The 72,089-nt window shown below is 32.1% G+C and overlaps 3 protein-coding genes and 1 long non-coding RNA gene across 4 annotated transcripts; 2 read left to right on the top strand and 2 right to left on the bottom strand.

Annotated features, from left to right (window-relative positions):
* The first annotated feature begins 30,549 nt into the window (after positions 1-30,549).
* On the top strand, positions 30,550-48,074 carry LOC121120386 (uncharacterized). The gene is made up of 8 exons (XM_040715253.2): positions 30,550-30,968; positions 36,942-37,107; positions 38,426-38,770; positions 38,830-38,906; positions 40,219-40,407; positions 41,074-41,438; positions 46,621-46,925; positions 47,562-48,074. Exons 1-8 carry the CDS (start codon positions 30,769-30,771, stop codon positions 47,583-47,585), a joined length of 1,671 nt encoding a protein of 556 aa, XP_040571187.1. The 5' UTR covers positions 30,550-30,768; the 3' UTR covers positions 47,586-48,074.
* A 9,822-nt stretch (positions 48,075-57,896) lies between these two features.
* LOC121120742 (uncharacterized) lies at positions 57,897-58,736 on the bottom strand. The gene is made up of 2 exons (XR_005865188.2): positions 58,583-58,736; positions 57,897-58,527 (listed from the first exon to the last, which is right to left on the bottom strand). It is a non-coding gene; the product is annotated as an uncharacterized lncRNA (long non-coding RNA).
* Positions 58,737-59,970: 1,234 nt separating this feature from the next.
* LOC121119611 (methylmalonyl-CoA mutase, mitochondrial) lies at positions 59,971-62,553 on the top strand. Its single transcript, XM_040714321.2, has 2 exons — positions 59,971-60,633; positions 60,694-62,553. Exons 1-2 carry the CDS (start codon positions 60,085-60,087, stop codon positions 62,353-62,355), a joined length of 2,211 nt encoding a protein of 736 aa, XP_040570255.1. The 5' UTR covers positions 59,971-60,084; the 3' UTR covers positions 62,356-62,553.
* Positions 62,554-66,369: 3,816 nt separating this feature from the next.
* LOC121120023 (uncharacterized) lies at positions 66,370-68,457 on the bottom strand. The gene is made up of 2 exons (XM_040714872.2): positions 68,142-68,457; positions 66,370-67,018 (listed from the first exon to the last, which is right to left on the bottom strand). Exons 1-2 carry the CDS (start codon positions 68,416-68,418, stop codon positions 66,444-66,446), a joined length of 852 nt encoding a protein of 283 aa, XP_040570806.1. The 5' UTR covers positions 68,419-68,457; the 3' UTR covers positions 66,370-66,443.
* Between the last annotated feature and the right edge of the window lie 3,632 nt (positions 68,458-72,089).

Below are 72,089 nucleotides of genomic sequence, written 5' to 3'. Positions count from 1 at the left end.
AGTTTGGCATTTTTGACCGAACCTTTCTTTCTTTCAAACGTTCTGGACTTGCTGACGGCTATAGATGGTGGTCCTGGAGACGCCCAATTGATGGGAGCTCGGGAATGTAAATTCGTCAATCATGCTCAAGTGTCATTTTCTCGACTGTTACGTCAGCTAGAGAGCTCAGGTTTGTTTAGTAATTCAATGATTACGTTTGAATATATAAAATATGAGTGTATTTCAATAACTCAACCTTAATTAATTAGTTAATTTAGTAAGTGTTCATATATCAAAGAACCACCCGGTAGCACTTTTTCTATATCGTACAACAGAAACTCTTGGTCTCCCCTTATGTTAGTATAAAGTAATGATGCATATAATTTTCATGCAATGAGGTAGAGGACTTCATCCCTACTTATAAGAAGCAAATATTGCAACGACAACAATATGATAATATGCTTCTTCCGCTAATTAATTATTTTGAAAAGGAGACAAATTTTCTAGGGAATAAATGTAGATAATGCAAGAATTTATTTTGTATATCTCTCTTCCTAACTCCACCTTTTAAAAAGATAAATATATTTAGTATTCATGTTGTATTTTTGTTGTTATAAATAATAGGTTTATTAAGAAATTATACAATCTAGCTAAAACATATATGGGGGGCATCAATACACAAACAATTTTGAGCATCGAAATCACGGTTGATATGGCGTATCAACTCAACAAAAGATTTGTAAAATAATACGATTTTTTTTTATTCAAAGTAACTTACGACCCTTTCACAAACTCGCATCAGAAGCTATTTCTATACCGATTGGTGACAGGCTCTCTCTATACGAATTCCAAATACGCCCTGAAGGAAGAAAGAAAATGTGGTTTCCGGTAAGAGAAAGTATAAACGTCTTCTCACCTCTTCGTGTGTTGCCGGAAGTTATCTGAGATACGTAGCATATTCGAGGAAAAGGTTAAGGAAGGCTACGGAGTAACAGTGAGGGAGAAGGACTGGTTTGTCTTAATGTATCCAGGAGCTGACGAAGACATGAAGATAGATATACTTATTACAGGATTCCTTATTAAGGTTTATAAAAATAAATACCATGAGTCCAGTTAAACAGTTCAATAATACCGGAATGGATTAAGGAACAAATGCGTGCACGCACACTGCAACCTTAATCCTGTCACAAATTGAAAGATGGAGAATGTAATGAAAATGATATTTAAATTGACATATATAGCTGTATATTTGTATCTTTCTGAAAAATAAATAGGTTTTATTGCCATAAAAAAAAACCTTTGGGGGTGCTGGGGGGTCACATCCCTTGGGTAAGTTGAGATGCTTAAGAATGTTAACTACATTTAAGAACCTTCATTTATTCTATGAGAATTGACCCCCCATGTGGCGCCTTTCAAATAGAATATATCAACTTTATGGTTGCACCTGTTCAATCTTTTGCCAGTCATTCGTTCATTTTCTAAAATATTTTTCAAATGTTGAAAAAAATATGCAAGAATATTTTTTTGAGTGGGAACATTGAAAAATAATGTTCCCACAAATGCAACAATTCCAGTAAATTTGGAGATTATCAATATAAAGATCACCTATTTTCATGGGAACACTCACTCATTGTTACTCAATACATATATGATAGATGTTCTCTCCTCAAGAATAATGACATTAGCTTGAAAAAAAAATAATAACAAGACTTTATAACACCCCCTCGATGCAAAACAATTGTGATATTTCATTAATATGACTAGATTGCTATTTCTTAGATCAAAATTATGTGTATGATAAACATCAAGGTGCACTATATACAGTGGATATTCTATACACGCTCTATGCTACATTTAAAACACCTACAATATGACTACATTGTTGTTTATTATATAAAAACATGAATATGATATATATCAGGGAGCATTTTATAAAATGCACCCTGTATACACGCTCAACGCTACATGTAATAATTTTTCCAGAAAAAAAGAGTGTTGTGAATAATTAATTTGGGGCGGGGGGGCTTCTTTGCAACTATTTTGTTATGTCCAGAGTATGAAGCCCTAATAACAGTAAATTAAGTGTTATAGACAATAAACACAGCCCCAACACCGTATCTAGCACGAGCATAGACAGGAGTTTTACCATTTCAATAACCCCCCCCCCATCCCCATAAAAAGGAATTTTTGCATTTTACTACAAATATATATTTTTTTATTCCAAAACCAAGCCCCTCCCCTCAAATATAATCCTACAGACGCCCCTGCCTAAGTCCTACAATGACATAAACTCATAAAATTCCCCAACAAATTTTCAGGTTTACTCTCCATCTTTCATGAACTAGTGATCACTATATACTTCAGTTGTCTACTAAAGAATAAAATAATAGCACCTTTGAAAACAAACTCTGTTCATATTGGCAACTTTAAAAGGTCTTCCAAAGATTATAGATAATATTTTTAACAATTCTATCAATTTACCTCCCTCTGTTTAAGAATTATTGTTTCCTTAATTATATTTACAAAAAACTTTGAGGAAAAAGTAACTATATAATTGAAGCAGATTAGATTAGATTTTGAATCATCTTTATGTTTTTCATCCCTAAATGTAATTTAATGCTTGATAAAATTTATATTAGAAACTTATTTGTAGCTTTTTTTTTTTTTTGTTAGATGACTTTTACAATGTATGTAATATGCAGTGATACATTAAATATGAGCTATGGTATGTAAAAGATAAAAGTAAAAAAAATACCCTTGCTAATCCTGATAATAATTGGGAAGAGAGCTCTATAACTGTCATAACGTTTTATTAGATCAGCCGCAAGCAGGCGTGAGAGGAAAAAAATAAAACACAAGTCCCACTCCGTATATAGCAAGTACCAAGGCTACTTAAAATATAAGGGATGCCAATTACATAAACTGACAAGCGCTCCTTTACAAATTGTTGTACCATCCTGGCTGCTGATCAAAATAAATAGAAATATTGTTTTTGTGACGTCAGAGCCGGTATAAAAAGTTTAAAACAATATTAGATATTGTTTTAGGTAATTGGATTAAATTAACAAAACCACGATTTCCCTAAGAAAAAAAAAATCTAAAAAGCACGGTTTAAACTTAAAAAATTTGAAGATCTTTTGAAAAGAAAACAGCTTACCTGTCATGACATTTCATTAAATTAGCTGCTAGCAGCTATGATCCTTGTCATTGTGCTGGTTGTGAGTTGGCACTTTTAATTTACATTCTCTGAATCGATGGAGTAGCCCAAGGAAGAAATTACCCCTACCAACAAGACAGTGCACCGTCCCACAAGGCTAAAAAAGTCCAGGATGTTTTGGCCAAAAAAAAATTCCCAAATGTAGCATAGATTTTTGGGCCAAAAAACAGCATTCAAAATCATGGTGTTTCTATCTTTAGGGAAGGGTCGAGCACTTTAGTTTATTAAGTAATCTTTTTCAGTATTGTCTATTAAAGTTGCCAACATATACAGTGGGGACGAGTAGCTGGTGCACGACTTGGTGCGCTATAACTTTGTTATTAATTGTTGTAGAAAATTAAAATTTTAAGAGAGATCGCATGAAACTGTAATACACGTTGCGAATAGAAATGAGTATATTTTGATTCCCTCTCCTTATTGAGATATTTGAATAGTGTGAGGTTGCACGAAAAATTGCAGAGTAGATCTTGGCTGGAAGGGAAAACAAGAGCATTGCAAGAACTTTTGAAGTCCACAGAACCCCAGTTTTGAGGATCAAGAAGAAGCTGGACGAAAGGGGGCATAATTTTAAGGAACTCCCACCCCCTAGAACGTCTTGCATAGTAAGAACACCTTCAAAAATTGCTGAAGTGAAACCCTCAATTAAAACCAATCCTTTTACAAGTGCATGCAAGCTTGTTGACCATGGGATGTCACCTAAGACAAAAAGGAACCTCTTGGCCGAGGATTGAAGCATCAAGTCTTTTGCAAAGACAAGAGTTCAATTGTTCACCTCAGAACAGAGCAAAAAGAGGATAGAACAGTATTTGAAGATACGGAACAAATTCAAGAAGAAATCTGTGGGCTGTGTTCTTTTTTTTCCGACGAAAAAACGTTTTTAGTTGACAAATACCATAATCAAAGGAATGGCAGGTGCATATCATCTCCAGTTAGCTCTCCCAATCTTTTTGATAGATTTTTGAGCAAATCAAAGCATCCTTTAGGCCAAATGATACTCGGTTTTGTTGAGATTCACGTGAAAGCTTTTTCTCCCATATGGTTAAACGGAAGTGTCAATGCTAAGAGCTACAAGCAAGTACTTCAGAGTCAAGTTATTCTACGTCTTAATGCACCATTGGTCGAGGGGGCTTCATATTGATGCAATGTGGAGCCCCTGCCCATACATCGAATGTCAATCAGCAGTATCTTTCCAAGAAACTGACTCGGAGGGGATTTAGTCGAAAGAGGTTTGGCCTCTGTCTTCGCCAAACCTCAACCCTCTTGATTTCAGCATTCGGTACGAAATTAAGAGGGTTGCCTGCACTAAATCTCATCCAAATTTTAGTCTCTAAAGGCCATACTTAATGCAGCCTGGGCCAATATGTCTACCAGCTTTGTCAAGAAGGCCTGTGCACCCGGTTTATATTTTTATATATATATTATTTTTTTATTTACACCCACGAGGATTAACCAATTCTCACATTCCTACCAATAATAACTTATGCATATAATATGTCCTAACGGTATGGTTATTGAGAGGAGAGCAGTTTAGCTGTCATGACGTTTTATAGAATCACCTAGAAGCCGCCGTGACGGGAAGTAAATAAACGAAAACCCCACTCATTATATAACAATGATATATGAAGGAGTTATAGGGATGTCGATCCTCAATTCTACAGCGAGCCTAACAAGCACTTAGACTTACAATTCCTGAGCAACCCCTCATCGTTCGTTCTCTCCATCATTAAAGAGCACAAATGCTAGAGATTACGTAATGCTTATATGTTCTTTCTTCAAGAAATATATAATAATGATTACAGCTTTGAAATTTTAAAAAAAACCTTTTTATACTTAAGATTGCTTTCATAAAGTTTTGACTCAATTAAAAACAAAACAAACGAGAACGAGTAAAATGGAGCAACAAAGGAGTGAAATGTTTAAGATTCTCTCACACATTCAGACAATGTCTCAGCTTCAGTAAGACATGACTTCAGAATAAAATATCCAGCCGAAACATTGGTCTTGGGCGTGGTGGACAAGCCAGGCGAATTGCGCCCTCTCATTTTTGAGGAGAGGAAGGAGCGGCTCAACACATTTCCGTATATCGAACTTCTGGATGAGAAAGTGTAACCTTGGCTCATAAAAAGGTCGGGGACAACTTTTTCTAGTAAATCCTTGATGAGGGACTTTTGGAACTCAGCATGTGACCGCCCTCCTCAGAGAAGATCAAGTAGGAGTGGACCAAGCTCGAGTCTGACTAAATAGTTCAAGTCTGCTGGGGTATCGTACCGAGGCAATTATTAGAGCTGAGGGGTCAAATAAGGAATAAAATTTCTGCCAAGAAATATTTTTGATGATTTTGTAAAAAAAAAAAAATATCCTCGCAATACCTTTTGTTTAAATTTCACTCTTGAAAAGTTGAAAATAATAAAATGTGTACCACTAAATAGGTATACATCTCTGTTAATGTACATGACTGAGAACCAAAATAATTAATTTTTATGAATTTTTAGTATATCTAATAATTTTAGTAGGTATGTGTGGATATATTAGGGTGTCAATTCATATGTAGTGAACATTAAATGTAAAATTTTGAAAAACTGGCTTCCCTTAATTTGTCCATTTTGTTACCAAAATCCCTGTAGCACTCAAATAAAAAACGTTTAATATTTAAAGGTCACTCCATGCCTTAAAAGCAGGGTTGTGGAGTCGGAAGAGAGTTATTTTTTTATAACTTTTTGTTGTAAAATAAATAAACTTACAATATATATTTCTACAAATTTCTGTAAAGTCTAATTTTGTCATTATAATTCAAGCTAAGTTCAAGAAAAAATGATTTATTTAAGGGGTTTCCATTTCTTTGGAATACAAAGCTTTGAGTATTGAAATCCGTTTAATGAATACTGTGATACTTGATTGTGTAAAGCTATAGATTAAGAAAGAATACTCAATTTAAAGCTAATCCTACCCATAACTTATCCTTTTTCATTTTTATCATTACGATTTATAGCATGCAGGTTTTTTCTTAGCCTGCAGATCCAGCTTTTTTAAATTCCGTAACCCAATCCGACACACCAAAAAAGGAGTAAATAGTAAGTGATGAACAAGGCAATTTTTGGGTGGGTTTGGTATAATTAAATTAAACTTAGCAGTTATACAACACCGAAAAATCCCTGTAAAAGTGGATCCTGAGAAAGAAGCCCTCGGGTAATAAGTGTAGACGACGAAAGAAATCCATTATTATATGTTTCATTAAAAATTATTTTCTTAACCATCAAACCAGTTCCTTACATTACGGTTGGACTCGACGATTTCCACAAAGAGTCTGCTGGTTCTTTGACATTAAAATGATCGGAACATAATTGACAGGACCAAAATATAATTAATTCCTTGTTACAGTAAAAAATCCCATAAACACTATTCAAATTTATAGCCTCCTGACTTGCATTTTCGCCCTTATCGAAGAAAAAATGTAAAATATAATGGATTTGAGCTCTCCGTGATCGTCGTGAGTCAGTCCTTAATCACAATAGAAACTTTTTCTTAGGGATGAAATTATTTCAAATATCCATCTAAATTAGGATGAGAGTGAGTCGAAACTCATATAGGAACTCTTTCTCAAGAAACAGGGAGACTTTGGCAAAGAGGCGAATTGGTGAATTTCTCTTGGCAAATTTACGTTTGAATACATGAAATAGATTCATACTACTCCGAGTTATTTATGTTACTGATGAGGGACGTCCGTTTTTTCGTTTGTTTGTTTTTCAATATATTTAATTTATACTAATAGGTATAGATAATCTAATTTTTTTCCAAAACATCTAATTTATAAATAAAAGTATAGATTTTTCAATTTTTTTCCAAAAAATTTCATATTTGAATCAAACTTTTTTCGTAAAAAAATTAATTTTTTGGAAAATTTTATTCAAAAAAATTAATTTTCTGTTAATAACTATGGATTTTTAAAAATGTATTTCCAAAAAATTTAATTTTTCTGAAATTGACTAAAATTTTTTGAAATTCTTTCCAAAATATTTAATTTTTTGGGAATAGGTTTTTTGAATTTTCTTTTTTTTTGTATCTCTTTTTTAGGTATATTATAAAGCAATCAACATGTAAACATACACAACAAATAAAATAGAAAATTAAGATAATTTAATTCCATATACTTGTGAATTTGTTTAGCTGCCACTTTGTCGACTTTGAAGATACAACCAATATTTAAAAATAAAATAAAAAACCAAGCCCCTGGCCCCCCCAAAAAAAACAATAATAACAGACGCCCCTTCTGATAGGTAAACAAAAAAGAATTAAGTTGTTACGGCAACCTAATATATATGCAAATTTTATATATATGTATACAAAAAAAAAGAGAATTTATTAATTTAATATGAGAGAATGAGGTTATAACTAAGATATATCTTGGAATTTCATGCAATATGAATGATGAATATATTTCTTCTAATGTACATTTATTTATATATTTCTACTAATGCTTAACAAATTTGCATTGCCTTAAATTAGGATTTTCTAGTTAGTAGCTTTCATTTCACATTTGTTAAAATTGATTCGTATGTAAATATAAAAATTAAAATTATATTGTTCCTTAGTATGGGGCTCAACATTGGAAATCTGTCACGTACTGTTTAATATATTTCCAAATCTGACTCAAGTCATTTTTTAGGGACTCAAAACCATGTTGACTTGAACTCGAGACCTGTGGGTTCAGTCTTGACTTGGACTTAGAAATAAAGGGGCTCAGGTTTGACTTGATGGGATTAACATCTACCAACTCTAGTAATCCCATGGTGTTGTGTTTTTTTCTGTGCGGAGAAGTTGGCTAATAATTGAATGATGCCAGGGCATCTCTAATGTCATCTCAAGACAAAAAATGACCCTTGGGTCGGTAGGGAACCTGATTTTTTCAAGAAAAAACTGTGGGAAGGGAGGGCTCTTATTCGATATCTTTGCTAACAAGTAAAGAAAAGATACCGTTTACTATGGCGGATAAAGGTTTCAGCTAAAAATGATTTGCGCTGGTAAGGGGTTACTTGAGTGAAAAAATATTTTAAAAGTGGTACAATCCCTGGTGGACACGCTAACGTTTGCCAATTTCCAGGTTGGAAATTAACCATTGATGTATACAAAGTCTGGAGTCGTGACTGGATTTTGAAATCAGTATTTATTCCATTATAGCAGGGATCGGTAACCCACGTCTCCGGAGCTGCATCATGAAGCTGCAGCTCTGGGATGGGATTCAGTATACAGACACAGTTCAGTTCGTTGAATGATTGTTTTTCAAATTCAGGTCAAGGCTCAAATGCAGGTCTCAAAACGAACAAAAAATGACTAAGATGACAACTTAAATCGTAAGTTAAAATAAAATAAATAATTAAAAACTAAATATAGTCCTAACTTCATAATAGATGTCAAAAGTATGTACAACTTTTTAAGGGTTTTTAAGTGAAAAAAATTGCCGATCCCGGCACAATAATATGATGAAATAGGATTTGTGATTCCCTTTTTCTCAGGGCTCGTGTCACTCAATGATATATGTACGTGATAAAAAGATACAAACCTAATTACTTTTTTCTCAAATTGAAACTTAGGATCGATACTATAAATAATGAATGTAATTGTATGAGTCCATTACCATTACTAATGATTGAGCAGCTCATTTTTAAATAAACCCCTCATTTAAAAAAAATAATGAGCTATGAGTAAATTAGCAGATGTATGATGAACATTAGGATGGCGCTTATAAATCAATATTTTACATTGACGCATCTCACCCCTCCATTTCGCTCCCTTCATAATTAAGTTTCCCTCTATAAAATATGCTGAACACAATTAATATTTAATGGTGGCCTTCGCTTTTTAATGTTTTCCTTATATTGATAAAATAGCTGGAGGAAATTCGATGTCTTTCACGTCGTTACCATTATTGTATCACCAAAACTTTCCTCGATAAGAAACAAAAAAAAATTCCCAAAATCATCTGTTAGTAAGCCAAATAAGTCCACTATATCAACTGCTATTTATATCTTTGGTTATACCAGACTATCATGGTCATTTCACTTCTCCCCAATTTTTAAAATGAATTACATATACATATTACGGGCAATGTAGAAATTGGTTGTTTTTAAAATTGCCCCTTAGATTAACCAATCTGCAAAATCCCTGGACAATGTGACAATTGTCTATTTTGCAGTTAATGTACAAAATGACCTGGAATCCATAAAATATCAAATAGAGTGGTCAATTGCCTTTTATTTACAATATTAGGCAAACATGATTGGGAGTATTTTTTTATCATTAAAGCTTTGATTATGATTCAATTTTAAGGCAAGCAATTTGATAATCGTGTGCCCTTTCATTGAAATTTAAATTGTATTCGGTCAATACAACCAATAGACAAAAAAAAAAAAAAAAAATTACTAAAAAAAAATAATAATAAGAAATTGTCACTTAAGATCCCTTTTTATTTTGCAAATGGGCAACAGGTTATGCAGGTGGACAGTTGGTTCCCGAGAGGGATCAAAATCTTTCGCTGCTGCTATCCTGAGTATCAGGCATCCCTTCTAATATCCTATGATACACCCCGGCCAACAGGTTGTGCAGGTGGACAGATAGTCCACAGCCATAATAGCACAACATGTTGAAACAAGTAATTCATTTGTTAATGTATGTATTTATGCTTAGGATATATGTAAAAATATTTAGGTAAAAAAATTATACTCTCAAAAATATGCTATTTTGCAAATATTACATTTGATGTTCAAGGATATTTTTAAGTAAGTCTTTGATTTTGTCTATTTTGCAGAAACTAATAAAATATGTAAATGACATATTATTAAATGTGTAGTTCGGATATTATTAAATGGGATCAACGATGTAATTTTGTATTAGATCATTTCTTATTGCTGTAGTCCTCTTGATATATCTTCATTGTATCAGGGTCATTCAAATTGCTCACCTGTTTGGCATACTTAACAGAGTTATATTTTTTTTTCCACAAGAAAGCACCACTCTCTGTCACTTTGTTTACAAACTAATATCAATAAGGAAACAACAATCGTTCCGAATAAGATTACTTAATATTGTTTTTATGACAAAGTACTCTATCTACAAAATAAACCATTACTTGTTCCACCTTTTCCTTCTTCATAGTGGATAAATTAATATTTTTCTGAGTTTCATTTATTTTGTAAAATAAATGTTGCTAAATTTACAATTTTAGTCAAAAGTCTTCTACAACTTCAATCTAGTACTCTATACAAGTTATAATAATCAAAAGTTTTTGAGACTGAAATATTTTTATTTTTTATAGTTTGACAAGATGATATTTTACATTTTTTACCAATTTAAAAATATTTAACTCCGATAGTTAATATTTGTAATAAACTCTGAATGGCACTCAAATATTACAATTTTAGTCATAGTAATAAATTGTAACTATTAAAACCAATTGAGAGGGTGCGGTGCGTGAATGAGTATAAAATCATTAATTTTTTAAGTGTACAAATAAGTTCCACCCTAATCAAACACGTGTAGATTATTTAGAAAAATATTTAGACATTCCCATACGTTATAATAATTTATTGCGTGACTCATTTTTAGTTTCATATATATGTATACAGGAAGGTGGCCGAAAAGAAACTTAAATGATTTTGATGCTAATTTACGCCATCTTTCAATCCTTTTTTTCCAGGTATATTCAAAAATGAAAAAACCTGGATTCACGAGAACAAAATCGGTGAAATGAATGCTGTGCTCAAAAAGGACCCAAATGAGATTTCAGACATTGTTGGAGTGTCCCTGGTCACTCTGTATGCTGTAAAAAGAGGAGGAAATATAACCAAACAAATGATAGCCTTCATCAATGTCTTTAGGGACATCTGGAGTGAGGGGAAGAGGGCGCCCACTACTTTTTAAAGCAAGGACAGCCTGTCAACACAAAGGTCTACTACAAGTTACTTAGGTACAATGCATTCTCTTCATTAAATGACAATTACCCAAAGAGTGATTGTTAGTGGATGCGGAATAAAGTTGCCTACTACATAGTGAAGAAGACCCCAGCTTTTCTCAAGTCCAAATATACAAATATAAGTCCGAGGACTTCTAGGCCCCAATCATCTCCGGTCCTCAACCCTTTGTACTATTACAGGTTGTACAACCTGAAGAAAAAGTTCAACAGCATAGACTGCCTCAAGTCTTTTTGTGACGGCATTTTTGATTGATTGTGTTTACCTTTTTGGAGGGGATCAATAATACAATCACGTGTAAGAAGTGGCATTTTCTCGACTTGTACATAAGCAAGAGAACTCAGTTTTTTGGGTTTTTTAACTAATTGTTTATGCTTTGATATATCGAAATATGAATTTATTTCAAATACTCAACCTTCATTAATATTTGAATTATTAAGTGTTTAGATTTCAATGGACCATCCGGTAGATCGATAAATATTATTTTATCATATGAATTCAAATATGTAATTATAGCCTAAATACTATTTTTAAAAAGATATTTTATTCAAAATGTAATTATTTCCGATTTAAAAAAAATTGAAAATAGAGTATGTATGAGAAAAAATGAAGAAAAAGGTGTTTGTTGTTACCTATAGAGGAATAAAAAATATGTAGGTCGCTTCTGAACACTTTCCGCCTTTCATCTCAATAGATTTTCCCACTTTAATATACATATTATTACATTGTTGTATCAACATATATGTGTAGGAACTGAGTAAAATATTGAATAAATTGAATGATATCCTCTAATAAACAGGAAATGTAGCACTGTAACAAATCTGTATTGAATAGAGTCTTGTATAAAATGTGTACAACGGAAGATGTGATTTATTATTCCAGGCGCCGTCACTATTGTACTTATTGTTTCTTGACATTTCTATACAAATAGTTATATCTAAAATTATGTAGATAGATATTTATATCCAACATTAACATAGATTATTCATAAGGGAACAGTTAGAGGGAAAAATTTTGTACAAATTAAATCAGGCAATAATAAAATTTATTTTTGAGATGAGAATTCAAAACGGATCTCAGTTTTTCTTTCAATTGTCTAAATTCTGAAGTATCTGAGATTATAGTCATTTGTGTCTATTATCGTTCAGAGTCATTTTTTCCCTTAAAATAATCACTAAATTAAAAGTAGGATTAATAAAACTTATATAAAAGTGTTTTTATGATTACAATAATGTTATTATTGATTCTGCATCTTGTTTTTAACTCGAGATATTGGCAATTTTAGAGTGAAATATGCTGAAAATTACACTCTTCTTTAGACCCTGATTGCGTATTCATCATCCATAGTGATAAAGAACATCATAGTTTATATTATAGAATTATACTTAATTTTTAATTTAAATATATATCCGATACAAAAATATATGTTTCCTATCATTTTTGTTCGATTTTGTATTTGTAATAGTAGAAAATAACTCTGAGCGTTAATAGTCCCAAATTACTATAATTTTAAAACTCATACGACTGAGAGCAAAAACTGAGATCATTTTTTAGCTTCCATTCCATTCATTCATGTTCCGCAGTTTAATAAATAACAGTGGGTGGATTCAAGACTTGTACGACTCGACTAAGACTCAAGTTCATATTTAAAAAACTTGCGACTCAACTTGAATCTGATTCAAAAGATTGTCTTGAAGATCATTGCGTTTTGAATTGTAGTTCGTGAGCTACTCATCTGATGTATGCATATAATACATCATTTTGAAGGCCAAATTGTCGTAACTCAAATATTTCAAATATATGTGTTATTGCCTAAAGGTCATCTTTGTGAGTCTTGCTCCAAAGTGACGCCATATTATATCCTCCACAACTCTTATAATGGGTAGAAGTATTTTGCAAAAGTAAAAAAATATGACATTATGTTTTGTCTCCTTCTAATAGAATGAAAACTTTCTATTCTCTGAAGTATCTCTCGATTTACTGTTAAAAAGGAAGGAGGTTGCCAACGTATACATATGCCCCTTTTGGTGAGAATCGCTGAACGGGTTTTTCAAAATTACTTATGGGTCTACCTGTTTCAATGTTTCTTTCAAGTCCAGTTCCTTCATTCTTCTCCGCACTAGAGTGGGAGGGTATTCCACAGCATGGCCGTTGGAAAAGGCTTCCCCTATCAATTTACAATTGACAGTATTTAGTGCAATATATGCCAAAGTTGGAGGGTCTGAACATTTCTTCCCACTCCTTCGATCCAGAACATTGTTTTGGGCCTTAACAAAAATATGAAGTTGCTCAAAACGACCTTTTCAGGTGCATGTCGAGAAGAAGGCCTACAGTGTCCTTCATCCAAAAAACCAATGCCCTCAAAGACACATTCAGCCATTACTGGGACCTTATGACAGAGGACTATATCCCTAACAGGTACTAGACCTTCCGTCGACGCCTGGAAGCCATCATTGCCGCTAAAGGTGGCTACAATAATGATTAAGAGAGCTCAGACCTACATCTATTTATAGTATTACTTTTGCTCAAATTCTACTGTTAATTTTTATATCATATCTAATTGACGTTTAAAACTAAGTTTTCAGATATTAATGGACAACTCGGTATATATATATTTTTTTTAAGGTAGTTCGCTATTGACAAACAGTATTAACAAAAGAAATTGCTTAATTTACTATTTTTTAATATGATCAAAGTTTATTATTCTATAATTTTATTAATATAAATTAACTAAACTTATGATATCTCTATAACTCATTGACGTATCACTCTAATCTTTTTATTAAAGTGAGATATTTATTTTATCATGTTCTGATAAAAGTTTCATCAAAATCAGAGGATATTAGACATATTTAAAATAAAAATATGGTCAAAGTTAAGCATACTTTAATACGGCAGAATAAAAAACTGTCTAAAGTGTTTTGTTGTAGCACAACTCAATCATTCGGATGAGAGGCTTACGAACTACACTCCAAAACTTAATAGTCTTCAAGAAAATTCTGATAAATATTATATTTTCCCCCTATATTGGGATTGTCTAAAAATGTATCTTCTGAAGAAAAGTTAAGAAATATGAAGTTCCTGTCATAAACGTTTTTCAAAAAAAAAAGTCAAGCTTTTATTAATGTCAAAATTATAGGGGAAAAATGCGCGCTTTACGCGCTATAAAATAAATATATAATGTTAAACATTTTTTTTTCGAAATTATCATTTTATAGAAAAACTATTAGATAACTTTTGAAAGATTGTTTCATCTAAAATCGTTATATCATTATAAAGGCTCCATTTTTAATTAGATTGCCTTTTTGTAGATAATAATAATATTTTTTTCATACATATAAACATTGCACAACCCCTAAACATTAATCAATCTTATATTTCTTCGTTTTTTATCAAAAGGAACCATTTTGGACAATGTCCCTTCAACATAAATAATGAATTGTCTAATGGAATATTGCCACGATACCAATATTTTGTACGGACTCCGATACTGAAATAGATATATATAAAATATGACAAGCACTTGCAAAGACGTTTTGTGATTTTTGTTTTGGGAGCTCAAAATCAGTTGATTTTTTTAAGTACCTTTTTTTTCTTACTTTCTTTTAGAGAATAATTTTGGTTGGGGTGAAAAGGTCATAAATTGGTGGGGTTATGTTATAGGAAGACTAATAGTTTTACTAACAAAATGGCATTGTAATTAATGGCTCCAATATCTTCAATATAGCTTTGTTTAAATTAGTCAGTACCAAAGTTGTATAAAATATGTTTTGGAAAGTGGGAGCAATTTTTTTTTCATTTTACAAGCTGTATAAATTAAACACAAGTGGGTGTGCTCATGAAAGAAATGGAGTAACAGCGAAGGTGTTTTTTTCCTCAATTGGTATTCAAAATTTAAAATCTCATTAATTATTTTAGCTTAAATGAATAGTTGAATTAACAAAAACATTAATTTCAACAATGAGTGTTTGTTCGGCAGTTTTAAGTCTTTGTTGGACACACAGTAGAATTGAGGATCGACAACGGAGTCATTCTAGTCTTTATGTTCTTGTGTTTATTTCCTTTCTCCCAAGGTACCATATCCCTGATCTATAGGGTCGTTCAGGTAAATCCGGACCACATTTAACATCATCTTGATCAAGAATGGAATTAAGTAGAGGCTTTAAATTTTAGTTACAAGTCCTAATAATCCAAAACAAAAAAATAATTCAATGTGCCCACCATCTTCGCCAAAAATTCGCTCAAATCAATGCCTCAAGTATTATCAGGCAACCCACATCCACAGGGGAGACTTTGTTCCAGTACTTGATGATGGAGGCCTTCATGGAGTAAATGCTGTTGTATAAAATATCAGAGACCTTCCTTTCTAACTCTCTCTGAAAGAAATAATCCATGGGATTCATTTTGGAAGAATTTTGAGTGTGTGGTCTGGTGGTCACAAATGGTAGCCTTTCTTCTTTCAACATGTTTTGACTCTTGCGGACCTTGTGAGTGGGGCTGAGTCTTTTTTGAAATAAGAAGTTGATACCATTGGCCTCAGCTTTCATCCAAGGTATCATTGGGTATTACTGGAGTTCACAGTACCTTTGAGCACCCACCTTCTCTTTTGGCTCAAAAAAAAATAGGAGGATATGACACTACTGTTGCTCCCAATGACCTCAAGGGTCATGACACTGATCGAAAACATGGTTTTAAAGATGTAAGGGACTGTGGCCAACCACTTGTCGTTCTACATATTGTGGGATCTGTCAACAGCCCATTGTTTCTCGTCCGAATAGAAAATGATTCGGTTACTACGGGACTTCAAATCGTTCAACAGTTTTCTTCCGTAGGCAGCCTGGATGGCCTTCATTTTGTCCCTAAGGATTTTATTTATAGAAGCGGTATAAATTCATCCTCAGTTAAGTTTTTATGGCCCTGGAGTCTGATGTAGGGCTTACTCGGCGCTTTTTGGCAAGAACGTTAATTAGAGTCCCAGGAGATGCCTTCATGGACCATTTCAGGCCTACGAGGAGTATAAGAGTACATTTTTATAACTCCAAGTCTTGTGGATTATGTTTTGCACAAGCCAATTCGATGATGGTGTTCCTCCGGATCTCCTTCATTGTAAATAGTTGTTTTGCATTAAAAGTTGTGTAACTAACTAAATCTCAATCTCTCACTTTAAAATTGAAATAACGGAGTTAAATGCTTTCCATATTGTTCAGGATGTAGTGGAAGATGGTCCAAATTTACCAAAATAACCTTGTAATACAATGCCATGGCATCTAAGCTACTCTCCTCTTAAATATTATTTAAATTCCAAGTTTTACCAAGTTCAATTTTAGTTTATTTTTTATATATATAGCGACAGGATATTTTCCACATTTTATACACATCTAATCAATAACCTTGTACCACTAAAGCACTGGTATACCGATCAACACTACATAGTGTATAATAAAAGGCTTTTGAAGAAAGACAACACTAACATTATTGGCGAATAATCTGTTTTTATTTTAAAAAAAAAAAAACTATTTGATAAAATGAATTTATTTTGAGAGATTGATCTCAAATATTTAGTGAAGGAAAGTAATATGCTTATCGAAAAATCAACTTTCCTTCAATGGTGATATAGAGTTGAGGAATCAGAATTATAGATAAAAATAATATATTATATTGTTTCTCCCTTTCTTTTTAATTTATTCTTTATTTAACTTTGTCTGGATGGAATGACAAGAATAACAAATAAATTAAAGGTCCAGGCTATTAATCTTTATCAACATAATCGTATCATTATATTTAGAAAATCCCTAAATATATAAAAACAAGGGACTTTTATCATTACTCTGTTATACATATAAGGATTTATAGTGTACCCTCTACATATAAACACATTATAGCATCATTTATATACATATATTAGTAAAAAAATGGTTTGTGTTAGTTATACCAAATAAAGGTGCCATGATGCATTGGAATCAGCAAATCCTTCTTCAAATATTTGGAGTCAGTTATTGGCACAAGGTTGTGCCTGGTTCAGATTCAGCGGTTTTGTCGGTACCGGTCTCGGTTCTCTCATTTCAACGGTTTCGGTCTTGGTTCATCTTTATTGGTCTTGGTTTTTTATACCGGCTCCGTTTGGTAACAGGCACTTAAAACAAGAGGCGTCGCTAGAAAATTCCGGCGTAGGAAATGATATTAGATGCAAACAGGGTAGCAGCTACGCAGAGTGCGTAGTGCCCTCAAGCTCCACCAGGGACCTCAAAAACTGGGGTTGCTGAAAACAATGGTTTTCAATGTAAGACCATGAGGGGGGAGGCTAGGGGGTGGGGAGTAGGTCAGGGAGATGGTTGACTTATTTGGCTAACTACTGGATGAATATGGGCCTTTATCCAGTTTCTTTTTGGGAATAAAGTTTGCGTAATATAAAAAAGGTAACGACGTGTTTCATTTACATGAAATTATGCAGATAGAATATTAAAAGTTTATAAATATAGCAAAAAATACGACAAACGAAAATATGTACAAGAATCGAGACCGATAAGCAATGATAAAGGCACAACCTTGGTTATCGGAATCGTTTCAATGATGCCGATTCCACCGATGCCTATGTATAATTATTTAAAGGGATAATATTACTTATTTGAGCTCATTATTAAGACAAAATTCGGCTTACAAATCAATAGAATAGTTAAACTTGACGCCTTCATCCGACAAATTCAAAAAAAAAAAAAAAAAGTGGGGGAGAGAGTATATAAAAAGATTATACAAAATGGCAGGTTTGTATGGGAAATTTCTTGAAAGTAACAATTTAGAAATAACCACATTTTTAGTGCCCTATACATTTGAATTGTATCATGAGTCGTGCAAAAAGTCGTAACCGTACGAGTTGACTATGGGCGATTTACTCTGAAACCATTAAGTAACTTTTTCACTAAATATTTGTTTTTTGTATCTTTGTTGAATAATATTGTTTAGAACAGAACTGAAGTATACTTCATTTATTCTGAGTCACGTTCGAGTCATCAGTATCCGTCCCAGGTCCATAACAATAAACATGATTCAAGTCTCGAGCACTGGTTTATTCCTAGGGCAATCATATAAAACTCAGTCAGGAACTGGAGACAGTTCAAGACTATTTGATCTCTTGTGGTGCCGAACTAGTCAATGTTAGAAAATACCCTTTTGTTAATGTTACAAGTATTTTTTTTCGTAGCAGTGAGGCAGTTGAAAATAGATCAGAGATCGAGGAACAAGGAGGCTGATTTTAATTTCGACCAAAAGATAGGGGTCAAACTGCCTAATATGAGCCAACCAGATATTAATTGACTCCTGAGCACGGAGAGTATTAACTTTCTAAAATCTAAATTTAAACACTAAAATAAATAAACAATTTTTAAATGTGTTTATGAAATTTCTTTATATATAATAAGGAATCGGAATCGTCCATAAAGATGGTATTGGAATTCTCGGATAATTTGGTATCGGTACATCCCTAATACCAACACATAGAAGGATCAACAAAATATATAACTACAAATTAAACTAGTATGGGTACTCGGTAGAGTGCTAACCTCACCTAAAATATTAGTACTTTTAATATAACTATCTGTTGACTATAATTTTAGCTAAGGATCTCAATTTGTTCCAAAGTTATTGTTCCTTTACATAAACAGGTTGAGGATTTTAAATCTGGAAAATTTAAGAATATATATATTACAATTTATTTCCCAAAAATAATTCAGCAATTCAGAAATCTTTTACTCCTAGACGACAGGGTACAGTGTGAAGTCAATCACTCAAACCAAACACCTTCAGCTTCAACCACAGTCTCCAACATGTTTCTGAACCTGGGACAGGCCTTGATGAGGAACTCCTTTTCAATAATGGCCACTGACTCAAGAATGGAAACCCAAAAAGAGTCAACAGTGATATGTGCATGTTTATTGGACTATTTCGATTTAAGACAACACATACATAGTAGTCCAATGAGTTTAGATACAGTGACCTAAGAGGGCACATTTCCTTGACGCAGTCATTTAGAAAGTCTGCCGTTCGTTTTTTTTATCTCAAAACGATCATGAGCCCTCCTTCTAGGTGTTCCCGACCCCTCAGACTCCTTGACCGCCTTGGAAAAAACATAAAGAGTTGATTTGGGGATCTTCATAAACTCAATAATGCTCACACAACGTTCGTATTCGAAGGACAACTCAAAGATTAGATAAGAAAACCCATAGAAAGAAAGAAAGAAATGTTTTATCAGTTAAGGCTCTAGATATTAGATTTGGTAACCTAATACCTTCCGAAGTTTCTTCTTCTCTTCCTGTAATTAGTGTTCTTAACATAGATTGGTTGAATATGAATTAGTTTTTATTTAGCCGTGAACAGTTAACAATAATTATTGAATACTTCAGTTCTGTTATAAACAATATTATTCAACAAAGATACAAAAAACAAATATTTAGTGAAAAAGTTACTTAATGGTTTCAGAGTAAATCGCCCATAGTCAACTCGTACGGTTACGACTTTTTGCACGACTCATGATACAATTCAAATGTATAGGGCACTAACTATTAGTTGAAAGAATTCAGCGACGACCAGCTGATTTCGGGGGTGTTTTTTTTTTTCGGACAATAAGTTGCAAGATACAATGAAGTTATCAACGTGCCCAATGTTAGAAAAAGAATAATTACAAATCTAACTATAAGATCCGAATATCAGGAAAAATGCTTATAGAATTTGATACAAATATCCTTGTAGTTTTGGTTTCGAATATGCATCCAAAAATGTATGTACGTGAATATTTATGTCTAAAGATCTGAACCGACCCGCATCCGAGAAAATGTGGATCTCTCCTATCTTTATTATAAAAATTCTAGGTACATGACTATAATTGATTAAAAATATTGGTGACTAGCGGTAATACCTGGCTATGCCCCAAATAATTAGGCGTTGGTTAAGGAGACAAAGTTTTCTTTAATATTATAGACGATACCTCTTCAAGAAATCCTCAATGGCACACTCACACGTAGCTACTCAATATTTATATCAAATATGTTCTCTCCTCAGGAATGAAACAATAATAATAAGAGTTTAAGAAAAAAAAATGTTGGGATGACTAAGTTTAGAGTACCCACTCATAAACACAAACAGAATTTTTTGAACCTATCAAATTCAAATCTTAGAATGTACTGAAAATGCAGTTGAATTATGAATTATTATAAAAATAAGAGGCCAACAAAACACAAACGGAAACAGTGCTATTGTTATACGCACACACCTGCAATATTTCATATATATGACTACATTATGATTTCTTATATCAAAACAAAACATGTTTATAATATACATCAGGGAGCACTATAAACAGTACATCCTTTACACACGTCTGATACTATAAGCACATTCCTGCACTATCTCATTAATAAGAATAAATTGTTACTTGTTAAATCAAAATATGTATATTATATATATTATGGATAATTATATTCAGTGCACCCCGTGACTCGTTTTCAAATATTCAGACATTTATACATTCGTACAGAGAGAAAGACAAACTCTATATTAATCAAATATATCAATTTACTTTAGTTACCTATAATATTTATTTTTTTGTGTGAAAATATTTGTGTATATTTAACATATTAAACTATCAAGGCTTAATCATAATATATGTAACTTTTCCCTCTTTAGGCTACAAGAGCAGTTTTTTTGGGTAAGAAATGACATTATTATGTTAATCGATGTAAAAGCAATCAGGTTCACACATCAATCAAAGAACTAAAAAAATTGTACAGGTTTGGGTAGCAAAATCTGGATTCTCGAGTCCCTGGCCTTCATGACTATCTATGTCAGAAGGTAATGTGGGATCCTCGTGTACGAAAATAATCTCAAAGTGGCCTTCACGGCCCTCTTGAAGGTCCTAAGGCCACGGAAAAGTCTATGGCGAGGCGATACATCGATTTGACGGAGTTTTCATTGCGTCACAGGAACTACAGACCCTTTTTTAAATTGTGCCCTCGACTTTCTGCTTTTCTTGAGAGGGATTTTCTATCATTTTTCATCTTGACCAGCTGGAAACCAGGCTCCTGGAGCACTTTACAATATCCCATGACAATGTTGCCACCTCAACTTCAGCATCTATGAGATCTAAGCTGCGCTGCGTTTTGTCTTCTTCCTCACTCATGAAGATGAGAGGACGAAATTTTTATGATTGGTTATGTACAAAGGATGGCTGAACCAGAATGTTAAAAAAAGACCCACTAAACCTTCCTATATGAGTGTAAAAATTAACCTTAATCCACGTTTTACTGTCCAACCCTCTAAATAAAATATATATATATATAAACATTGCCTTTAGAATGTTTTAGAATTTCAAATTATGATCATATCTTCTTAAATTATTGAAGTAAAAAAACTTTTTATATAGAGTACTTCTATCAGTATATTTGTACTCATGCACAAATAGTATTTTTGATTTTTTTTTTTTTCCTTTTTAATGAAAAGAAGAAAAGAATTCAAGAAGAAAGGAAAAAATAAAACTTTGCAAGGGAATAAACTTTGAAAAAAAATTTACATATTTTGATAGAGTTTCTTAAGAAAAGAATAAAGGATTTCTTTTGCTTGTATGAAGATAAATGAGATTATAAAAAAAACAACAACGTTTAAATATGTTTAAAAAATACAGTTTATATTTTGTATATACATTAGATGGGTGTATCAATAACAATATTGCCATGATCAATACTTTCTTACATCAAGGAATACTCTATATAAAGACAGAGGGCGGTGGGAGAAAATACAAAATTTAACTTTTTTTTTTTTTTTGGTATACAGGGTTGGCCAGCCCAACGTAAACTGTCAATTTCTGTTAATTTTCTCATTAATAAAGAAAATTTTGCTAATTAGTTTTTGAAATTCTGGTTCAGTCATCTTTTTTCCATAAACAAACTATAATAAACATATCTTCATCTCGTGATCAGAAAGCCAAACGGCAGTTGTAATGATGGTTCTTCTTCGATTTGATTGGGTGTTTGGATTTGAACTCTTGATGAGTCCTTATATTTCGTCTCAATCGAACCATCTGAATACTTCAGACTCAATCTCTATGAATATATTAATTATGAGAATGGTTTTAACAATTCTAGATCCGATCTCTGGGGATGAGTCACCCATTAATCATAAAATCTCCTCCATTTTTTGATTGATTTTTTTAATAGCTTCTCATATTGTCCTTTTAATCTTTAAGTTACCTGTAGTCTTCTTCAATACTATATCCTTCACATATTTTGTTTATATATCGAATAATCTTAATTGTGCTTCTCAAGACTTCAGTTAATTTAGTCTCCATATTTGACGTCATTCTTGAATGTTCTTTCAAATAGAAGTTATTTTTGTGTCTCAGGTGTCACAATGCTTAGAAATATCTTTTAATCACGACCGACTACACCATATAATGGTTGGTTTAATGTTCTCTAATTAACTGACGATAAATTTTATATTATATAATTTTACAGAATGTTATGTACATTTATAATAGTTGTTTATATGGAAACTATAAATTAATAATATACCACAGCAGTGCACGTCAGACCTCCAAGATGCTAAAGTTGCACTACCCAGGATTATGGACATCGGGAAGTGCTCCAGGAGCCTGGTTTTCAAAGTGACCAAGATAAAGGATGATGGGAAAGGCATTTCTAGGAAAACAAGAAGTGGAGGACACAATTTAAAGAAGGACCTTTTTTAATCACGTTTTTTAGGGTATAATTTCCATTCATACCCATATTTTGATGTGAAATAAATATTTAGATGGAAGTTATGAGAAATAACATTTGATGCAAAATATTCCATTATTTGTAAGATAAAATAATTATTAATTAAGTTATCTTGAATAATATTTCCATAAAATCTATCTAATGATGCAAGAATCAAGTAGAATGATTAATCATATGTGGAATTTTATATCTTTTTTAGCTAAAACCAAAGAATAAACTTCATATTATAACTTAAAAAGATTTGCTGCCAAAAAGTTTGACTTTGATTGATTTTTTCCGTTTAACTTTTTTTTTAAATTGCGGAGAAAAGTTCTGAAATGAAATATAAATCTGTAATAAATACTAATCAAATACACTATATATGAAGCATATTTAAGTTGGGGTTAATCTCCTTTCCTCTAAAATAATAATGATCATTATAGTTAATCAAATAATCGATTCAATTTGATTTTGGGACTTTTTTCAAACAACCTTACATTATTGATTTATTAAATATTTCATACGAAAATTAAAAGTTAAAAGGAAAAAATCAATCGAAATTACATTTTTTGTTTACAACAAATCTTTTGAATTTGTAGTATTAGACACATATGATTCTTACCTTTACTTAATTTTTGTATAATTAGACAAATTTTTTATGAACTGTTTTCGAATAACTTTATAAATAATTAATCTTTTTAATGTTTGAATGTTTTTTTATCAATTGTTTTAATACTATTATTATTCTACAGGCTAGCCCATAAGTCTTTGACAACTTCAACAGCAAAAAAAGTACATAAATATTTATATCTTGAAATATCCTTTTACATCATTGCAATCATCGTAAAATTACCAGTTTATTCCATAAGCCCACCATTTACAGCAACTACAGATCTCAGACGCTTCGGAACACCTTTACACGCTGTACAGATAGTGTCCTCCGACAATTTGTCCCATATACCTCTATGGTGGCTGTCAAGTTGTTGACACTGCCGTAGAAAATCACAATGGTCTCCCTCTTCAGAATGGACTATATATGGAGAAGTCCATTAAGTTGAGATCTGGGGAAGAATAGGGTCACATGTACAGCCAAGAACTCTGCCCTTCAGATTGGCTTGTAGCTACGTCTTCAAAATACAAACAGAGCCTGAAAATTAAATAAATTATCTCAAAAGTCCAAAGGATAATATACAGGGTTAAAGATAAAAGCTTGCCTATTCAACCAAGGGTGGAAGAGTATTTACTCCACTGAATGGAGATATTAGAAGCCGTCTCTGCCCAGTCAGAGATTACAGGATAATGATGAATTATTACCGTATATAAAGCTTTCCAACGGGCCAAGGAATTCTCTAGGTCAGAGGGATCCGGTATCGCTCTTCTATGTTATAACTTATTATATAATTAAATAAATGAACAAGATTACCGCGTAATGATGTCCAAAAAAAATTACTCCTTCTTTCGCGATTTTTTTTTTTTCATCCTGAAAAAAAGTTTTGTAGTAAAAAAATCCCTTATTTTGTGGAGGGGGGGTGTACAACCCTTCATCTCAAACCCTGCAGTCACTACCGTACTTGGTAGAGCTCAAAACATCCGTTTAAAATCAAAACCAAATTGAAAGGAGTTTATATTTTTTAAACTATTTGTTCGTTGGTTTGTTTGTATGTTAGTCAAACTTCATCATATGATGTCACAGTAAAAATACATTAAACTTTGAAAGGTCAAGGGAAGACGACAAAACGTAAAAAATGCATAATCGAAACTTACTTTAGTGATAAATTGAAATATATAACTCAATTTGATTTTGAGTGGAGGTTTTGATCTCTACAAGGTGCCCATTTAGTAACGATTTGTGCTATCATGACTTCTCAAAATTTAATGGCCTCTTACTGTGACGAAATATAATCTTCGTGCCAAGTTTGATCAAAATTGATCGGTAATTTTTGCCGTAATCCTGGTGACAAAAAAAACAAACACTAAAAACATAACTTCTGCTCAACTTCGTTGGTGGAGTTAAAAAAGAATGTTTTTATAGAATTTTATTAAAATCCTATAGAAAAATGAAAAAAAATTTAGGGGCGTGTAGCTCAACTCCTATTAAAAAAGAAAAAGGAAGTAATACATATTTATTTTTTAAATTGACTTTAGATGAGGTTTATTAACTAGCTGGCACATCAAATCATTTTTTTTTCTCCTCAAATTATTATTATTATTCTTACATTCTTTAGGAGATAACTTTTAAGTATTAAGTAACTACGTGTGAGTGTCCTCATAAAAACCTAGAGTATCACTAAGGATTTTTTTACAGAGTGGTCACTTATTTTATTAAAACAAAGTGTGTCTTTTAGACTTCTCTAAATAGCTCTGGGCAATGACGTGTGTCACTTCTAGAACCAAACATTTTTTTGGCATATTATAGATAAGTCTAATATTATTTAATAACATCTTTCTATTGCTGTTTTTTCTCTAGTTTTTTTGGTAATTTATATTTTCCCAATAAGTTACAAAACATTATAGACATTATTTTATTGATCTCATTTCTAGAAAAATATTCAAAAAATCCCAATTTCGAACAAATTTCTATGATTTACTTAGTTCACGTTGTTATGTTTGTAATGACGACTAATGTATGTCTATATTTTTGTTGCTCTATTCCTTGTTACTGTATTCCATGGGGATGAATAAAGACTAGCTCTTTACGAAACTTCCACAAAAGCATAGTTTTAAAAGTATTTGCTTTGTAATACATATTAAAAAAAAGACAAGTTTCATACGCCTATTTTTAATTAACTCCGTTTAAAATTTTTCATAAGTAGTAACAAAAACTAACAGTATATATATGTGTCCCGTCAACATAAAAACAATCTTGAAGAAAAGAATACAATCCCTGTTTATTTTTGTACATCGTATACCTGGTGTACATTGAAATCTGAACCCTTACTTATTATGGTTGAGTGGTTCAAATTAACTCATATTTCGATATATTAAATCATAAACAATTAGTTACAAAAAAACACAACCAAGCTCTCTTATGTACATACAAGTCGAGCAGATGAGACTTGAACCAGATTGACGAATTCCCATTCAGAAACTACAAGCTATGTGCGTCTCCCGGACCAACGTCTACACTACCAGCAAGTCCGAAACGTTAGAGAGGAAGAATGACTCTGTCAAAAAGGTTATACTGGACCAGGAGGATTTAAAGAAACCAGCCTAGGGCAATCCTCACAAATCCATGAGGGCCCATCCATGAGACCTTGTGGAGAAAGTTTTCAGTGTCCGTCATCCGAACATGGGAGACCTCAAAGCACTGTCAGTCATCACTGGGACTCCATGGCAAAGGACAACATCAACAGCGAGTGCCAGGACTTCCACTTCCACCTGTAAGCCATGGTTACTCCTAAGGATGCTCAATCACACGTTTATTTATAGTATTGATTTTGATTAAACTCTATTTTTAATTAATAAATTATATCTTGTTGAAGTTTAAAATTCAAATTTTTCCGATTTGAATGGACCACTCGGTACAAATACAAGCAAATATTTTATAGTCCTATTTGAGTCAGTTAGAGTTAATACGAATCATCAATGTTGATAGAAATTGAGGGTAACTCACAGAAAACTACAAATGTAATCCACACTTAATTTTGAGAAAAATCATTCCAGTTTGTTTTTGTGTTGATGAGTAATATATTTTAAATAGTTATAATATAATACTTATTATTTTTGTGAGTTAGTTTTCTTTCTATTGTTGAACACTTCTATCATCATATCTCATTCTTTTATCTGTTATCTTTCTTCTTTTTTTCATTTCCGAGAAAAAGGGGAAATTCGTCATTAAAACCTTTTTGTAAAGTAAATTTGCAAAAATAATAATTATTATATTAAATGCTTTTATTTTCACAGAGATTAATCACAATAGTATACGTTAGTCGTTCTCAAAGTTCGTTTCCCTTAAACTTTAACTTACCGTCTAGAACAGCCTTACAATATTTTATTTTTTATAGCTGTCTATTTTTCTAATTCTCTTCTATTTTATTACTATGGTAGTACCCGGCATTGTCTTGAGTAATAGACGTCGGCTTACAGACAAATTTTACTTCAATAATATAGAAGATAACTCCACAAGAAATCCTCCGTGTCAATTTCCGTTTTTCATGAGCACGCGAACACGTAACAACTAGTGCTGGGTTTCGGTCTTGAAATCCTAGACCGGTCTATGACCGTTACATTTTTTGACCAAACTAATTCAGTCCAACAAAAAGCTCGATCTACATCGGTCCAAAGGAAAAATTCGGTCTAGATTGGTCCAAAGGAAGAGTTCGGTCTAGATTGGTCCAAAGGAAAAATTCGATCTAGATCAGTCCAAAAGAAAAATTCGGTATAGTTTGATCGGCGAAAAAAATCAGTCTAGACCGATTTTACAGATAAATTGTTTATAACATGAAGTGACATCATATGTATTTTCAAGTACAATGACGTCAAACAAAGTTTAAAAAGAGATAGCTCGGATGAAATTTAATACTGTCGTCTCTCGTGGAATACAAAATTTTGAATTCGAGCATCTCTTGAGAGGGATGATCAAATTAAAAATATTCTCCTTTCCTTTGGTCATAACTCTTGGAGAAAATAGATGTCTGCTCCATAAAATAATAAAACAAACCAATTGGGAGGAACAGATTATTAAATCTTATTACTTATACGACTTAATATGTACTACACAACTGATTTTCTTGTATAATCGAAATGAATAAATTTATATTATATGTACACAGTTTTTCTTCTAGAGAATATCTTGTACTATTGAGATTTTTATGAAAAAATCAATGAGGGTTGATATATGAGACCAAAGAAATTAGTAGACATAAAAGGAGACCAAAAGAAAATCGGTTCACAAAGTGAGACAGAAAAAAATCGGTCCACTGTCTAGACTGAAATATCTGTGCAAATCAGTCTAGAAAAAATTACTTAAGATATATATGAAAAGCTTGTTCCTTCTATTCGATTAACACCTTTTTGTATTTATTTTTTTTTTCTTAAAAAGATGATCAAAATACCAAATCCTCAATTTATGAGGTTAAAATTTTTTCAGAATTTTTGATTTTCTTGTTCTACCTCAAAAAATGTTTGAATCTTTAGGGAAAAAAATCTTCATAACACATAGCACATATATGGAAAAAAAAAATGTTTTTTTTTTTACATCATAATATGAATTTTTACCAATGGGTGGGTCATGGTGGAACTTCAGAATATTTGATGTACACAAATAATGAAAAAGGCTTTTATTTCTGTAAGATTTCGATTTGGATATCCTTACCATGTTGGAAACATAGTTTAGTCGTTCAAGAAGTTCGATCTGGATCGGGCATAAACGGTCTGACCTAAAATTATATTTAGACAAATTTTGTGGATGAATTGTTGACGACATTATGTGTGTTACTAAAATTTTGAATCTGGCAAAGGACCAAGAACTCCAGAAACCCTCTCCAATTTTTATATTTATCACAATATAAAATGTTCTTCTTCTCTAAAAAAAAAGTTATAATTGGCATAATTGACGAAATAAATAATTATATTATTTGGTATAAAAAAATTGTAAATATATTCTGACGCCAGAGGAACACAATAACATGTTGTGAAAAATATGTAAAAAAAAGAGATCCATAGAGCGAAACCGAAAAAGTAGATCCACGGTCTTGACTCTAATATTGTGCATAATCGGTATAAGAAAATCATTTAAGTTCGAACCAGGAAAATGGGTCTGGGATCAAGTTTCAACATTAACTTTTATATACACTCTGTACCAGCGAATCAATGATACTTGATTCATTAATTTTACTTTATCTGTACCATTAAACCACCTAGCATGGCCTCGATCCTAGGCTTGAATACCTTGTAGGTCTTCTTCACATATTCCTCCGACATGTAAGCTCACTCCTTCTCCACGACAGCTTTTAAGGCATCAACATAGGATGTAGTACTGTACTTCCTTTCAATGACACACCAGATCCCATAATCAAAAGAGTTGCATTCTGGTGAGGACAGAGCCCACATTGACCACAAATTCGCCAAAATGTCTTCAGACCACTTTGACCTTTTGGCTTCCAGAATTCCTCTCAACACTCTAGTTGTGGTAGTTAGCTTTTTAATTCTGGCAATAAGACTTTTGAAGCAGGAGAAGATTCTGGATATCTGGTCATAACTCCTTTTCACATCAATAACAACTGATATACGATTTCTGTAGGCCCACATCTCAGTTGTTTTTGGTCTCATCCTGAAATTTGTTTTATAAGAGTAGCTATATTTTATTGCTTTACCAGTTGATATTAGGTAAAAATATCAGTAAATTGTTTTGAAAGTCAATGAAATCTTTGCAAAGTTTCCTTAACGATTTTTGGGATTATAGACACGGATAAACTTAAAAAAGTTTATTGTATCTTTCAAAGGTAGCTCTTTATCAAATTTATTATTTCAAAAAAAATTATTTCAAAATGGTCCAAAAATTCAATAAACCTATGCCACCCAAAAAAAAAAGGATCGCCGGATGCCTCTGATGACATCATCGATCCACGGTCTAAGACTGTAATGTTGTTCCTAATCGGTACGGAAAAAATCATTTAAGTTCGAACCGGAACAAATCGGTCTGTGACGGAGTCTCAACCCTAGCTGTTATATACCCTTCATGATTTTCTTCCATTTAAAACGAAATAAACAATCGATGTAAGTATGTATGTTAAAAAACGATTAGTCGTACAAACGGAGAGCCGGAACTTTGATTATTTGACACGGGGATGAATGTTGTGGAACGAAGTAGATTCAATTTATTCCCATGGAGGGGAATGAGTCAAGCAAACAAGGCATGTTGTTACTTCCATACCTCATTATAAAAATGTTATATTTGTATGTCAGTTACCTACCTGTTTTTGTATATAACCCTCGTTGATCTCCCCCTCCTCCCTTTCTCAGTAGTACCCTCTTTGTCACAGAATAAAATGTATAATAGGGGGGTTTGTTTTTCAACTATTTTCGAATTTCGATTACAGCTAGTTCGAAAAATTTATGATATGCTAAGATGCATTTTAGGTAGCGCAATTCGTTCAAATTTTCAAAGGAGACAAGGGTTATTTATTTACTCAAATAAGATAATAATAACACATTAATCATTATTTTTTATTAATTAATTATAGTATATATCATTCTAGCCTACAAAAAATTTTAATAAAGTTTTTTTCTAAAGTTACCCAATGGAGAAAAAAAGAGAAAATAACACTTAAAGAAAATTGGTCTTTTCTCTCTTACTAAACGCGGATCATCAAATGCTATGAAATTTTCTTTGTTCCATAGAAGAATTTAAAACATATATATTCATAAACACTTTTTATAGGTTAATAAATGCCTATCAAAACTATTTAATGTAAAATAACCAAAAATGATCTTCTTAGTGTCTATATTTACTATGTAAAGAGTGTTTGCCTTCATCTTTTTTCATAATTGGATCGAGATGTGCGACCTCGTAGTACAATGCAATTTTGTATAGATAATTTTCATACATTATGCCAACTTTTCTCAAAAGCCATATCCGAAAATCGAACAAACTAAAAATAAAAACCACCCTAATGTAGAATCCTTTTGATGTTTCAACATTAACAGAATCAAATACGCGCGTTTAACCCCTGTTTCTACCAACTGCCTACGTTTTTTGTATTTTGTTTCTATAATATATATTAACAGCAAATTTTCACCACAAACAACACACTTTTTTGTATTATCCACGAGTGCTATTAATTTATTATTAATAATAATAAATTAAAATTAAGGCTTAAAAATCTAAAATATGAGTCAGTTGATTTGAAAACTTTGTGACTAAAGAAACATGATCTGGAATCCGTGGACTGTATTCCTTTTGATTGCATCCCTACCAAACTTTTTAGAGGGACGGAATATCCTACTTAAATCCGCACCACAATTGTGTCCCATCGAAGATGGAAATCTAATTGGAGTTGAATTATTTGTTGAAGATGAGGAGGAATGTTTTAAATTTTGTGAGAATAGTAAGGAGTGTCTTTTCTTCAGGTATTGAATTTATAATTTTTATATAATAATAATTATTTTGATACAATATAAGTATGTAGGGAAGATCAAGTAGAATTTTAACTGTCCTGGTCTTCCCTACTTTCTACCTATCCTAAAAATAGTTTTGAACAATAGTAAAGTTATTTGAACCATCAAAGGATGTTATAATATATATATAAAAGGACTTTTACTTCCATTAAAAAAATGTATTGTTCTATAAAGTAGGCCTAATAAATAAGAGTATTTTTACTTTCATTCATTTCGATTTGTTCACAAAATATGTCACGTCACTATATGTATTTTATCTTGCAACCTTTCCTTAAAAAAGAAACAGTTGTTGGTGGTTAGTAGAGGGTTGTTGATCTTATCTACTGATACACATTTTACTATTTTCAGTTTTTAAGGAGTAAAATTTAAAAAAGAGGTTTTGTAAGGATATTTATCTTACAAAATCATCTAAAAATGTTGCTCCGTACAACTTTTATTCAATACGGAATGTCTCAGCTCTAGTAATTGCCTCAATACAAGGCAATAAAACCCTTGTAGTCAGACTCAAGCTTGGTCCATTGTTTTTTGATGGAAGCCTATAAAGACTTGGAAACTCATGTTTTACACATCCTCTCCTCCTGATGCACCCTGGTAGAGTAGTACATTGGGGGTTACGTCTGGAGAGGAGGGAGGCCACATGTTGAGGTCCCAAAAGTTCGGAAAGGTGTGCCTCGGAAGGCTGAGGACTTAGCGGAGCGAGGATACTTCTTGAATGAAAACAAAGTTGTCCCTAAACTTTTATCATGCCCAAAGTAGTACTTTTTTATCCAGAAGATCGATTACGAATCTGTATTGAGCCGCTCCTTCCTCCCTACGATAGGGTAGACTTCACCTGTGCTGGTCACTTAATTTTTGTTCTGAAGAATTGTCTCACTGAAGCTGAGAAATTGGACAGATGTTTTCTTGTAATGTGGCGACTGTTCATCTTATTCCAATTTCCATCAATGTTGAACAATTTTTTGTCAGAAAAGAGCAAAACTTTGGCCCAATTTTTGATGCCCTAGAGAAAATTTAGAATCTTCTTTGCTTTTTTTAACCATCTCAGCATGCTAAATTTAGATATAAGATTTCTTGTTGTCCTCTGCTGTGATTTTGCACACATTTCATTATGGATTGAAAATTTAAAAAATTGTACCACTAGAAATGATCAATCCTGTACATTATTCCCAACTTTGAAATTATCCTTCATTTTTTAGTATAAAATTGTTCACAGGTGAATGTGAGCTATATATGATTCCCACCAATTACAGTTCAGATTATTTATAAGGGGTGGATAAAGTAGAAAAATTAACAGATAACAAAAAAATATAGTGTATATTTTATATTTGTGGAAAAATGCCGGGATTTGTGAACTTATTTTGATAAAAATATGGTGATCAACCGTCCTCTTTTTTCCTGATCAATATTGCGGGGTATGCCGGTACTTTGTTAGTACCCGTGTATTTCTTCCCAAAAAATAGACATCCTTTTGAGAGCCATATCTGCTTCCCACACTTCCAAACAAATATTTCCGCCAGACATTTGTCTTGAATGAGAATTTATTTCTTTTTTTTTATTAGTCAAAAAAGTAATGAAAAGTATCAAAGTACAGATACTAATTTTGATACCAAACTGGTATGAAAATATTGGTATCGTGACAACACTAGTCCGAAAAAGACCTTTTTTTTCAATTTGGTCTGGGTGGGACTTTTTGAAAATACATATTTGGTTTTATGTGGAGCAGAGATTGAAAATTGACTTAAAGTAATAAAGAATGAAGATTTTAAATAATTATATATAAAAAAAACCCAAATAATTAATCAGAAAATAATACCCTCACCAACACCACTGATCTGATCAGGTGGTTTTTTTTTGTTTGTTTTTTTTACTTTGTTTTTTTAATAGATTCTTACAAACAAAAATATCTGTCGAATAAAGTTCATAATAACATCGTAGTTAACAAAGTTTAGCTGAACTGTGAATTTTTGTTAACCGGGGGAGAGAGGAGAGATTTAGATTCATATTTATAAACGTAAATTGTAAATAGCAAAATGGAGGTAAAAAGGTTAAGGACCTCTGTTTAAAATCATTGCCACCATTAGGAAGAGGGTGGTGAACTGCCTTTTTTGTATGTTTTTGCATGGGAAATCTATTTCTTCGTCTCTTCTTTTTTAATTTTAGAGTCGTTAATTTGAGGCTCTTCCGGTGTTTTAGCAGGTGTTTTTGACTCTTTATTATATTATTCATATCGGCTTTATCTAAAAACAAGATATGACAGGCAGGAAAACGTATTTCATCCCCTATACTGGGTGTTATATTTTAAAAGCTATTTCTGTTTCGTAGTATTAGTATATGTATAATTATTGTACCTAACTAATGAGCGGCGCTGCAAGGGTCTCGTGTATAAAGGGGGATGGATGGGGTCGCAAAAGAATTTAAAAGATCAAACACATATTATTATTACATAAGTAATCGGTGATTTTATTAGAAATAACCTATGTTGCCCGCGTAGAGTTGGAAAAAATATTAACTTAGACTAGTTCGAGAATTTTTAATGGTGTTTTTCATTTAATTTTTGAGGAGAACACATCCAAGAGTAACGCTAAGAATCTGTTGTTGAGTTATAAGTATTGCTTTATCGATCTTTATGACGTCACTCGACTTTTCTTCTTCTTTTTTAATCAGTTCTATTACTGAGAGTTTATATTCATAAAAATATATATAAACCAAGCCCCCCAAAAAAAAAAAAAAAAACTAGAATCATATTGGAATTGGCCTCAGGATTTTTTTTAGAATCATTTCAACACTAGAAATAAGTATAAATGATAAATTGTAGGCATGTTTTTCTAGATTCAAAAAATAGTTCAATTATTTATGTTACTTCTACTAGATCGTGAAGAAAATTTCTAGTAATTACAAAAAAAAAATCGAAAAAATTTGACGCTATTTTTCGAAGTCTACAAGTCTAAGTTTGTTGTAAAGTGAAGACATTCGAATTCATAGTTTTAAAATTATACTGGATTTTTGAATATTTATTAAGCTATGAAGGCTAACTGATAGTTAGAGATTTGATTTGTGTAAGAGGGCGAGGAGAAGGCGGGAGAGAGACATATGGTATTACTGAATTAAGAACCTTGTTAATATCAGTGGTCTGTTATATGATTTGGGGGAGAGAAAATGGATTACTACTATTAAAAGGGTAATCTTCTACATTAAAATAGCAAAAGTGCAGGGACAATATCTTAATAAATATAAATGACATATTTATTTTATAATACACTTGAAAACAATTTTGCACAAAAGATAGGAGAGAATTATTCTTTAGGTGAGAGTTGTTATCCCAACCATGCTGAATAATGATAAAAAGAAGAAGAAAGAGCACACGTTTTTTTCCTTATTTAATGGATTTCGATAGCGTTTTCTTTACACAGATCCCAGCTTTACAGATAGTATATCTAATGTTGCTTTCTGTCAGGGCCGTCCGCAGGATTTTTGGTTAAAAAAATGGAGAAATTAAATTTTTTGGAAAAATATTTAAAAAATGTAATTCAAAAATACAGTTATTTACAAAAATTATTTTCTTTGAAAAAATTTCATCTTAAATAAAATTTTTGGGGGGAAAAAATCAAAACTTCACAGCTTTTGACAAAAAAATTTTTTTTTTTTTTTTAATTTAAAAAATCAAAAATAAAATATTACATTTTTAGGATAAATAGATCAAAAATTAAATTTTTTTGAAAAAAAAATTCAAGTATTCAATTTTTTCGGTGAAAAAAATTCAAAAATACACAATTATACAAAAAATAATAATTTTTCTAAAAAAAGTTTAAATTAAATTCCAAAATATTAAATGTTTTGTGTTTTTATGTTATCAAATCATAAATATCTTCCTAATTAGAAACCTGCTGACCATTTTAGATGTGAAAATCATTTTGAATCATAATGCCCTTTCCATAATTGTTCCGGCAAAAAGTATATGGATAATAAAGTACCTAAAAGTAGAAATAGTACAGTACTTGAATCATTCACAAAAGAACAGGAAATGATTCTCCAAAATGTTTAAAATAATAATACCTCTAATGAACAAAAAAAAGTAAACTTTGACCAAGATATTTTTTTTCGCTAATTATGACGTTAGCCCACGATGCGCTACTTGGTTTAATGCGTTATTTCCAAAAGAACAAAAATACAATTTCTTGTAGATCCCTGATCCTTTATTGTATAAATTGCCATTTTACTATTTATATGAAGAAATGTTGGCTATCATATTGAAATACAAATTCATAGATACGCTCTTAATAGAATATTACTAAAGAATATTCTAAAACAGTATCAAATAAAGTATTATGTAGATTTGAATATGACGAACTATATGTGTCATTCATTTTAAAATGAAGTAATAATGCATGTTATGTCTTGGAGTACATACAAGATATGTAGCAGTTGGTATGACTGACTTATTTGGCTAACTACAAAATCGGGCCTTTTTCATCTTTCTTTTTTGGGGAAAGGTTGCGTGATACAATACACGTACATTGTGAGAGCTGTCTAACAAGAGTAAATAGAAGTTCAACCAATCAAAAACGTTTAGCAAAATGATTAAGGGGGGAAAAGTAGGAAAATTGGCAAATTATAACAAAATGCAAAATACAACGTAAATTTTGGTTGTAGTGCGTGTAGGCTGAGTTTTTAGCTAAAAACAATTCCCAACAACTGTTAATTAACACTATGCAACAGTATTTTTGCCAAAATAGCTAACAATCTCCTTTATTATTGTTATTTTAGGGGTAAAATAAGAAAATCATCAGTATAACTTTCAATATCAATAGGTCGTAGTTTAAAAACTTTTTTAAAATCACGTTCTTTGGAGTATAATTTCATTTCAGAGCCATATTTCGAAGTAAAATAACTATATTGATGAAGATTTAAAGTAATAACAATTGATAAAATACATTTCAGAATTCAATATAAAGATTAGTTATTAAGTTATCTTGATTAAAGTTATTTAATATTTGATAAATTAGCAATATAATACTAATTAAATTTATTATTTCAGTAATTGAAATAATTGATTGTTTCAATTAATACGTAGAAAGATTAACCCTAATTTAAATATGTTTCATATCCAATGTATTTTATAAGGATTTATTGATTAGGTGCAAGTCATCTAATCGACTTATGTACATTTATTTTTTTATTTAAAATAAATCAAAATCGATTTTTTTTTACTGCAAATCTCTTTAATTTTTAATATAAGTTTTTTTTTTAATTTTAGCTATAATATAAAACAATTAAAAAAGTATGCAAAAAATATTAACTTTCAAATATTATACTTCATTATACATTATTTTTGGACGATTAGACACATTTTTTAGGAACTGTATGGATGCAGGATAACTTCATAAATAATTGATTTTTTGAATTTTGTTATACTTGTTATCAATTTTCATTACCTATGATTTTCATTCATATAAATTATTTCACTTTATAATAAGTCTTTGGATCGTAACTATACTTTAAAAACATTGTTTTTAAGCTTAAAGGTCAAACCTATTGCGGTGAAAGTTTTTATGTTTTACGGTTTAAATTGATTTTTAGGCTGGAGGCGTTTAATTTTTATGTATTTTTTACTGGGATAATAAAGTATTAAATCTACAACTTTATCCTTACTCAATTGTAGACACCTACTGAAAGGTGGTAAAAAAACCAATTCAATATGAATTAAGTAAGTAGATATATTAAGTAAATAGGTGTTAATATGATAAATGAATTAGGTATATATTTTAATTGAATTGTAAAAAAAACTAAGATAACAAACTGTAGGCGTTAAAAGCCTTTCACTCACTTCAATCAATCGATTTACTCCTATAATTTGATATGATTGGATTAAATGTAAATAAAGGCACACCCCTTGATATTTCTATTTCAATTAACTTTTATTTTTAGATTTTTCCATGCCTTGGATCAAAAACCGAGTCAATGCTACTTATTTAATACTTGTGGACGTCATGTAGAATCTGCTACATCAAACTGTCAACTAAGTCGTGAGAATACAATTGATGTAAGGCCGTTTGTTCCTACGGAGTCTCAGTGTCAAATAAGGTGTCAACAGGTAAGGAAATTAATCTTATGAATCTTTCGTTTACCAAAACGGGGTCAAAAACTACACCAGACTTACTAATTTCATTATTAATTATCTTCATACATTTACATATTTTTGAATATGTCAAAAAAAATTTACTTTTTAATTAATATAATTCAAAAGTTCCCGGAATGGAAAATGATTCTGTTTCAGGAATTTATCAATATTATTGAGATGAATATCTATCTTTTTCGCTCTGTTATTTTAACCCTTTGAGGAGGGCGGGACAAGTTGGTTTTCTTCGATTCTCAGAAGTTTCTAAAAGCTATACCATAGCACTCTTTTGGAATATACACTTATTAGCCAAATTGTATAAATCTGTGTGAGTGTAAATAAATAAAAAAGTATATTTTGGCAACTTTGATAGACCACATATCTAACGAAAAAGATCACTAAATAGTAATGTATAGTGGTCCTTACTCGCTAATACATTTTAGTTTTTAATATTAAGGAAAATTGATTAATTAGGTAACATGTAACCAAAATATACCTTTTTAGAAATATGTATTCACAAAAGGATTTGAACAATTTTCACATATTCACACACATATTAGAAGTATATAAAATATGTCATAAAAATCGGAAGCAGTCTATTTTAGTTCGCAATCGAACATTATTTTTTTTATTTTCTTGCTGTTGTCGTTATTATCTCTTGAAGAATGAACATCTAAGTAATAAAGTTATAACTAGTGTGTGGAAGGGCGTCCGCAGGATTTTTTTTTTTTGGGGGGGGTCCAAACGAAAGATCTTTACATTGATTTGGGGGGGTGGCTAATTTTTTTCATAGAAGGGACTTTTTACAATTTCTCTGGGGTTTTTTTTTTTGGGGGGCTCGAGCGCCCACGCCCCTACAACGAATGAGATGGGTTTCGTTCCACCCACTTTTTTTATAGTTATCTGTACAGTCTGGTTTAAAACCCTGAGATATCTTGCATGGGCGCTCATGGAATTTTCTAGATTTATACCAAGTAAATTACAATACTAAATTTGGACAAATGATAATTTCTGCATTCTATTCTTAATCCTTGGTGAATTTGTTATCATAGATGTCAAATTGTTTAATTCAGCCAAAGGACACTTCATTATTCCTAAGTAACTTATAAAACGATCTCTTTTTTTTTTTAATAAAAAGGAGCTTAGAAATAAAAAACAATTAATTTGGTTTCAAAAATGCACTTAATAAATACACTGGGATTGAAAAGTGCTTCCTTTTTATATGACTCAAGGTCCAAAAACGTTTTGGTAAACAAAATCGAAAAAAAATATCATCTAATTCGACTCATTTAAGGAACGAGATTGTGGATACTACAAATACTTTACGGATGAAAGTTCCTTAGAATCTTTGGATGAAAGCAATGATGTACTGTTGACCTTGAAAGAGGATACAAAGTCCGAATTTTGTTATCTTTTGCGGAGTTGTGCCAAGAGAATGGTTGAGAAAACGAAATGTGTCCTTGGAAAAAATAATTTCTTGGATGTTAAATTCTTTGTACAATCATCAGAGAAATGTGGAAAACATTGTTTGGAAACAGAGGGATGTCGATACTATTGGTGGTACTCTATAGAAGAAAGTGAACATCCAATGTACTGCTATCTGTTTCGTCAATGTGCAGCTTCAGATGCAGAGCCTGAGGTAAATTATTTAAAAAAGTCATAGAATGATATAATACATAACTACCTACAAACACATAGGTAACTTTAATTTTGGGAGGCAGACATCCAGGTCATCATTTTATATCAAATAAGGATGAAAACGATGTAGTGTCCAGGTAAGATGAATATTCAAAGGCTTGGATCCGTTCCATCTTTTTCCGTACATACTTTTCCCCAAAAATTTCCTTTCAAACTTTTTTGTCTCATGAGATGTCTCTTTTGATGTATCACAGATGACGTCACTTTATAATTCATCTTCGTGATGTATTACCTTGTTAATTCGTTTAGAAGGGTGCATTTATTGAGGTGGTGTGGTTAATTAGAGAATAATTAATTATCCTCTTAGTGCTCCTTGTCCCCCCCCCCACCACTTTTGCAGTACTTTTATAGTGATAGCTAATGGTGTCACTAGTCTCTTTTTGAGTGGTTTGGAGCCTACCTAAAAGTTTCTGAAGTCCCCTTACAAAAATTATATTATCTTATACCTATATAAGATTTAAGTCTTTTTTGATGTTATCACACATGGGATCCAAAATGGTCAAACAGATCAGTCTGAAATTTAGCAAGTATACGTATAAAATAACCAAGCATGTTCTTATGCTATTTTTTGGAGCTTCCCAGAACATTCAGAGCCTGTTTTTGACAGAAGTAAAATCTCTTTTTCATTCTCTCTTTCTATATATCTCTCTGTCTCTTCTCTTTCGAAATCCCTCTCTTTGTCTCCTTTCTTCTACCTCCATTCTTTGTTTCTATTCCCCTCTTTTCAGCCCTGCAAACGGGATCCTCTGCTAATAAATATATTTTCATATGTAATTATATAACAGTGTTGATAATTTTTGGGATCAAGCCCCACCCCCACATGATGAAAGCTAGTAACACCCCAGGTTATAACAATGAAAAAAAAATTAAACGTCATAATATTGGTGAGTGGATAAAATCAATATGCTATATTTTTCGAAAAAGATTATTTGTTAAACTTGGAATTTATAAATAAAAATAAACATCCTGTCGAAATTGCCAAAAAAAGTGCAATGTTTCTCCACCCCTAAATATATATCATCATGCTGTCTCTATTGATGACTTCACCATTATGTAATTCCCCCACCCACTTGCATATACATTTCAGCGCCAGTGGTCCATAGTGGACAAAAAGTATTACCATTGCCAACCATATTTGGATAAAAAAACGAAACCAAATCATCGTTACATTACAATTGTCGTAAAGATATCTTGGAAGAAGAATACAAGCAAAGTAATGAATGGCTTAATGAAATATTATTTCCCTTAATCCTTCAATTTTTCCCCGTTCAAACAATCAAAAATGAATGTACAGCATGAACGTCTCTCCCTTTTTCACTCAATCTCCAAGCCTTATAATCACTTGAGTAGTTATAATTAAACCCTTTTTTTTCGTATTATAAAATGTAGGAATGAAGTTTGTACTTTAGCAATGTCTGAATCATCTTTCGCAGAATTGGATCGTGCAGGTGCAACTTCCGAATATGTCAATGGGTCAATAATTTTCTGTGGAGGAAAAAATAATAGGCAAGTTTTCAGTTCGTGCTTAGAATATGATGTTACGACGAATATTTGGACTAATCACAGTACAATGTCAGAGTAAGTTGGTCTGTTTGTAGCCCGTTAACACAAAAACAATCTTAAACAAAAATCAAGAAAATAAGGAACGTCCATTTTTTTTTACATCATTTATATGTAAATATAGAACAATATTTACCTAGACATATTTTTGTGAATTGCAGGCATTATATTCACATTTCGGGGATAAGCTGAGATATCCAAGAATGTTATGTATAGTTTAGAGCCTTTATTGGATTCATGAGAAATCATTTGACACCTATATGACCATTCAAATAAAATATATAAATTTATACATAATTATTTCATTGTAATCAAGGTTAATAGTAATAACAGGTTAGATCTACTAGAATTTTCAATTTAATATATTGTACCACCTGCTAGGCAAGAAACACAGATTTTGAGAGAACACACAACCACTCATAGTCTATGACGTCTAGTTTTAAAAGCGTGGTGGAAGTCGTACACGCGTTATGGTATAACCTTGTATTTGTATTAACATTGATTGTAATTACATTTTTTTATTATCTAAGTCCAATTTACGGCGTCTCCAATGTATATATATATATATTTTTTTTTTTTGTCAATTTCGAGAACAATAATTATACGAGAAGCTTGTTTTTGTGTTGACAGGGATTATATATTTTTTTCTTTAAAACTTTATGCATATATTTTTTTTTTATTTAGACCACGTGAAGAAGCATCAAGTGTAACTATTGGTTCAGTAACCTATGTTATCGGTGGAGTTGGTAGTCGCACCATCGAAGGTTTTGATGCAAATAAAGAAAGTCCCTCCACATCTTGGCTGTTAGGACCAGACATGCCAGGTGAAAGGGCACGTTCTTGTGCAGTTACTATTGATAATCAAACACTTGTTGTTATCGGTGGTCATAACAATCTGACAATGATACCTCAATCCTCTACTTTTGTTTTAAATATTGAGGATTCTATATGGAGACAAGACGCTATTCCAGATATGATTGAGGCAAGAATGGATCATGCTTGTGTTTATGTTGAGTTTGAAGATACTCATGGGATCTTAGTGAGTGGAGGTACGTGTAGATAAATATATTTTATACCTTTATAGAAAATAAGCTACACAATTGCCGTATGTTTTAATCCACCCATTAAAAGCTATAAACATATGAATAAACAAACCAATATCAATTTTAAAAGTACTTCAGTGGCCTCCAAAGATGATTCTGTGAAAAATCAAGAGCTCTTTAATAATGGGCAAAGTAAAAAGTTCTGAGCTTTCTTTGGCTTTATTTTAATAATAAAATTAGTATAGTTAGGATTATCCCATTTTAAATGGTTCGAAACGGTTTTTTGGCTTATTTTCAGTACCTGGGCAATGGAATAAGGGCTCACATTCCGGTCCAACTCGACATTTCAATTATTTTATCAACATTTTGAACGTCCAATTTACCAGAAAGGAATCGTAGGAACCACGACTTTCCTATTGCATGCGATACTGTAATGGTTCCATAAACACCACAATTTTTTTGTCTGTCAGCTACGTCTTTTCATCTTGGTCCCAGTGATACGGAAGAATGTATCGAGTTTTTTCTTTGGACTTCCAATTTGGAACGCTGTAATACACAATTGTCTTTACTAAACACAAAGCTGTAAATAAACTTTATTAAGTGTATGCTTAACCTTTAAGCATACTTTTAGCTTTTTCTTTAATACAACATATTAATCATGAGATATAGCTCACTATAAACAACCACAACACAAAACGCTCACAACTTTTTACTTAACCTAATATAACTCTTAGATTTTCACAAAAAAATATTTACTTAGCAGCTAATATCCAGTTAAAAAGTCAGCCTAGGTCTGTACTTTCTTTTTACGATAACTTTTTTATAGTAAATATATCCAACTGAATAAAACGACCAAATCTAAAACAGCTTTATACATAAAGTCCTTTGTAATTTTGTGGTAAACATCAAGAAGGACATATCAACCTTATAGGCTAATTGGTGCACGCACATTAAGTTCCCTGCTTATTTCAAAATTTTGGCTGAGCCCATGTTACAAAGCAATAATTTTTTTTATAAACGTCCTATAAGGAGTGACCACATTGCTCTGAGTTATTAGGCGTCGATGAACAGACCAAAAGATTGATAAATGTTGCTTTAATTACATATATATATGTAGATAAAGAATCCTTTTTTTTTCTTTTTTATTATGACTCACTGAGCTTTAGTTACACACGCTCGTTGCTAAATTGTTATTTATAAGATCAAGTAGTAACGCAGTTCTAAGATATTAAGTGCAAACTCAAATATGATGCCTTCTTAGACAAAAAAAAACCTTCGTTTGGTTAATAAAAGATACAATAATTAAAATCAGGGTTCCCCAAGAAGGTTTCTGAAGTAAAGAATATAATTTAAAAAACTATGATCTAGATGATCATGGGTAGTGCTGTAAATCATGTGTATTTTCTAGCTGGCTCATTTTTTTATTGCAATTGGTAATCTGAAGAATGATTTTTTTTTTTCCTCAGTTGTTGCCCGTATTATTTAATTCCTGTGTAGATCATTTGTATATCCTTTTCCTGTGTTTAACTCCTTTTCTACCTTACTCAATGATACTGAAAACCTGATTGAACATTCGTGAGTGCTTATAAGAGACGGAGAGTAACACTGAGAGATTATTGGGGGATTTATAACCGTAAGTCCTTGTTGGACTCAGAGTAAAATTTAGGATCGACATGGAAGTAATTTTTGCCAATATCCTTGTTTATTTCTTTCTCCCCCTTCTCCCTTGTCACAGCTGATTGTAGCTGAGCTAATGAAACGACATGAGATATAAGCTGATCTTCTCCAAAATAATCTACAAATTGTGGAGGTTGCTATGTTCATTTTCTGCATCTTTTTGTTCAACATACCCAAAATAAACATGATTTTCCTCACCTATCATGAGTAGTGTTAGTTAAAACAAAAATTTAAATTTAATGGAGATTAACTGGTTTCAGTTTTGATGTGTTTCAACACCTCACTGGCTCTAATGTGCTGCTTCTATATATGGAGAACTTTTACGAATGAAATTTATTTATTTATACTCGAATATTCTAGGATATAGAACACAAGAGGCTAAATATCGAATATCGATAAAATCCTTTTAATTCTATTATTGAATTTCCTTTATCACTTTATTAAAATTATCATGGTAAGTTTTCACATTCATCATACGTGTTCATCTGAACAAAGTATTTGAAAATTGACACCATATTCATAAAAACTACGCAGCCAATATTTCATTGTCATATATTATATTTTGGTGTTGTAAATGTTAGGGATAAGCATATTGTTGGTAGTTTTTCGTTCAGAATTTGAACACTAGCTTAAAGTTGTCTGTTTTTTGCTCAGTGCTTTAACACTAGCTAGTAGATATCAATAAACTACTGTCAAAAGGTCGGCAGACTTTAGTTGGCCATATAGTAGCCTTGAGCAATAAGATATTTGTAGGGTCTGCATATAAAAATCTTCAAACCTTAACATTTTTCTGTTTTGGTTATATTATTTCAAATGTTTCATGTTTGGAGTGGAGAAAATTCAACGTATATATACGTTACTAATTGTCGTTGGTGTTATGGTGGGCCTTATTTAGAACAGCAGTCCAGTCTAGAACCACTTGTCGGTCCGTAAAGAAGGGAAAATCCATCCCTTTTGACGTCATTGAGAATTTTTCCCCTCTTTTTTTTTAATTACTCCATTATATTACATAATAAATGATAAAACTAAGTAATTGTATAATATGGTCTGTATTATTATGAAAACAAGGATATTTTTTGTAAAATACGTCCAATGCTCCTAATAAACATCCCATATATATATTATATTTGTCAATATAAATCATAAACATTTTTAAGGAAAGCTCCAAAGACTCATAGGACTGGTCCTAAGATCGGACTGGTCCCACCAAATACGTACCGACACAACACTAATTGTCGTGCTTTAAAATTTTAAATTCATCTTGATATTTTGACTCCCACAAACAAGAAAGATCCGCAATCCATAGAAATTAAACACATAAAGTAAAGCACATTTTTTGAAGCCGAAAGTTGGTTGGCCAAAACAATGGAAAACATAGTTATTTACACATCAATCACTCCATATCTTGTATGGAATTTATAAGAACTGAAGAGTTCTATAAAGAAAAATATAATCAATTGTAAAATACAGTGAGGATTTAACATAAAAATATTTGAAGCGCCCTCTATGTTGCTAAAAACATATTTATGACTTCTACAATTTATTTTCTGGTCAGTTGTCAATTCCCTTCTCTCGTTTTATACGTCATGGATATTTCATATTGTATTCTTTTTGATAAATAAACAAAGTAAGAAGTTGTTTTATACTCATGATCAACTTTCCAGAAGAACCAGAAAACAATTTCTTGTTTATCCCTCGTTGTTTATATAGTATATATTGGCCATTTACCCATCTATAGAAAGAAATTTTAGCTATCACATAGAAATACAAATTTACATCTTATATTACTACGCAATATCATAATACAGTATGGAATAAAATACTATGGAGATTTTAATATTACGAAATACATATATGTAATTCATTGTAAAAATGCCAAAGAAATAATAATACGGTGATAGAATGGAATTACAAAAGAGATATTTAGCAGTTGGTATGATTGACTTATTTGGCTAACTACCATACATTTTCGAGCCTTTTTTCGCTTTCTTTTCAGAAGAAAAGCTTGCGTGATACAGAAAGATAACAACGTGTAATATAAACTATATTTTTAGTATCTATGCTGTAATCACATAACCTCTATATTTAAAAAAAGAGTATTGTTGAGATTTGAAAATTCAAATATGCAGAGTTTTTAGAAATAATATATTGATCATAAGTCTGCTCCAAAATTAAACACTAATACTAGTGATGGGAGGATTTAAAAAAAATAAAATCCGGAAGCCGATTCCGATGCGATTTTAGTGAAAATTATCGATGCCGATTGTGATTTTTTAATATTTTGAATAATAGTTTAAGAACACAATTTTGTACCAGGGGAGTCCACAGAATTGTACTTTAGGGGGAATGTAGGGGTTAGTTTTTGGATATTTTTTGGAAAAAAAAAAAATTGAAATTATTTGAAAAAAACTTGAAAAATTAAATTTCAACTATTATATTTTTTGAAAACAAAATTTGAAAATTCAATTTCATATATAAAAATTATTTCAAAAAATTTCGACTATCTACAAAAAATTTTAAAAACGCATAGCTATTCTAAAAAAATTATTTTTTTGGAGAAAAATTTTCATAATCCATAACTGTTCACAAAAAATAAAAGTTTTTGGGAAAAAATTTTAAATATTAAATTTTTCATAAAAAAAATTTCAAAAATTGACATTTGTTCTCAAAAAAAATTAAAATATCGACAATTGTTCTCAAAAAAAAAAAAAATTGGACAAAATTTTGAAAAATTAATTTCTTTTATTTAAAACTTTATGGAAAAAAAATTCAAATATTATATTTTTCCTTGAAAAATTGGAAAAATACATAGTTATTTATAGAAAGTTAAATTTTTTGAAAAAAAAATTGAAAAATTTAATTAAATTTTAAATATTAATTTTTTTGGAAAAAATTTCAGATATTAAATTTTCTTTTAAAAAGCAAAAATTCCTTTATTTTTTTTCCATAAGCAAGCAAAGTAATAATTAGGAATCAATATCGTAAATTATACATTATTTTCCGAATACAAATCCCAATTCCAGCAAAAACACTTGATTCTCCGATTCTCGATTCTGATTGATCGTCCCATTAGTAACTAAAACTATAACTAAACTATGGCGATACGAAGACCACGTGATTCATATTTGTCCAAACATAGTTGGCTACGCGACTACTAATTTGTCCCTTAGCGTACTTTGAATAATTACTAACCATGCAACTTTCACGAATTTTAACCTTTTAACTAAAATAAACAGGTAAATTATGTTAAAGAAAGAAAAAGTTGTGTACGTCATGAGGGAAAATGATAACTTGACATAATAAAATGTGAAATCTTGCATGGGATAAAGATACTAATAAAACGAGCAATCTACTAAAGCTAACAGCCGTGTTTCGTCATGTTGTTGTATAGCTTAATTTGTACAATTACGATTGATGTGGAAACTCACATTTAAAGTAGTTTTTCCTATAAAGTTACTATGACAATATTAACATATCTTATTCGAACATTTTTATTTATTTTTCCAAATAGGTCTGGGTCCCGAAAAACAAGTTCTAGATTCGGTAGAGTTCTACGATATTCTAACTCAAAAATGGACGTTGACATCCGCATTAAAAGTTGGCCGCACTGAGCATACTATGAGCCTCGTATATGGGATTCCGACAGTTACAGGTGGGTTATCTTCAAACGAATTTTTATCAAGTATTGAGCAATTTGATAAGAGTTCTAACTCATGGAACGTTCCCCTGAAGAGGGAATGGAAAGTTATCAGTCACTCCTTGAAATCACCACGCTATGAAATGACTTCCGTCTCAATACCTGCATCAAAGCTTGATGTAAGTTGAATTTTAATTAGAGCTACTTAAAAAATACGGAATAGTGGTGCGCTTAAAATTATAGTAGGATAAGTTGAGAAATTTTCAAAATCCATAACTGTTCACAAAAAATAAAAGTTTTTGGCAAAAAATTTTAAATATGAAATTTTTCATTAAAAAATTTCAAAAATTGACATTTGGTATCAAAAAAAATTAAGAAATGGACAATTGTTCTCAAAAAAAAAAAAAAAAATTGGATAAAATTTCGAGAAATCAATTTCTTATATAAAACTTTATGGAGAAAAAAATTCAAATATTCCATTTTTATTTTATAATGATATTCCCTATTTAATAGGACTACCCTATTGAAAATATATATATATATACTGTATATTACCACAGTAAGAGGTCATTAAATTTTGAGAGGTAAATGTCACAGATCAAAGTAATACAAAATGTACAAATGCGTAATCGACCATCAAATTGAGATACATCACTCAATCTGATTTTAGGTGGAGTTTTTGCGCTCTACCGAATGTCCATTCTAGTTTCATTTTTATTTTATGTGAGCCGCTATTTATTATTTTTTTACAGCTCTAGAATTAATATAATATGTAACCACTTAATTTACAATTATCTTTGTATTTGCATTTGTAGACTTGTGATGCTACCATCATTTGAGAAAATGGCAGACTCGGCAAAAACATATCAACCACCAATAGACAGATCAAAGCTTTATCGCCTCTTGTAAACATGACGAAAAATGACTCAAACTACCGATATTATTACTATTCTACTGCAGACAATTCAACTCTTAAAACCAAAGAAGAGAATTCAAAGGAAATTAAATATTCCAAAGGCTCAATTTTTGTAATAACTGATGTTACTCATGTCAGTTTCTATGTATTCATTATTATGGCTGGCCTGTTTATCCTCTTTGGAACACTGGGCATTATCCTACTCTTCACCAAAGGTTGTTCTTATCGCTATAATACAAATATTGATCATTCAAATATGAACCCTAGATGGATATCCAGAGATGATGTGACCAATAACCACGAAATGGTTACAATTCACGTGTGATATTTTTCTAACTTTTTTATTTTTGCATCATTTTTGTATTCCATTATTCTATTCAAATGTCTTCAGCAATATATATTTTCATAAAAACTTTCAAATTTGCCTTATTACAAAGTTTCCTACTTAATAATAATTTAGTAATTGTTGGGCGTCAAATTATTATAAGGAAAGAGGTCCATAGGTCAGATGGAGTCAATATAATACTATAATATTTACGTATACTTAATCCATGCAATTCCATCTAACCAAATAAAGGAACATTAAAAAAAAAAAAGGACTATTCTTTGTCAGATATACGTAGAGTAGGATTGAGGATTCGGAGTCATTCCTGTCGACTCCCTAGCTAGATACAAAAGGGATCATTTGTGTTTACTTCTTTTGTTTTGGAGTTGCTGTAAATAATCTAATAAAATGTCTTGACAGCTTAGCTGCTCTTATATTTAAGCATTCTTCAAATTATCATGGTTATCATGTTATTTTGTAGTATCTTTTTTCCCAGTTTTGTTATTTGGGGCTCGATTCCTAAATTGGAACCGGATTGGAGTGACTATGGATGACTCAGCATTAATAGGGTGCTTAATATTAAAAATAAAAAAGTATATTGGGGTACATCTACCGTGATTACTACCCTAGATATGTACACTGACAGTGCTTAGAATTTACAAGTTTAATTATAAAACTAGCCACCATTTTATTTTGACGATATATACCGGTCCAAAAGATCAGAAGTACACTGTGGAGGCAGAAGTAACCCTCAATACAAAGAGTACAGTTGTGACAAATGCTGCAATTTTCTGAGATTGTTTAGTCAATTTATATTTTTAATTATTTTAAACAATTACACTTCGCATCAAGCATGTTTTCAGTCAGAGTAGAGAAGTTTTTTTACAAGTGAATGTCTCGGATCTCAAATAATTAATGAGCAGTGACCTATAATATAAATATCACTATATCTTAATCTCTTACATAGACTTAATATAGTTTAATTATTCAACATCCTGAAGATACTAGTATTTTAGATCAATTCTTGTAATTTTAGCTTAAATGTGAACATTTAACAGGTGAAGAGTCGCATTCAAATGCAATTTATGTTAACAGAAGTTATCTTCTTGGCAAAATAAAAACGATTACGGGACGAATTGAACATCTGCTGACGAAATACACACTGTTTCTACTATATAAAGCAGGTTTGGGCAAACTACTGCCTACAAAAAAAGATAGATTTCTTTCGTCCTCTCTGGGGACGCGTCTGTAGCATATGTGTTAATAAAATTAAGTTTATATTGATGTTTGTAGATATCTTATTTTGAGTGCATCAACAAGCGTATGTAGTTCTGCGAGTTAAAATATTAAGATCGGTTATACATTAGATGAAGAAGAATTGATAATAAAGTATTGTTTAAGAAGAAGTCTTTATGTTTATTGTGTTTGCAATTTTTAATATTATTTTATAATAAATATTTTTACAAGTTTCTTTCGAATAATGGTTAAATTAAAAATTTGGGCATATCTATGAAAACAAAGTTAAGTTTGTTTGTCCTCGGTGGCATACTTTTTGAGTTTATACTTAATATCTTATAACTTTGAGACTTCTTAATTTAATAAATAACAACGTAGCAACGAACCTAAAGCTCAGCGCGTCGCATTAAAAAAAAGGGGAGGGCTTATATATCTATATAATTACAGAAAAATTTATTTACTGTCGACGCCTAATAACTTTGAGGAATACTGAGTAGAGTGTGGTTAATCTTAACGTTCGCAAGCCAAGAAAAGAAAGTAAATCACTACTGTTTCTTTATTTTTTTAACGTACTTTATTAGAATATTCACAAAAATCAACATAATAACATAAATTTGACATTCAACTAATAAGATGACCGGTAGATTGGACCACACGTTCATAACGTCCCCGGAAACGTTCCACTGCCTTCTTTACCTTCGCAATGAGTAAAGTCTGGAATACCCTCCTTATCCCAGCTCTCAGGGATCTTGTGATACTATGAAGAACTTCATTGGAAACCCGTTAAACATTCCCCCAAACAAAATAATCTAAAGAGGTCAATTCTGGGTAGGTAGTTGGCCAAGAACTCGGCAGAAAGTTTATCATATTCTCATAATCCAGAAAGTCGAGTGTTCTTTTGCTGATGTATTACAGGATACTTCGTTTTGCTACAGATCCAAGGTCAGTCTTTTATTATGCTGCGGATCCAGGGAAAGACTTTGGTGCGCAGAACTTAGCGTTAACCTTCAGGCCCTGCTTGACAATGAAAGGTGGCATAACGTGACCTTCGCTGCTAAAAATATCAAGAGCACTTGCTGTTGGTACTTGGCCTTCATGATCTTAGGGACGTTATACGTACTTTTTGTCAATTATCTACAGGGTTAGGTAGTAAAACGTGGACTCATTAATATAAAATTTTAAGTTATTATTTTTTGACATTCTGGCTAAATTATCTTTTATCCTTTCTTGAAAAACAAACTATAATTAAAATTTCGTCATTTTTTCTTCATGAGTGAGAAAAGAACCAAAAGAAAACACATCTCAGATCTCCTAGATGCTGAAGTTAAGGTGGCGATGATTATGGGCATTTCAAAGTGCTCCAGGAGCCTGATGTACGAGGTGCCCAAGATGAAGAAGGATGATGAAGACCTTTTCAGGAAAGTAGGAAGTGCAGGGCACTAATTAAAGTGGGATCCCGAGTTCCTGTCCAGCTTGGAGAAGAAGATCAAGAGGACCCCACCGAATTGATGAATCGCTTCTACCACTTTTCCATTGCTGCTAAGACCATCAGGAGAGCCTCGAAGAGCGACTCAGGATTGATCCCATGTACGAGGAGCCTTTGCCAATTTATGACTTAGGTCATGAAGGCCAGGAGGCTCGAGAGGCAAAGAGATGTTGCACCTTTCTCGTCAGATTTGATCCTGCTGGACTTTCTTTATACTGTACTTTGAATTGGGAAACCAAGAAAACTCCACACCCCAATATGGACTCACTGAAGGCCGTCATAATGGCTGCATGGGAAACTGAAGGTGACCATTGTGAGTCACCTAGTTTGTAAAGATTTTTGTTAATTTTTTGTTTGTTTTGTTATAATTGAAGTATTTCTAAAGCAACCTCTTGGGTCCACGTTTTGCTAGCCAATCTTATATTGTTTATCGAGTGATGCTTCTGGATTTCACAGATATGTTTCTTATCTGAGAAGAACAATACAAAATCTTTCACGGGAGGCTGATGTTTAAGCTTGATGAAATCCTTGGTTCGGGGGAACCTTTCCTCCTTTGGGGGGGGTAGGAACTGTCTCTTGCAACTTGTATTGCTGTGGTACTGTAAGTATTCATTGATGACATGATGGAAAGTTGAACGGGACGCTACGTTGATGTTGTCAGCGATTGCATTCATCGATTGGCCAGGATTCCAAATTAATTTGTTTACTTTACTTTCTGCAACGAAGCAATACTTCGGACAATTTTGGACGCTTTATGATCACCTTGGGGTAATCATTTTCAGTGGGTCCTTACCATACTGTTCGACACATTTTCTGAATTTTTGGAGGAATAGAGTAGTGCATCTGATTGCTTTAGCCAAAAGCGCTTTGTCTATTTTACCATATAAATTGCACAATGTGCACAAAAGTGCACTATTTTTTTGTTCTTGATAAAAAGAAGACGGGATATGTTGTCAAAAAACATCATGAGCAGTAGACGTGGTAGAGTGACATTTGTACCGGAGGAAGTCTCCATTAGTGTGTGTTGTATTAAAACCAGTTTGTATAGGGATGGGATAAGGCCCAAGAAAAACGAAAACGTTTAAAAAAACTCTTGCTATTGGGAATAAGTATACTTAACTATTAGAGTATTGTCTATTTTCAATTCAATATTGGCTCAGAAGTATATATTATTATCTTTTCAGGATAATTCCTGTAAATTTTTCGTGCCGTTGGCAAATAAAGATTTTATTTAAATTCTTTTTTTCTTGACCACTTAAAAAATGACGATAAATTAAAGATATTCATGTCCCAAAAAAGTAGTTAACTAAAAAAAGTTCTGAGAGCTTTTATAACCCTTTTTCTCTTCAATAATATACTTAAGTTTGAAAAACTTCCAAACCTACAAGTTTCTTTTTTTTTCAATACACAAGTCAACCTGAAAATGTATTTTATTTTCATATACCTACAACTATTTTAGTAGTACATGACATGCAAATCCCCAAGATGTGCTGTTTAACGTTCAGCACGTCTTGTTAGCTGATGCGAGGCGCTAGTATCGCGGGAAGACCTTTAACAGTTTTAAACGGTAATAATGATTAAAAACACGATAACATTTGAAAAATCCAAACTGTAGGAAACTTTATATCACAAGAAATTATGCCTCGGAGTAATTTGAGTATTTCTACAGAAATTCTGACTTTCTTTTATTGTTTACAATTTGATATCCTGTCAAATTTTGATTGGATAGCTAATTCAGTCCAACAGTCCCCACAGACTAATTATTAGATTCTGGAGTATTTCGATTTTAATTTCTTAACATAGTTTTAAACTTTCGTGTGGTTTTGAACTAGGGATGGGTCTGTCTATTTTTTTAAAAACCGAGTAGACACGGGCAATTTAACCTTGAAGACAGATAGCACAGTATATTTCAATTCTGCGAGTAATTTGTAGCTATTTACAGATAAAAAACCTTAAGAAGTACAGTATAGTAGAATAATGCAGCTAAATTATCTATGAGTTATGAGTAGAGTTGACATGTTTGTAAGGAAAAAAAGAGTGCAATGTGAAGGCGGGAGTGAGACATGGTTCTTCTGAATGAAGACCAGTATCAGGTGACTACTGTATTATTTTTGGCGGAGAAAAGGAATCATATAAAATAGCATTAGAGCAGGGAAAATATTGAAATTGTATTTATTTTATCATGTCTTTTTAATACCATTTACATCAAGAATAGGTAAGAGTGTTTACCTAAGAGGTAGAAGTTAACACCAAGACGACCTATTAAATAATGAACAAAAAATGAGAGCCATAGATTACTGAACATCTAGATCGACACTAGTCACACAACCTCCATTTTTTCCTTTTATCTGTTCTTTAGTTTTAAGGGAATCAACTAATTTTGACAAAATTAATCACGGCGCCGTCTTTTCGCACCTAGATTTTAGCTTTGCATTAAAGTATATCTTTCTTTTTTTGTACTATCATAAAGAATGGAAGAAACTAACGTATCTCATAATACACATTACAGCAGATTTGGGTTCATTCTTTTGATTACTTCTAATTTGATTGGATACAAAGGACATAAAGTATATCTCAAGAATATATAATTTTGTGGATTTCTGTCTTTTTTTGTTTGACAACATAAATTAAATGAATACTACATTTTATTTACAAAGTATCTCATGTTAAAAGGCTATTTTATGGACTATTTATAGGTATCAACGCCCAGTTTTACAATTGGTCATATATTATGTACTGTACTTAGAAAATAACATGCTCAAGTAGAAAGTACTATTTTTTCTCCTCGAAAAAAGTAAACAAAAATATAAAGCATATAAGTCTGAGTGTATCCCTAACAAAGAGTATTCATTCACTCAAAGCTACAATTTCACCTTTATCAAAAATCTTTAAATAAATATCAGGAGGTCCATTAAAAATCTAATACTTTCTCATTCAATAATTAATGAAGTTTGAGTGATTGAAATTAATTCCTATTTTGCTATATTAAAGAATAAACAATTAGTTACCAAACTTAACTCTCTATCTTATGTACAAGTCGAGAAATTGACACTTGAACGTGATTGTAGAATTTCTATTCTCGCACTCCAAGCAGTTGGGCGTCTCCTGGATCACCGTCTACGTCGTCAGCAAATTCGAAACATTGGAAAGGAAGAAGGGCTTTGTCGAAAAGGCCAAGCTGGATCCGGAGGAGTTAAAGAAAGCAGCCTTGGCTTATCCCATCAAGTCCATGAGGGACTATGTAAAAGATCTTGGGATTTCAAACTAAACAGTCTAGAGAAATATCGAATAAGTGGGTGGAAAGAGCCTTGTGATGGCGGATAAACCACTTTTGACACCAGCAATGAAAGAAACCCATTTCCTCCGTTACCAGAATATATTGAGTTCTCTTGAACTCTTTTTGGACACTTTTGGTACCCCTACAGCCCCTCGACTACACTTTTTGGGTGCAATTTGAGGGGAAGGCCTATAATGGCTGTCATCCAAACACCAAGGCCCTCAAAGCCACTCTCAGACAGCAGAGGGATGCCATGACAGAGGACTTCATCTCCAGTGGGTACCAGGCCTCCTGCCACCCCCTGAAAGTCTTCATTGCCACTAAGGGTGGTTACATTAATGACTAAGAGAGCTCAGATACATATCTATTTATAGTATTAATTTTGTTGAATTTCTATTGTCAATTAATAAATTATATCATATTGAACTTTAATTTTCAAATTGAACTAAATTTTAATGGCCCACTTGGTATATATTATATTAAACTACAGTATATCTATTATAAAGTATAAGAACATTTACAAAAGGTTTTTTTTTTAATAAAAAATCATTTGAAAAAAAATAATAAATTCCTTGTCAAGTGTACACACTTTTTAGAAATTTTTGACATGGTCAATGGTCATCCCCTTTTCTGATTTTTGGTTAGCAAGCAAGATATCCATTTTTATGCACAACAGATAACGTCACTTAATCACTGTTTCTTGTTACGTATTTATTTTTTTATCACACAATTCACCTTTTGAATTACTGAGTGTGGCGTTGTTTAGTAACCCATTTGGAGTGGATGCGACAGCTTTACATTTGGAGATAGAACGTTGTTTGTTGTTTTGGTGGCTAGCCAGAATTTTTTCGGCGTCAGTTAAAAAAATGGATCTAATCAACCGACTAGTTATTTCACAATCGTGGAAAAGGCAGAGTGTCCTAGTGGCAATACGCGCCGGACGAGACAATACTGCAATTGCAAACTTATTTAAACTGGTCAGATCCTTTGTCTGGAGATTCAAGAAGAACTGTAAGGGTCTGGAGGTGATTCTGAATCAAAAACAAAGCGTGCTGATCACAAGATGAGATCAGAAAGTTAGGGATATCAGGATTTCATTGCAAATTTGCAAAAAATCACCGATTATGAGCCATCCAAATAGTGTTTGGTGTTTATTTTAACATACGAATACGATGCCTGAAACTTCAGACTTATGCGAGTAAGATAGCCCGTTCAGGAATTCCTCTAAGTTTCACCCCTTTCAAAGCATCCTTAAACATTTGTTGAACATAATTCCCTTCATAATCTACTGATTTCAAAAATGGCTGCTTCAAAATACTCACAAGAGCAAGTACTTTAATTTTACTTACTTATCAAATGATAGCATTTGTCCAAAAAATATACCATGAAAACATAGTTGCAAAATATTGACAATGGCACCCCAACAAAGCTACAAGTTCGATATTGCCAATTTTCTATTATAACTTTCACCTACTTATATCCCATATGGAAGTATGCAAAACATATAAGTTAGCTCTCAATAGAATCATCTCCATTTATCCCTATAATTGGATAATGTCCTATTTGCTGTAATAGTAACTCCTTATTTGGAAAAATAAACATACTTGAACAAAAATAGGTCCCCGCATTCATTTTTTTAAAGAAAACAAGGGTTCGAAATTTATTTTCTTGATATCGAAATTATTTTTCTATGATAACAAAATATTTTTATTTTTAAACTATTTAAAAAAAAGATTCATTTTTTTATATAAAATGTAATAATTTATTTCTCTATGGACCGCCCATTTATCTTTGCCATAGCGGTACCTAGGGCCAATAAGTCCTACTCATTTTAAAACCATTCTTGTATAAAATATTTTAACAAAAACTTTGATCTAAAATCAAAACATCAATTCAAAATGGTTTATGTATTTTAAGAAGAACTATTAAAATTGACCGATATCTATTAATAATTATTTTAAAAAATACGTTCCTGCATTACTTTATAATTTCAATGTATAGATAGAGCACGGACCTACTGTGATAGTGATATTCCATAGTAAGGATTATACAAGATGTAGAGCTACATAACTTATTTTCCTATATTGCGTGGCAATCAAGCTGTAAACATTAGAATTAGGGTAGACATGGTTTCATTCTAGAAATAAGATTCAAAATTTTTCTTTGAAATACAGTCAGTCGTTATCATCCGTTAGTGTAGTGCTTTTGTGTACGAAAATAAATATTACCAAAAATGGTTTGACAGAATATTTTACAATATTAAACTGATTGCTATTTAACTCCTGGGTTTTTATTGGCATGATTTATGAAAATCAGTTAATTACTTCAATTCATTATATACAAAAAATGATTTCTTAAATTCGTTTTCTAATTTAAAAATTTGCAAAATTCTTTGAACAGGAATAACTACACGGATAGTTATACAAGAGAGCTAAAATTGGTTTCATCAGACCCGGTGTTATGCAAGAACTTTAAATTGTTGCAGTTGCTTCAAATAAGGTCATGGGAACCGGATTTATTCAGGAAAAAATAATTTTTTTGCAGACTTTTGCAGAATCGCCAATAACTAATTATTTAATCAACTTATCCTCTACAACTACAGAATAAGATATCTTGCAAATTAAATTTATTTAAAGAGAAACAAAAAATGATAAATCATCAGGTATTAAAATAAAGAATTTTGGGTTATTCAGTTTATCGAAATAAGTAACGTCACCTATCTTATATGATTTCCAAAAGTGTATAAAACAAAACTTTAACGCTGTACTATCATTATGAAATAAAAATACATCTTATCTGATTTATATACTTGCTTTATTGTCTTTTGGAAAAAGTTAGTTGTGTTCAAGTCTGTACATGTACTTTTATTCATATAATGAATATTTATTAATTATAGAAAACATTAAAAAAAATAGTGGGACGAGAGGCTTTAGGAAGTATAATTAGATATTTATGGACAACGTGGATCGTTATTTAAAACATCTTCATGATCAATTTATGGAACTTTTAACGATCCAACAACTACAAGTTATATTTTTACCTAAACACTCAATTAATGAGGCAATACTTACTCTGTAAATGGAGGAGTAGATCTTATTTTATTTAAACAATATGTGATTAATCTGTTAATATAAGAGTAATTGTAAGAATCAATGACTTCTTATGGAATTATAAAACATCTTTGGTCATAGAATGATTGTCTCATAATTAGAAGAGTAGGTATTCTTTTTTTTTTTTTTTTTTTTTTTTTGGAATAAGGAAATAACATGAAGTCAGGAAGGAAACGCAAAAAAAGTAAGTTGGCTTTTGTTTGCTGATTTTTGCCTGTGTATTACATTTAGTCATACTGAAATTTTGTGTACCAATACTATACAGGAGAATACATTTTTAATTATCTACTAAGATACAATATAATTGGACAATACTACTGTAATCTTGTCACTAATATCATCATTATCAAATTCAAGAGGCTAATAGAAGTAACATTTTTACATTATTATCAGAGGTTGGAACTTGTGACTCGACTTGATTTCAATTAATGAAGACTTACAGCTCGACTTCATCATACAATCAAATACTCTATTCTCGACTTGGGCTCCAAAGTTATTTCAATTTCTTCACACTATATAAAAGGAACTCTCACAAGTATGTTTTATTTTCCGAGGACTTGAACTAGACACAATGAACTTTAGGACTTCAACTTAATTTCGACGTTTGAGTAAAGACTTGGACATGCCGTATAAGGACTTCCTCCCACCTCTTGTGATTATTTTACCTTGCAATATTCAAGAGACAACTTACAAATCAAGAATGACTTGACTGGATGTAAGAAGTGATTATTAGAATTTTTACAATGAAAAACAAATTAATATGGAATAGTATATAGAATATATCAATAATTGAAGGGATATTGTATAGATACTAATATTTAATTAAAAAGTGTCAAATTTTTAACGATGAATAACTAAAAATATATAATGTATAGATATTTATAAATAATAAAGCAGCATTTGAAGCTAAAATAACAAGATGAGAATATTCGTAGAGTCAGTCTACCTCTTCCAACTAATCTGGAAATCGATATGTAGATGCAAATTGCAATATCGAATCTAATGTCTCAACACTTTCTTTATGCATTTCTGCAGTTTTATCCAAAAGAGTTGTGGTTTCCTTCAAGGAATGCTCAGTCGTCTTAGCTAGATTCATTGTCTTGCATAGCTTTTTTCCTATATCCCTATATCTGGGTGAATGCAATTGATTCAGATTTTTTAAAAGTGAATGATTTTTCTGAATAAGTTTGATTTGAAGCAAACTATGGTTTGAATTTTCTTCTAGATCTGACTCCGTTGGGGCTAAACTCCATTGTTTTGCTAGAGTTAGATGAAGAGGTTGTTTACGCTGATTTGTTGTAGAGGAGCCTAGATTTCCAGCAGAGTGTTGTTTGAGAAGGAGCCGACTTTCAGGAGGTAAAATGGAGTGAGGAGGGGAGGACGTTGTCGTGTCCATGACTGAGGAAAGATAAGATGTGAATGGCTTGCAATCTAAATATAAGGATAAAATAAGTAATAAACTAATAATTATAATATAGCCTTTTACTTCTTTAATTTTATATTAAAAATTTGAAGTCAAAGCGGGGTAATTCGTCAACAGCTCCACATTCATGTGACTTCAAAACCTTGATATATTTTTTTTAATTTTTTGGTTTGACATTTGTTGAGGTTGTTTTTCTCTTTCTTTTTTTCCTTTTTTCTTTATCTAATTTAATGCATTCTAATATACTATATGGAGGAGTATAATTTAAATCACGCAACCCATTGTTATACAAAATATTATTTTTGATTAAATATTCCAAGTGATTTAATATTAAATATCATATGTCCTACTCGTAAATAAAAATGAACGGAAATGAACGTGGTAATCCTGAAAATTTGAAATAATATTGGGGGGGGTGAATAGCTTAGCTGTCATGGCGTTTCATCAAATTAGCTGCAAAACATAAAATAAATGCAAACCACACTCCATATCCAACAATGATATAGGCAGGAATTACAACGAAGTAAATATTGCAAATATCTAGGATCGGGTACAAAAAAAGTAAATACTTTGAGATAAATATTTTAATCTTTCAATTGTAATTGTTTTTTTTTTTTTATTTTTCTCAATGCTTTTCTAAAGTAAATTTTTCAAATATTACGGAATTAATTTATTCAAACTGATGAATTTGCTTTTCAAAAATAAGTGTTAATACAAAATTATGTAGTATTAAGTTTCATTCAAATAAAATATGAAATTCCTTTATTTTTCAATAGTTGAGTAATTAATTCATCTTGGAGAGCTTAATTGTTTTAAATTGGATACAGATCTGGAACTACATAATACCAGATTTATATAATGCAATTGTTTATTGATTTTTTCATCAAGTACTTTCATTTCTCTCGATAGATATATTTTCTTACAGACATAGATTCATGACTTTATTTGAGATGTTTTGGAGCAATTTATCCTTCCCAATATTTGAATAATTTATACATTGTACGAACAAGGCACGAGATCTGTATATATAGAACACGTTGTTTGAATAACGAAAAGGCAGGGAGATGTATATTCTTATTAATTCGATATTACAGAGAATCAAGGATAATAGGTTCACCTAAATCTCTCGTTCAATACAGAATAATTTCAATAGTGCATAATCTCCCAAGGGCTGTTTTATATAATAAGAGGGCTGGGGTCATCAAAAAGGTATTTTGCGAACGGATGTGTCCTCTTAGGCATAGTATGTTGACCCCTATATTAAAAAGACGCTGTAAATTGGTGGATTTACTATAATTGCATTTTATTTGTCTGAAATTGGTTAAACCGAAGCAAAAAGTCGTTCAGAAATTGAACAACAACAGCAAGCATGCATAATACAAATAGTATGAAAACATTCATCACCCACTAAAATATTTTAAATTACTTTTGAAGGTTGCGTGATTTGGCTGGTGCTCTTCCAGAGACAATAATGGACCTTTTCTTTTTCTACTTATATATTTATTTGTTATTAATAGGATATCATGAGTTGAGTTGATGAGAATCTCAATCTGACAATCAAAATCATGCGAAGATATCTAGAACTAAACAAGTTATGGAGAAGGGCCTATTGCATGGAATATGGGTCCGATCTGGATCCCAAATGGGTGGAGTTGGCCAAGAAGCAGATGAAAGGAAAGGATCCGAACTCTTTACGACGATGGTCTGCGGAAGGAATCCAATTCAAACCCATTTATACAAAAGATGATCTTCCACCCGGAATAGAAACGGAACTTCCGGGTCAGTACCCTTTTACTAGGGGTCCCTACCCTACAATGTACGCACAAAGACCTTGGACTATCCGTCAATACGCCGGATTCTCCACAGTAGAGAAATCAAATGCCTTCTACAAGGCAAATATTAAAGCGGGTCAGCAAGGGTTGAGTGTTGCTTTTGATCTTCCTACTCATACCGGCTATGATTCGGATAATGAGCGAGTGGTTGGAGATGTTGGTATGGCAGGTGTGGCCATTGACAGTGTGGAGGATACGAAAATTCTTTTTGATGGTATTCCACTGGATAAAATGAGTGTGTCTATGACTATGAATGGTGCTGTCATTCCCATTATGGCTATGGTAATCACGCATATTACTCACTTTGATGAATGTACATTTCCTTAATATTTTTTATTATAGTTTATTATCGCTGCTGAAGAACAAGGAGTCACTCAAGATAAACTCACTGGAACGATTCAAAATGATATTTTGAAAGAATTCATGGTGCGTAATACTTACATATATCCTCCGGAGCCTAGTATGAGAATTATTGGGGATATTTTTGCATATACCTCTGAAAACATGCCAAAATTTAACTCTATATCTATCTCGGGATATCATATACAAGAAGCAGGAGCTAATGCAACTCTCGAAGTCGCTTTTACTATTGCTGATGGGATTGAATACGCTAGGACTGGAATAAAGGCAGGATTGGATATCGATGAATTTGCTCCGAGACTTAGTTTCTTTTGGGGAGTTGGTATGAACTTTTATATGGAAATTGCTAAATTCAGAGCTGCTCGTCGTTTATGGGCCCATTTGATGAAGGAAAAATTTAATCCTAAAAAAGAAAAGTCTCTTATGCTTCGTACTCATAGTCAAACGTCTGGATGGTCTCTCACTGAACAGGATCCCTATAATAACATCATGAGAACTTGTATAGAAGGAATGGCAGCCATTTTTGGTGGTACTCAATCCCTTCATACGAATTCTTTTGATGAAGCCTTGGCTTTACCCTCTGTTTTCTCCGCACGTCTTGCAAGAAATACTCAACTTATTCTTCAAGAAGAAACAGGTATAACGAACGTTATTGATCCATGGGCTGGATCCTATATGATGGAGTCTCTAACTCAGGATGTTTATAACGAAGCTCTAAAAATTATTGAAGAATGTGAAAGAATGGGAGGTATGGCCAAGGCAGTTGCTTCCGGTTGGCCAAAACTTAAAATCGAGGAATGTGCTGCTAGGAGACAGGCCAATATCGATTCTTCTAAGGAAGTAATTGTTGGTGTAAACAAATATGTTTTAGATAAGCAAGATCCTATTGAAGTACTTTCCATTGATAATGAGGAGGTTCTTGCTAAACAAATCAAAAGAATTCAAGAGACAAAAGCCAATAGAAATGAAACCGTAGCTCAAGAGTGCCTTGCTGCCTTAACTACTGCAGCGGAATCTGGTGAAGGAAATATTCTGGACCTAGCTGTAAAAGCTGCTAGAGCTCGTTGCACTGTTGGTGAAATCACACAAGCCATGGAAAAGGTATATGGTCGGCATGTCGCGTCTGATCGATTAGTTTCCGGAGCCTACAAATCAGAATATGGCGAATCTTCAGAAATTAATGTTGTCATGAATAAAATTGAGGAGTTTGTTGAAATGGAGGGTCGACGACCCCGTTTGCTTGTTGCTAAAATGGGACAAGATGGACATGATCGTGGCGCTAAAGTCATTGCATCTGGGTTTTCAGACATGGGTTTTGATGTCGATGTTGGTGCTTTGTTTTTGACCCCTAAGGAAGTAGCTCTACAAGCCGTGGACAGTGATGTACATGTTGTTGGTGTGTCATCTCTAGCTGCTGGGCACAAAGCTCTTGTTCCTAAACTCGTTGAATGCCTCAGAGAAATGAACCGTCCAGACATTCTTGTTATTTGTGGCGGAGTCATCCCTCCTCAAGATTATGATTTCTTATTCAAAGCAGGGGCTAGTGCCATTTTTGGACCAGGTACAAAGCTTCCAATTGCTGCTCTTGAAGTGCTCAATATAATTACAAATCATTTGGATGGTGCAAAGGCTGCAAAAAACTAATTTTACCATCAGATCTGAATCTTAATCTGTGTTATTGAACTGTCAGTTAATTTCTCATAATTTTTAGTGTTTTACATACATATTTATATCATATATTCTTCTTTTGCTATCTATGCCCCATAAAAAATATATTTTCCGATAATTAATATAGATCATGTAGTTATTGTTTGTTATGAACAGTACACTTACTTACTTCTACTCTTGATTTTTTACTTAACTCTATTAATTAAGAAATGTTATATTATTATGAATTGTGCCCTAACATCATTGATATGAATTTTACATATTGTTATGAATGTAAATTAGCCGAAATACGTTCTACATTTAGAATGATTCATGTGATAACCTGATTTTTATTACAGTAGGAATATGGTAATTATATTTTATTTAATTTTCATTCTTTATATACAGGTGTCGCTTTGAAGTTTGTGTCTCTAACAAAAGGATGGGAGAATAACTTAAGGAGGTGAGATAAGATAAAACGGAAGTTTTTGGGTGAAAAGAAGGGTCGATATCTCTCTCGGAGGAGGAGATGGTTTGAATGAACTAATAGCTGAAACGGTGTATGGGGACAAAAGTGAAATTTTATTACCCTAGATCAAAGAAAATTATCCGTAGACTTGGTATGTATGGTAGGAGGACTGTCCCATCCCACGTCTCTAAAAGTCAGAATTCTGTTTTTATAACTTTGAAATACCCTGGGCAACAGAGGTTTAGCCACTCTCACTCCCAGATATAAATACCCTCAGTTATAATTTTTGGAGCATAATCGAAAAGAAATTTTTTGCAAGTCTGTCATCCTCATTGACGTCGTCAATGCCTCAATTGAGCATGAGTGGGGATTAATTAATCAGTAAGAAATTCGTGGGTCATGCTCGAGCTTCTACTCAACGCTAGAGAAATGCATTGTTATTAGAGTTTCGAACTTTGAACAATTACTCTTCATAAACATAAGTGTATATCCTAGCTAGGAATTTGTTGATTTTTGATTGGTTTAGCTTATTAATAAAATTTTCCCTACTAGAGTTTTACTTAAAATGGAAGGGGGGAAATTTCAATGCGTAACGGTGTAAGTTTGAATATCTATAACATAAATTGCTTAAAAATTGTTCTAGATCGGGAAATATTATTTTTACAACCTGATCACTCGCTACTTGTGATCCCTACTCCAATTATTATTACACAGTTTAAATGATAGTGAAGATCAAATATTATATAAATCGATTAATTAATGTTATTTCGATCAATTCTTGACTAAACAATCCCATCGTTTTTTGTCTCTGAAGTTGAGAGATACACAGTATTATATGGCCCAAGATACTTAGAGAAAAGTTATATCAGTCATTATTTTTTATACTACACCAGGCAAACTTGATATAAGGAAAATAAATTCGCCCCTGCGTTGATTGTCCAGTTGCAGGCAAAATAATATGCAGTCTTTCTCTTATATTGCTAAGGTTTATACTAATTACGTTTCAAAATTGGACTTGCTTTTGAATTTTTTTACTTGAAAATGGTATCTCTGAACTTTATATCCTGCTATCTTGAATATAGGCACATCCTTACTTGCCCTGGTAAGTTATATAAATAAAGAACACTGCTCAAGTCGCAATTATAAAAAGACTGCCACCTTTCATTCACATATTTTTTTAACATATAGATATTTGCTGGTACTGAAAGGTGTCAAGAGGCTATCTGTAGATAAAATTGGTAGATCCTTGGCGTCTGTGATATTTTTCAGAATCCTTAGGCTATGCCTATGAGATATAATTAATTAGACGATTCTTCCTTCACAATTTTACAACATGCAGCTAATGTTAACAGTGGTATTATTTATTAAGTCAATGGTACCACCAGTGTTACCTCACTAATAGAAAAATTTACTATATGTTTCGTTGTTAGCTATCAATTTTTTTCTTCCTTTCCCCATATCAATGTACTGAGCGTTGATCAGTTGGATTCAAACTTGGTTCTTGTTAAGCGGTACACCATTCCTAACAGTTCTTTAATAATAATTAAATAGTTGGGAAGTATTCCCAAACTAGCAACTGATTTTGTACCATTTGTCTCTGTTATTTGTAGGTAAGGCTGTAAGACATAATAAAGCTAACAGCACGTCCCATAATCATTTCGCTCCTGCCTTCACCTCGCGTTCTATATAATCTTCGTCCATACTATCGACTACCACTGGAATTAACATTTTTGTAAAGAAAAAACTACCTACAAAAATTAGAAAAGGAAAAACAGTTGTTCCGTGTGTTCTTTCTTCTTTTTAATCTTTATTTAATAGATTGTCGTGGTGTTCACTTCTCTCTCTGAAGTAAGCATTCTCGCCTATCTTTGGTGCAATTTGTTTTAAAAATACAAAATAAAATAAATATATATGAATTCAAATATAATTAAAATATGTTCCCTGATCTAAAGCTATTTAAATGTAAAAGGTTTAACTCTTTATAGCAGTAATTAATCTTTCTTGGCGAAATTATTTAAAATACTGCGGATAGAAACAAAGATACAATTCAGTAGTACCATATATATTTTCTCTGCCTTCTCCTCGCCCTCTTTTTTCCTTACAGAAATGTCAACTCTAACCATTACTACTAAGGGTTCTATAAATGATTTAAAATAGTTAAAGTACTTTTGTAATTAGAGGCTGGCATTTTTTACAAATTAGAAAAGATCATCATCATTTTCTTACGTTAATATCAACCAATGGATTTATGTTACTGATTGTGTAAAATATTTGTTGTGATTTTGTCAACTCTAATGTGCCTAACTAAAAGTTTAAATTAAGGTACTCAAGAAAATATATTTTAGAAAATAGATTGACTGTGGTATCTTGAGAGAATGAAGCATAATTATAAAATTAAGTGGGTTCCCACTTGTCCTCAAGTGAATGCTGGCATGAGATGACCGGTGGTCCCAGACACATCAAAAGTGAACGAATGCATTAACCTCCCCACAAACAATTAATCATTTCATAAACTTCTTTTAAAGAAAGCAAAACATGAAATTTTACCTTTCACTTCCAATAATTTTTACATTCCCTGTCTTCAGTTTTCTCTTTTTTACAAAGGAGTTACAAAAGTTTGCGACCAAAATTAAAATGCTTAATACTTTACTTCTATTCTTAACTATTGTGGGCCCCCTGAGAAACGGATTACACAAGCCCAAATCCCAGTCTGGGTAAGAATAAAGATAATAACTGAAGCCATGACCGATTGGAGCCTTACCAAAGCCTGGATCAAAGGTTGGGTGTTCTTTTTTGAAAATTTGAACTCAATTTGATTTTGATTTTTTCAGAAAAGAAATTCCAATTTTTTCCCTAAACTAATAATAATTTTTTTCTGCCAGGCCCACTGTGGCAGGTCCTGCAGCTAATATATATTATTCAAATTTTAAATATTTATTCATCATGACTCAAGAAAGTCGTGAGCTTTTTTTGAGCCGGAATGTCGGCTACATGAAAATCTACACAAATAAAGTCATACATTAGGTTTTGAAGATCTCCGGGCAGTCAAGTTTTCAGAAGGTTCTGATTCAAGTATAGTTCGAAATTGTTTCAAGTCTAAGTCATCTTAGTTTCGAGTCTGAGTCAATTTAGTTCTGAGTACAAGTCATATCTGATTCCTTATAAAAAGTGACTCAAATTCTGATTTGGACTTGTGTACAAATCCTGAATGGAATAATTTTTGTAACTACAACTCAACATAGACTTGAGACTTAGTTAGTTGTATATACTATTGGCTAGTAGTGTAGTATTTATCTTTGCCCCATCTCCGTCACCGATGGAAAAAGTTCCTACAGTGCATGTCCATGTCAAGTCTCAAACTCATTTCAAGTCCATAACTGTAGTATAGAATTAATATTTAGTATAAAATAGCTTTCGAACCTAAGTCGAGTCGCGTCTTAGCTATCGAGTCCAAATCAAGTGTCGAGTCTTTTAATGTTAGATCAAGTCGAGTCGCAAGTCCCGAATTCGAAGTCCCCACCTCGGTTGACTGAACTAAAAAATAGTTGAAACGATTGAATATATTCTATCAAATGCTTAATTTTTGTTATAATGATTTAAATAAAATTCCATTATTTTAAGAAGAATTACGTTTGTCATGATAATGAAATATACAAAAATTGGCTTGACAGAATCCAGGGGTTTCCCTTGCACAAAAATGCCCAATAATATTTTCTTCCTCATCTTTTATAACAGCTCTTCGACTTGTTGTCGGCTCACTAATAAATAACGCCAACAAGAAATCTTCATCCTTCCCATCCTCCACCTCGCTTTCTTTAGCCATCATCGTTTCCTTGGATCCCTGAAATAAGGCTGCTATAAATGATACACCAGAGTGATCTTGTATATTCATATTTTGTGTATCAGGTGAACCCTCTAAAGGATCCGGGTTTCTTCTCAAAACCCTTTGACTTTTTATTCTATTGCGTGCTGTGACTGCCCTTGAAATTGATCCGAAAATATCATCAGTGTTAGTATCATCAGGAACATTTTCAATTAACGATGATTGCGGCACAAGTTGTAGAGGCCTTGGCTGTTCATCAAAAACTAACTCTGTTTCACGAATCACGATCTCATCATCTGGCCCCGCCAAGTCTGCAGCGAGCTTTGGGAAATTACTCAGAGTTCCTTTATTAGATATTGTCTCAATAACTTTAGATTAACAAATAAATTTAATTAGTTATATATACAAAAATATTACACAAAGTGACGCCATGAATATTTCCCCCTGGGGTTTTGCTATTTTTAAAACTTTAATAATTATCATATGTGATTGAAAATGATGTCATTTGATAGCTGATACTTTAAGCTTTTGATAAAGGTGCAGTTTGTTTTATTCGACTGCGATATGAATAAGTAAGAAGGCTATTTATAAATAGTTATAATCGTTAATTACCCACGTCCATTTGTCCATTTTACAAAAGTAAATCGTGGAGAGGATATAAAAGAGATCGTGGTGGGAAAATAAAGGTGGCGATCTCTCAGGATGGATGAAATAATCCCGGAAATTATGCAGGGAGCCAAAAGTAAGGCATCTATATAAGAGTTCTTCAATAAATCTTCTTACACTGTATCTAGGGTGGTTTCGGTCCTTATTTAGAACTGAAAACTGTAGTCAAGTTCAGTTCAGTCTCTGTCCAGTCCACATCAATCTTAAAAACTTCAGTCCTGGAAGATGTCACTTGACTTTATTTATTCTTTTTTAGTCAGTTCTAGGACTAATAGTCCTAAGGACCGACAGTCTTAAGGACTGTCCCCAAAGACCGGTAAGACCGGTCCTGAGACGGTACCAAATAAATGAGGACCGACTCATCATTCACCGTATCCAAAAAAGTTATCGGAGTGGAAGGTTTGTGTGGCCCCCTTTACACACCTTCATGAAACGTCAAAAGTTCGAATTTCACAACTTTGAAAATTTCTGTGTAAAAAATAAGTTTGGACTTCCTTTTCTCATTCCCAGATCAGAATCTTCTCAATTATTATCATGGGGCTAACCGAAAGAAAGACGTGTCAGATCTGTGACCCTAATATTCTAGGCCCCATTTGAGTATGATAGGGTCAAGATTGGTCATTGGTATGATTGGTTAATCAAGAACAAATAGCTCCAGCCTACAGAAATTCGTTGTCGCCATAGGAACAAACTCCGGATGGTTACTCCTTATTCAAATTTTGATTTTATACCCTACTTATATTAACTTTTTCTTAAAATATAGAAAATGGGAAAATTTCAAACCGTCACTCAAAAAAAAAAAAAAAAATCAAGCAATTCACTTACTCTCAATCTTACTCGTTCTTCCATCCTCATTTGGCACAGTATTTGATTGAACATCAGGTTGGAATGTCTTTTTCAAGCCCGCTAATTTATCAGATCTATTTGCAGTCCTTCTTGCAGTATTATGATTCATTTGGTATTCACTCACATTGCGTATTTCTCCCGGAGGTTCTACCAAAAAGGCATTACGACCTCGACCATATTGATAAAAGGATCTTTCTAATTCTTTGATTTTCTGACGTCTAAGTGCTTCTTCTGTTAGGTCCGACATTTTCTTCATATTTGAGGGAAATGGTTTACATATTTATTTTGCAGGTATAAGCTGCTATGGTAACTTTGTTGAAGAAATCGATTTAAGCACCGCTATTTGGTGAAAGGTAAGAGAAATTACATTAATTATTCATCTCTAATATTTCTACCAACGTATATTTACCCCCACTAAGTAGCAATACGGCCTCCTTCCTTTTACACATAAATGTTTATTAACTGTAATATATAATTTTTTTATGCCAAAAATAACATGATTTATTTACAGAGTTGGGACCCAAGACTTGTAACTTAGCAAGGCTAAATTATGAGAAACGTGATTTTTATCGAGTCAAGAAAAGACAACTCAAACCCAACTTATGGTATGTTTCAATAACATATATTATGCTAATTCAATATGTCCTCATTCACAAGCAATAACAGCCACGACACGCCGGTGAACAGATAAACAGCTCTGCACGATGAAGACCGTGTCCATGGCGTAGCATGCTGTCATGATGGAAGCTCGGATCAGATCCGAATTTGGATGAGAGGTGTTGCAGACGTTCTTCTTCAAGACAACCAAACTGCAAAGTCCAGGGAGGGGGGGGTGAGATCAGGTACTAGATGAGGAGGGTCACATGGAGGTACGCTAAAAGTCAGTCATATTCTTAGTGCAGAAGTTTTTGTTCTTCTTGGCCGTAAACGCCTTTCAACACCAGTCCCATGTACTTTTTGATATTGTAGGTGGATGGAGATGCCAACGGTCTCTGCAACCTTTTGAGGACTGACACTGACGCCGCGGAGGAGATCGCACAACCTTTGAGTTTTTACTTGTTGTTACTCCCACATAATTAAAAATAAAGAAAAAATAAATTAAAATCGTAATTAAATGCTACTGCAAGTATTGGCTCCCACTCTGTAGACAAAGGCATAGGAGATACCTTGGAGGAGGGATGACAATTGCCATAGGACGTGATTCAAATTTCATATAAAAAAAGTAAAATTACAATTTGTTCTCTCCTCTAGATCGATCTAAGCATATTTTGGTTCATACTTCTGTTTGAAATCAGGACCCTAAGTTTAAATCGTAGACTGTAAATTTAAACAGTGGATTGACATTGTCATTTTTTTTAAATCAGTCATTTTATTTTGAAAACGACCAAGATAGACTTTTACAACGAAACCAGTCCAGAACAAACTTTGGTCTCACAAAAATTATAAAAGTCTCAGACCAGTTAAGGATTTCCAGACCAAAAACCAAATCTAATTGTTTTGGTCTCTATCCCAATGCAACTAAATTAGGACTATCTGTTTAGCAAAAATAACAATAAAATTTTATGTTTTTCTCTTGGACTCAATCTCTCCTTAAAGCAGTGTTTATAAAACTTTTTATCACTGCAGAGCCTGTGGGTGTTTTTGTTGGGAACATCTAATTTTGCCCTAAAAATTTGTGTCCAGGATTTTTTTATTATAAAAACTGTTTTGATTACTTTTATTTTTTTTAGAAAATACAATTTTTGATGTCCTTGATAACCTCGAGGAGCTCCGGCTAGAAAACACTGCCTTTAAGTCTCAAGTAAGGTGATTTTGATCCCATAACTACATTCTATAGATCAAAAACTGTTTGAAACAAAAAAAATTTTTTTTTTTTTTTTTTTAAATTAGGATTTGAGAGTATATATAAATTTTTGCAGAATTTGAATATGAAATTTTAAATCAGAATTGAATGTTATCGTTGAAAAATGAAAGAATTTGAATAGGTTTCACTTTCTTATAGTTTAGAATGAATACTTTTGTTTTAAGACTCTGTTTTTTTAAAGTAAACATTTAATTTAATGGATTTATATTACTTCCGTTTTAAAAAGTTTTTTTGAAACATATTAGAAAAGTTTAGTCTAATCTAATTATACATATGTGTTTACTTGTTTGTATTTATGAAATACCCAGAGTATGATTTAATCTCCCTTCCCTCGAAAAGAAAGCTGTTTGATATTATACATAAACGGAAGGTCTATATTGGGAATCGAATCTATTTATATTGATATGAAAACTATGAACTAAATGTGTTTTTTTTAATCTAGGCATAGGGTATTTGTTTCAAAAATGGAGACAGACTTTAGAGTTACGTACCTAAGGCCTTGTTTTATTCTGTTCAGATCAGATTTCTGGGCTCTGGAGGGCAAGTTTGTTTTTTAGGTAATAAGTTGATTCTTTTTATAAAACAAGATCAATTCCCCGTGTTTCAAAGTATTTTTTAAGGTATAGGTTCTCGATTGGAAAATGCACGAAAAAAATTGAAAATCCAAAAATGAAATATTGTACTAACGGAAAAGAGGAGACCGTACATATATTAAAAACTAATTAAAAAAGGGAATTAGGAAGAGTATATTAGTATGTCTCTTCATTATGATTGAAAGAGGACTAATTATTATGTTGTCTATCGACAAGTTTTACTAGATTCTAGAGTTATTTAAAGTATTTATAAAATATTCTAGATTTTCTTGAGACATAATTTTAACCGCCTTTTCTTGTAATATTTGTATTCTTTAACTTTCAAATTTTTAGATATTATCTTATAAGATGCAGAAAACTCAAAAAATAATACAAATCTATATAAATTAGGGAAAATTTTCCGCTCTTCTAAAATGGCGAGCGCTCTCTCGCTCGTTATTCAAAACAATGAGTGCACTCTCGCTCAAGAATTTTGAGCAGCGCTTACAAAGGCTTTGGTGGCTAGTAATAAACTACTAAATGTTATTGCATGGTAGACTGTTTGGCTACGTAATAACGTACCTTAAAAGATTAGTGCCTACAGGTTCTTTAAACACCTCAGTGTTCAAACTAGTTTAAACATTAAGTATCTCTATAAATATATAAGAGGGTAGTGCGATAAGTTTCCGACCTCAACGTAAAGATTGCAGTACTTACAAATAAAAGTTAGTCACATCTAATCTATCTAGTATCTGTTGAGAGTTACTGACCAAAGTTTCAGCAATTTTGGACTTGCAATTTTTTGTAATAGTCGTTTGAGTGAGTTGATGAGACTGTTTTTGTAAAATCGAGTATTGAGCTGTCATTAAATATTAAAATGAAGTATCACTCTGTTAGGGCAGTTTAGGGGCAATTAATCCGAGTTTTGGCGGCGTTTAAATACTGTAGATGAAACTTGGATACACTATTAGATGCCCAAAACAAAAATATAGTTCAAAAAAGGACTGAACAGAACACTTTTGTGATCCATTATTTTGCAGAAAAAAACGCCTAGTACCATTGGATCGGGTTACAGAGATGGGAGCATCTGGGAGAGAAGTGGAGTTACATTGAGACTACTATGTACTCGTATGTTGAAAATAAAAGATAATCATAAAAATGTATTAATTTACAACTTTAAGGATGCCGACGATTAAATACTCATAAATGTGCTGTAAAACTTCAAACTTGTTCAGAATGTTTAAGTTATCCATTTTTTAGTTAAAAAAAAGTCCCAAAAATACAAATTTTGTGGAAATGGCCTAGAATTTCGTTTCAGTTGTAATGTGGGTTATAGATAACTACTTTGGAAAAACATCGTCAAATAATTACTCTTTTATGATTCATTGAGGACTTTAATGTCATTAACTGATATATTTTCTTGCAGAGTTGTTATATTTTTGTATGACATCATATCAAGTGTGATTTTTGGACACACTTGTTACATGATAT

Source organism: Lepeophtheirus salmonis, chromosome 6 (genome assembly GCF_016086655.4).
Source record: "Lepeophtheirus salmonis chromosome 6, UVic_Lsal_1.4, whole genome shotgun sequence".
NCBI classification, from domain to species: domain Eukaryota; kingdom Metazoa; phylum Arthropoda; class Copepoda; order Siphonostomatoida; family Caligidae; genus Lepeophtheirus; species Lepeophtheirus salmonis.
Note: the sequence above shows the minus strand (reverse complement) of the source record. Positions and strands in the feature narration are given on the sequence as shown.

Coding starts and splice junctions, on each gene's coding strand:
- LOC121120023 (XM_040714872.2), bottom strand. CDS start 68,418: ATGAAGAAAATGTCGGACCTAACAGAAGAAGCACTTAGACGTCAGAAA. Junction 67,019..68,141: donor AAGAACGAGTAAGATTGAGA/GTAAGTGAATTG, acceptor GTTAATCTAAAG/TTATTGAGACAATATCTAAT.
- LOC121120386 (XM_040715253.2), top strand. CDS start 30,769: ATGATCTGGAATCCGTGGACTGTATTCCTTTTGATTGCATCCCTACCA. Junction 38,771..38,829: donor CTTCAGATGCAGAGCCTGAG/GTAAATTATTTA, acceptor ACAAACACATAG/GTAACTTTAATTTTGGGAGG. Junction 40,408..41,073: donor AATCACAGTACAATGTCAGA/GTAAGTTGGTCT, acceptor TTTTTTATTTAG/ACCACGTGAAGAAGCATCAA.
- LOC121119611 (XM_040714321.2), top strand. CDS start 60,085: ATGCGAAGATATCTAGAACTAAACAAGTTATGGAGAAGGGCCTATTGC. Junction 60,634..60,693: donor TCATTCCCATTATGGCTATG/GTAATCACGCAT, acceptor TTTTTATTATAG/TTTATTATCGCTGCTGAAGA.